Consider the following 72,089-nt stretch of genomic DNA (forward strand, 5'->3'; position numbering starts at 1 on the left):
GAGACGGAACTTGAGACCTGATGCGTGCAAAGCAAGGGCCAGCCTTCCTCAGCCAGGCGCCTCCAGATGTTCTTGGTCTACAGTTCCCCTCAACCCTCTTGGCCATGCTGGCTGGGGCTGATGGGAGTTGGAGTCCAGCAACATCTGGGGAGCTGCTGGAAGTTGGAAATGGCTAGCATAGACTCTGCCATTCAGCTCAAACACATTCTACTGCTATAAAAAAAACACACACACCCTGAAACTAAAACTATCTGTATACGTCACACCCTGATGATGTCACAGGTCAGCCATCTTGCTTTTTCCTGTGTAGCTCTCACCCAAATACCTTCATATATTGGGCCAGGAAATATCAAACAGGGGCTATAGGCAAGCAGCAAGAGAAAATATGTTTTGTTTTTTGTTTTCTCTGAGGGATAGATGCAAAGTTCCCTTCCACCCACCCCCAACCCAAAATTATAAACGTCTCCTTTCTTTATTGCTAGTAAAGCTAAAACAACCATAAAAAATAATTACATCTGTGACAAAGTACAATAAAGGCCAGATCCTCAGCTGCCATAAATCAGCATAAAGCCATTAGCTTTCAGGGAATTATGTTGTTGATTTACATCTGATGAGGATCAGATACTATGGCTTTAAGGACTTATCTCCCTAATCATTAAAGACAGCTAGAAAATTATATTTAGCCACAACCAGCAAGCTAACCTTGTGTCATTGGGCTGTATTTGTAAATTTCCTGAACTCATCCATCATCAAGATTTAATTAACCTCTAATCAAAATTATATAACTTGAACTACTGCTGCCAGTCCTTCCATAGTAGATTGAAATCTAACAGGCTTGTCTGTTGGGGCTGGAAAATGGCTATGCGCAAAATACATCATGCAGGATTAGAATAACTGCTAATTAACCCATGGAACTCATCGCTATGAGAAGCAGTGGGAATGCCCAGTTCAATGGGAGTGAGACAAAACTCAGGGGGGACTGTTTAGTCAACAGCTAATGCTCTGGTTTATTTAGATTTTGTAGCTCACGCTATGCATTCACTGGGGGTCTTGCGCCCTGCCCAACATCCCAGCACATCCCAGCCTCCCTGTCATTCTTCCCACATTCAGCACACAGGTCTGAAATCAGCTTCTAAGTTGTTGGTTTTTTTATATAATTTTTTATTAATTTTCCAACATATATTAAAACACAATACAACTGACAATACATAAACAAACAAACATATAAACACATATAATTTCATAACCTCTTTTCCTTAAACCTTGTTTCAATGACTTCCCCATACCTCCCTTTTCTGCATCCCTGTTTTAAACTTTTCCAGCAACCCCTAATTTCAATTACTTATAATTCACTTTCTTTAATCCTTTTTCTCTTACCCAATTATTTGTCACTGCAATTCTGTTTTACATTACCCATGACATTTTAGCACTCATTAATTTTACAACAGTTCTTAAGATAAACTTTAAATTTCTTCCAATCTTCTTCCACCATCTCTTTTCCTTGGTCGCGGATTCTGCCAGTCATCTCGGCCAATCCCATATAGTCTATCACCTTCGTCTGCCACTCTTCCAGCGTGGGTAGTTCTTGTGTCTTCCAATACTTTGCTAAAAGAACTCTTGCTGCTGTTGTAGCATACATAAAGAACGTCCTATCTTTCCTTGACACCAATTGGCCTACCATGCCCAGGAGAAAGGCCTCTGGTTTCTTATGAAAGGTACACTTAAGGACCTTCTTAATTTCATTATAGATCATTTCCCAGAAGGCCTTGATCCTTGGGCACGTCCACCAAAGGTGGTAGAAAGTACCTTCAGTTTCCTTACATTTCCAGCATTTATTATTGGGCGTATGATAGATTTTTGCAAGCTTGACTGGGGTCATGTACCACCTATAAATCATTTTCATAATGTTCTCTCTTAAGGCATTACATGCCGTAAATTTTATACCGGTAGTCCATAACTGTTCCCAGTCAGCAAACATAATGTCATGACCAATGTCTTGTGCCCATTTAATCATAGCTGAAATCAGCTTCTAAGTTGGACACTACATGCACACACTTGCGCTGTAAGCATGTGACTTCCGCAAAGAATTCTGGGAACTGTAGTTTGTCACAGGCTCTGAGAATTGTAGCTCAGGGAGTGTTAAACCGCAGTGCCCGTGATCCTTTGGGGGAGCCGTATTCTTTTAAATGCCTCTGCTCAACTCTTCATGCTCAACACACAACGGGTGGAAGTGGAGCCATCAAATGGGACCAGGCTGGGGGGGGGGGGAAGGGCTTCCGCACTTGAAGCCCCCATGCAGTCATCCAAACACTTGAGTCAGGACAGGAATGCCAACAATTCCTCATCTCGTTGTGGAGTAGATGGCTGTTATGACCACTCTACGGAAGCCAGGCAGCAAATCTGCAACTGCAAACTATGCCATATTGTTCCATTAATACTTCCTTGTGCATAAGGCATTTGATATTGCCTTCTCATGCTTCCTCTCCCATCGTGCAGTTTTCTGACACCCTCTCATTTGCAGAGTATCCCTCGAATGAGAAAAATCTGGACTGGGAGAGGAGAAAGTCTGGGAAAGCAGTGATTTGGAAGAGAACGTCCCACTGACAATGGAGAATCAATGGAAATACAGAATGCTTACTGCTCACATTAAGTATGGATGAGCCCAGAGTCTACGGGGGCTTCCAGATTACTAGTTATTGAGGGCGGGGGCTTGTGACGATATATATTTTCTAAAGCATTGTTGGCATCAAAATGCCAGCTCATGTAAGTCCAACATTTAATATGGATTCAACCTTACTAGGGGGGCAGAGACATCACCTTGCCAACAAAGGTCCATATAGTTAAAGCTATGGTTTTCCCAGTAGTGATGTATGGAAGTGAGAGCTGGACCATAAAGAAGGCTGATCGCCAAAGAATTGATGCTTTTGAATTATGGTGCTGGAGGAGACTCTTGAGAGTCCCATGGACTGCAGGAAGAGCAAACCTCTCCATTCTGAAGGAAATCAGCCTTGAGTGCTCACTGGAAGGACAGATCGTGAAGCTGAGGCTCCAATACTTTGGCCACCTCATGAGAAGAGAAGACTCCCTGGAAAAGACCCTGATGCTGGGAAAGATGGAGGGTACAAGGAGAAGGGGACGACAGAGGACGAGATGGTTGGACAGTGTTCTTGAAGCTACCAGCATGAGTTTGACCAAAGTGCGGGAGGCAGTGGAAGACAGGAGTGCCTGGGGTGCTCTGGTCCATGGGGTCACGAAGAGTCGGACACAACTAAATGACTAAACAACAACAAGGGGGCAATCTAGTAGGTTTAAACAAACAAACAAAGCCTGTTGCCGATGACCTGTTTGTGATATTTGAATGAGACGTTTGCAATATTAAGTCCTTATCTGAAAGCACTCTGCATCCCAGTGGGCCTTGGGAGGCAGGGAGGATGTGAGTTTTGATGCCGCAGCAGAGATGAGCAACCAATGCTAAGAGGAGTGGGAAAACATTAGAGTTTGAAATCCCATTTGAAGATCAGCAAGTGAACCAGATTGGTATTGCCTGCATACTGTGCTTTCAAATGACACCCCATTTCAGCTGAGCTGTTTTGGAACCTTTGAACGGAGCCACTTTTTATGATGGTGATTGCCTTCTCCTAAAATTAGAGCCCTCCGATGCAAAAGCCCCAGGCAGCCCTTCTCGAATCTTGATCTGTGGAATGAAAATCCGAGGGACTGCAAAATCAGGTGAAGGAAGCGTCTTCCTACCAGCTTCACACTCCTTGCAATCATTCAAACTGGAAACGTTTTCAAAACGGAAAGCTGGATTTCTTTTTTAATTTGGACATGCAGCCACTGGATCTGAGCCCAAGCCATTTTCTGCTAAGTACCCAGGGATATATAAAAGCCTCTGTTGTGGAAGTGGAGTGACAGCCTTGCCCTGTTCCTGCACACTCCTCTGAGATGTTACCTGCTGGACACAGTTGGAAGACAGGTTATTGCCCGAGATGACAGGCAGACCTTGGATGGCTGTGATCAGAAATATCTATTTCCTGCCGCTTGCCCTGCCCACAAAAAGAGCAGCGTGGAGAATCTGGGCCTGAGCTTCCCTTTTTGTTTTGTTTTTCTTCTCCAGGTGCAATAAAACATATGCAAAAATAAGGGCAAAGTTGCTTTGTGCTGGGATTTTTTCCCCTCTTTTCTGGAGCATGTTCTATTGGCTAAAGCCCAAAGCCCTAAAGGAATATTTCCTGTGTGCTCAGTTGATCGTTCCAGTCCTCCTAACTTGTAGATAACATTGGTATGCCTCGCTTTGCAACACTCCTAACAATCTAAACTCCACATCCCCTTTGGCTATTGCCTTCATCTCATCTGTACGCTGACTTCCACTTATCATTCATCATAATGGGACCAATCCAACAGCACTGAAGAAGCCAGTGGGAGTTTTTACACTGTCTTCAATAGACTAGGAGCAATACATTTCTCTGCCAGGAAGGGCCTAGGAAATGAAATGGCACATGCTGCCTTGTCAGAAGCAAAACTCTCCAAAATGTTCCAGGAGTTTAAAATGCTAGAGTTCTATTTTATGCAGCAGAGGAAGTTGCCTTATAATGAGGCAAACTCAATTTATCCAACTGGCCTGGTACTGCTGCCTGCTCCAGGGAGAGGCAGGCAACTTCTTTTCTGCTGAGAGCCATATTCCGTCAGGGGTAATCTGTTAGGGGAAGGGCCGGCCTGAGCCATTTTGGCACCTGAGGTGAATCACAAAATGGCATCCCCCAACCAAGAGGCTGCTGTAGAGGCAGCATCGGGAGACATGCCCTTCACAGCTTCTAAAACTGCAAACAGGACAAGTAGAATATGGAGTCCTCTCCTAGAGAAAATTATCAGCCCCACCACCTGGGAGAGCAACTCTTCCCTTTCTCCCACCCAGGATAATCCATTAATCACCCATGAGTACTTAATCCCTGGACTTTAGCAAAGGCCCCAAACCTAGGATTTCAAAAGAAAGATGGGGGGGAGAGAAAGAGAACAGAGAAAGAAAAGAGGGGGAAAAGAGAAGCGGGGGGGCAGGGGACAAAAGGGGAAATAAGTATTAGAAACAGAGAAAATTCGTTTCCAATTTTCCATCTTCGGGTTACATAAGCAAAACGTTATCTAAGTCATTCAGCCCGTGCTAATACCCATCGTCTGCACTTTCTGTTAAACCATGTTTCTATTAAGTCAAAGTGTCTCAGAATCACTCATTTCTTCTTCCCATGAAAAGTCCACGAGGGATTCCCAAATTGTTGTTATTATTATAGTAATTAATTTTCCCACCATTAATTCCCACCACCATTCCTCCATACTGTCTTGGGTAATAATAAATTCTTCCATCCATGTCCATATTAAAATCTCTCCACTGTGGTTACATATTGGAATAACATTCCATATTTTTCTCCTTATTATATATCCTTTAGTTCATGCCCAGTTCCGTATGTTCCAATTCCATTTCCTGTTGTTTTCCATTTCCTGTTGCATTTACGATAGTGTCCTGATCTCCTCCTCCGGGACCTTCCATTTTAATTTTTTCCTGTTGTTCCCCCACCCCCACCCCCCGAGATAGCACCATAAATCAAATAACATCATTATTTGAATGCATTCCAAATCACATACTTTCTCTCTGCTAGAAAGGCCAGGACTAGTAGAGATACCTGTTTGTGTGTCTAAAGACCCTGTTTTTTGCCCTTCTGCCCTCTTCGTCTCCATGCAATGGGCTGCAGGAAGAGGAATGGATTGCTTTTGCTGGATGTCTGGACTGAACGCTTGCAGAAATCTTTCAAATTAGGCCACAGGCTCCCAGCCTCTGAGCTGCAGCATGCGGTGATGGGGGTGGACCATGGAACATCCTACCAGGAGTGCCACACTGCTGCCTTCCTGAAATTTAATAAATAACAACAACGATGATGATTTGAAGCACATTCTTTCCTTCAAAGAGTTGGTTGTGGAGGGTTGCTGGGAATTCTAACTCTGTGAAGGGTAAACTGCTGCACCCGGGAGTCTTCGAATGAAAGACCGCTCCCCGAATGTGCTTTACTGAACTCTCCCCTCTCGAGCTCTGGACGTTTCCCTAAGCAGCTTGGTTTCCTTTCTCGGGGGGGGGGGTGGAGACGGGAAGAACAGCGACAAGCTTGTTGCACAGCCCAAGTCACACAGCCGCACGGAAGGTCAGGTCAAGGAATCTCTGATCTGCCTTGAGAATAAGACTCTTGGTTAGTGAATGATCCAACTCAGAAACATGGCAGCCTTCCTTCCCCAGAACACCTCATAATCTGGGGTGGACACAGAACTGAGGGGTCCCCCTGCTCTCTACCTATTGAGGGTCTCTTCTGTCACTTAATCCCCCTTCATGTGCTTCAGGATAGAGCCCCAGCCCTGAAAACAGAGCCAAGCCCTGGTGAATGCTGGCATGGACGAAGACATTAATTCTATGGGAACTGTGATTATCCAGGCTGGAGTCTCTGCAAAGGTTTTGAATGGTCTCCAAAATCAGTTGCCTATTATTGGAACAAAAAACACCTTGGTTTTTTTCCACCACATAAAGCGCTATTGCTTAAACCACTTGGAAAGAAAGGAAAATGGCTCACATATGTTGATCTATTAAAGGACTATGATGGAAAATGGAAATTAAGAGATTATGATGAGATTAAAGATCACTTTCAGAGTTGGTTGCATTATCAACAATTACATGAAACATATAAAGAAGACAGTAAGAAAGGGTTCAGCTATACAAGATCTAGGTTTCAAACAGAAGTGATCGAAGGGAAAGTGAAATTACTGAAGGCCACATACAGCATACTATTAGAATGGGAGACGAAAGATGAAGAGGTAAAATCAGTTATGACTAAATGGGCACAAGATGTAGGTCACAACATCATGAAGGAAGACTGGGAAAAGTTATGGAAAACCGATTTTAAAATTACAGATTGTTCCCTGTTGAAGGAGAATTATATGAAGATGATGTATAGATGGTATTTGACACCAGTGCAGTTAGGGAAAATGTACAAAACTAATTCAAATATATGTTGGAAGTGTAAGGAAAAGGAGGGGGCATTTTATCATATGTGGTGGGATTGTAATGTAATCAAAAAATTTGGGAAATGATATACAATGAATTGAAGAAAATGTTCCACTTAACATTTGTTTAAAAACCTGAAGCATTTTTGTTAGGGATTGTAGGAAAAGACCTGCCAAAAAAGCTGAAAAACATCTTCATGTATGCGACAACGGCCACAAGAGTCCTAATAGCACAAGGATGGAAGACTGAAGAAATTCCAACCAAAGAATCATGGCAAGAGAAACCAATGGATTATGTAGAATTGGCAAAATTGACACATAAGCTACGGGACAAGGATAATTCTGACTTCAAAGATGAATGAGAACCCTTTACAAAGTATTTGAGCAACCAAGTGAATTGGACTCCTTGGAAGGTTTTGAATAAACACTCACAAACTCTTTATTGACAATAATCAGTTAGATAATTTAAGGATTTATACAACTTTGTAACATGCAGAGAATAGCATTTACAGAGAAACCAAAGATTGGAACTGAGGGAAGTCAGGGGGTGGGGGTGGGGTTTGTATGGGAGGGTGGTAAATGGGGTGGGGGAACCAAAGATGACAAGTTTTTGGATAATATGTTTTGTTTAAATTTCTATTAAAATTATTTTTTAAAAAAAACCAAATCAGTTGCCTAGAGGAAACGGCCGGAAAGTATCAAAAACCTCATCCGACTTCCTTTTGAAGAAGTGCTGGACTTTTGCAGCTAGAATTACCCAGAGATTTACATAGCTACCCCATGTTAATGTACTTTGCATGGGTATATTTAAATTCTGTATTTGTGCATGCGTGTGTGTGTGTGTGTGTGTGTGTGTCACAACGCCTCTAAGACCCGAGGCTAATTTTAGAGGCTGGGTGTGGAAATGTAAGGTTATTTGAGGAATTCCATATGGAACTGAATCCAAACCTTACAGATGCAAAGGCAACTTGTCGGGAATGGCTCCTTCTTTCTTGACTGATAGGCCGCAGACAGTGAGAATGGGACCTTACTATTCTTCTACTCTAGTATTAAGCACAGGAGCCCCTCAGGGATGTGTGCTAAGTCCCTTTCTCTATTCCCTGTACACATTTGATTGCACCCCACTGTATAAGTCCAACACAATCATCAAATTTGCGGATGATACAACAGTGGTGGGGCTCATTAGTGAGAACAATGAGACTGCTTATAGGAAAGAAGTACAGGGGTTAATTCAATGGTGTAAAGAAAACAATCTTATGCTTAACACCAAAAAAACCAAAGAACTCATAATTGACTTTAGGAGAAAGAAAAGTGTATTTTTACCATTGTACATAAATGGCGAGGAGGTGGAGAGGGTTGGTAGTTTTAAATACCTGGGCATTTATATCTCTGAGGACCTCTCATGGACTGCAAATATTAATATGGTTGTGAGGAAGGTGCAGGGGAGGTTGTATTTCCTGAGAATGCTCAGGGGACTGAATCTATCTCAGCACCTACTTCTGTCCTATTATCACAGTACCATCGAGAGTGTCTTAACCTATAGTGTATTATCGTGGTATGGGAGCAGCTCCGAAACGGATAAAAAAGCTTTACAGAGAATAATTAAAATTGCCCAGAATGTTATTGGGCTCCAACTACCAACCCTGGATGAGATCTTCACGTCTCGCACTTTGAAGAAGTCACACAATATCCTGAGAGATCCCACCCATCCTGCTCACAACTTCTTTGAACTGTTGCCTTCGGGCAGAAGATATAGGACAATGAAAACACGAACCACACGCCTTCTGAATAGTTTCTATCCAAGAGCTCTGATTGCACTAAATAATGATCTCAGGGCCAGTTGCAAGAAATAGCAAGCAGGGAGTAGGAAGGAATGAGATAGGTTTTAGGTTATGTTATGCCTTTAAATAGGTTATGTTATATTCTGGATTATGTTATGTTTTATAGATTATGTCTGAATAGGATGAGAGTGTTGGAGATACGTGTAAATGTGTATGTGAACCCGGTCTTTGGGGGGGTGTTTGATTTTCGTTGTTGTGTATACTGTGTATATACGGACAATGACAATAAATTTATCTAATCTTCTTCCTGGATCAGTCTTCTGTTCCAATTCCTGCCTCTATTCTAAACGGCAGTACGCTCAAACAGAACAAAAAAGGGAGAGAGGGGGAGCTATAAGGAATTGTTCAAGCATTACAAAGGAAGAAGACAACGTAGGGAAAACTTAAATGAAGTTCTGGATGATCTCCAGCTCCCTTTTTTGGTTTGGTTTACATTTTTTGACCAAAATAACAGATTAAATCTCCACCGGAATGACTATAAACTAGCCCAGCTTTGGGAGCTCAGGGTTTTGCATCCTTACTCTGAAGTATGGAGTATAAACAGAAAGCCTTTTGCCTTGGAAAGAATTCCTTGTAACTTTATCTGAATGAGTTGCATTCAAAGAGGTTCAGTCTGCTGATAAACTGCTGAGATAAGGTTTACTCATATGCACTGGGGGGGGGGCTAAAAAAAATGCATGGTGTCTCTATAGATTCGAGGACCTGGTTCCACATGTCTTTGTGCACAGAGAGCTTTGCCTGAATTAAACCAAGAAAGCCCATGAAAGAGACATGGCTTGCATTCAGACAATCTACCGTATTTTTCGCTCTATAAGACGCACCAGACCACCAGACGCACCTAGTTTTTGGAAGAGGAAAAGAAGAAAAAAAAATATTCTGAATCTCAGAAACCAGAACAGCAAGAGGGATCGCTGCGCAGTGAAAGCAGCAATCCCTCTTGCTGTTCTGGCTTCTGGGATAGCTGCGCAGCCTGCATTCGCTCCCTAAGACGCACACACATTTCCCCTTACTTTTTAGGAGGGGAAAAGTGAGTCTTATAGAGCAAAAAATACGGTATTCAAAAGCTGTTGTTTAGCCTTCGCAGAACAACTCAAATAGAGGTGCCTCTGACACATCACCTGCAACAACACAGCACTCCACCTTGCAATGGTCCCATTAGCCATGTTGCCGGACTACAACCTTTCTCATCCTTGACCTTTGGCCAATCTAACGGGGGCTGATGGAAGTTGTAGTCCAACGCCTGAAGAACACCATAACTTGCTATCCCTGGACTGAAGGATGTTGGCATTTAAAGCAATCTAGCACAGGGATCAGCAACCTTTTTCAGCCATGGGCCTGTCCACCGTCTCTCAGACCATGTGGTGGGCCGGGCTATATTTTGAAGGGGCGGGGGGAATGAACGAATTCCTATGCCCCAGAAATAACCCAGATATGCATTTTAAAATAAAAGCACACATTCTACTCATGTAAAAACACCAGGCAGGCCCCACAAATAACCCAGAGATGCATTTTAAATAAAAGGACACATTCTACTCATGTAAAAACATGCTGATTCCCAGACCGTCCGTGGGCCTGATTGAGAAGGCGATTGGGCCGCATCCAGCCCCCGGGCCTTAGGTTGCCTAACCCCTGATCTAGCATGTTTTACAGATGTTTGTTGGTTCTATTCTTCCATGCTGTGCCTTGATATATCTTCATGACAATGTAGATAATACATAAATAAATAAATAAATAGTAAGATCTGCTGGATTTTCACTCATCCTGAAGCACGTTGCACAAACAAGAGCACTCCTGCTTGGCCCTCCAGTCTTATAGAGCAAAAAATACGGTATTCAAAAGCTGTTGTTTAGCCTTCGCAGAACAACTCAAATAGAGGCGCCTCCAGCATCAGGCGATGGCCACAGAAATCCTTGAAGAGACAGATCATGCGATTCAGAGAAGGGAGAGGTTCTCGATGTGCAGGTGCCCAGGCTTGTGTCTCTTAGAAGGGATCCGTGGGCTGCTCTGCATGTCCCAATAAGCCAAATTATGGTCTCCAGGGAAGGTGTGAGCATAAAGGCTTTGCTGCTTCCAGGTCTTTCTTACTCCTGCACTGAGCTGAGCAAAGCCAAAGTTTAAAACTTCATGTTATAGTATTTAAAAAGCTTGGGGAATGAACCTGCCCTTTGTTCCTTAAGATGATGCTGTTTGGTTTATTATATATACTTTATGGCAAAGTTACAATTCGTTCATTCATTTTATACCACAGAGAGAAAGAGAGAGAGAGAGAGCGCTTTATGGGGTGGGGCAATACTCTAAGCGATTTACGGGGGGGGCGGAGAACTGAAATGACATGCTAAAATCTAAGAGAGACATAGTATGAAAATACAGCAAAAGGCTAAACTGCAACAGCGTCTGAAGAAAACTTTGATGCAACCATCACCCAAAGTGAAAGTAGTAAGAAATAAATAATATCACACGTAGTATATCCACACCATCCAAAATCCACTACTTGCCTTTGCAGAGATAAATACAAAACTGTTTGCTGATCGGAAAATATTTAGCAAATGAGTTTACAAACCTCAATAGTCTATTAAAACAACTATGGTCTATAAAAAAGGGAGGAAATATTAAAAGAAAGGAGGTTCTTGGATTTGTAACTATGGCAACCTGCTAGGTGGGAAAAGTTGTATCTGCAGGAATCTCACCTATTGCACTTGTGTAAGAATTTTCTATTTTAACAACTATTCCACCCCCACCCCGCTATGCCGACGACATACCTGAACTGTAAAAGGATCTTTCAACGCAAATAACCGCAGAGTGGCTACAGCCTTTGGTGTTCCTTTGCTGCCACCCAGTGGCCGTTCATGAGATGATCCAACTGTGCGCATCAAAATCCACGTGTAAAATTGAGTGCTGATTAAATTTCCAAGTCAAAAGAATGTTGGCTGTTGTTTTCAAAATGACAAACGCATAGCTGTGTGAGGGACAGAAAGGGACAGTGGTGGGGCAGAGAGAAGAGATGGAAGCATATTTATTCATTTTAGGGCCACAGTTGTGGTCCCATTATTAATAAGAGCGGGCTCCCTGAATCATTCCATCGTGGGAGGGGGCTATAGATTCTAAGACTTGCAGCGTGGAAAATGTTTCAAGGATTTGTTTTGAAACTTGGCAGTGTGGAGAAGGAAGTTTTGAGGCTGGTCTGTTGGAGCAGATATTGTGCATTTTTCTTCCATAGACATTAGGATGGCTTTTCCATAAATATTTCTCCATTTGTATTGCATTAGGTCAAGGGGCATGTCTTAGTATGTGTTTTTGCCCATGTTTGTAAGGTTTTTTGATTAAAAAAAAACAATTAAACAGCAAATTTGCAAACAACAGATTTTTCTGGCCAAGCTTAGCCTCTGGAAGTTTAGAAGCTTGCTGTTGCCAATCAAAATTCTGACCGATCAGGCCTCAACATTGAAGAGTTTGCAGTTCAGATCAGCCAAGAGGCTAGAGATTAGGTGTGAAACAAGAGGGGGGAAATCACAAAAGATAAGTAAAAAAATCATTTAAGAGCATGGGGTGAGAGGAAGATATCTCTGAAGTGCACGGAATCTGAATTTTGACCGTTGGCTTTTGATGGCACAGGAAAAAGGAGGAAGGACATTGAAGAAGCAGCCATGTGGCTTTGAGTGCTTTAGCTGCTGGATTTCCTCTTCTTCTATTGCAACTTTTTAAGGCTAGGCTTCCAGTAGTGATGTATGGAAGTGAGAGCTGGACCATAAAGAAGGCTGATCGCCGAAGCATTGATGCTTTTGAATTATGGTGCTGGAGGAGACTCTTGAGAGTCCCATGGACTGCAAGAAGATCAAACCGATCCATTCTTAAGGAAACCAGCCCTGAGTGCTCACTGGAAGGACAGGTCCTGAAGCTGAGGCTCCAATACTTTGGCCACCTCATGAGAAGAGAAGACTCCCTGGAAAAGACCTGATGTTGGGAAAGATGGAGGGCACAAGGAGAAGGGGACGACAGAAGATGGGATGGTTGGACAGTGTTCTCGAAGCTACAAACATGAGTTTGACCAAACTGCGGGAGGCAGTGGAAGACAAGAGTGCCTGGCGTGTTCTGGTCCATGGGGTCACGAAGAGTCAGACACGACTAAACGACTAAACAACAACAAAGGCTAGGCTTGCCCATCAAAATCCCAGCACCTGAATTTCTCCTGTACCTCTAACAATCATAAGGTTTATTTCTGACCTTATTTATCTTAATCAATTAGTCACTCAATAGGCATAAGATAAGTTGCATTTGAATTCTCACTCTTCTGAGCGGTGCATGGTTTCTCGTGAGAATATTTCCTCCTTTCCTGCCCTTGCTCTTGGGTTTCTTGTTTTCAGTTTTGAGCTTTCCTCATGAGAGGGATGTGGGCATAGTCTCCTCAAAAGGTAAAATAAGTTAAGGGGAGGGGGGAGAACCTTTGGTGTACCTTGTTGTATTAAGTGCTTCCCCCGGGAAGGGGGCTGGGATTTCAAGGGCCACACACTGACACAAAAGTTGGGAGAAGTGAAAAGCCCCCGTCAGTAGTGAACACGAAGAGGGTGGTGTTGGTGACACCAGCCATTCTGTCCCCCCACCCCAATCTCAATGTCTTCTGAGGTGATTGTCATCCAGGTCATCTGTCTGTTGTGCCTCTCGCCACACTGAACTAACTCTCTTTCTTCAGTCAGAGGAATCTGGGGTGATTTTTTCAGGGGCGCATCTGTGCTTGTGCTTCTGGTGGGGGCCGGTTTCACCAACCCCTAGGTACACCCCTGTTCCCAGTAAGCCAACCATCACCATGGGTTGAAACCAGTCTTGATTTCTGTGATCTCCCTAATGGAGGACGTCTTTTGGTTGTTATGGGTGACTACAGCTGTTACCCAGAGGATGAAATAGTCATCACTACTTCAGCAAAGGACAGATCCTGAAGCTGAGGCTCCAATACTTTGGCCCCCTCATGAGAAGAGAAGACTCCCTGGAAAAGACCCTGATGCTGGGAAAGATGGAGGGCACAAGGAGAAGGGGACGACGGAGGACGAGATGGCTGGACAGTGTTCTCGAAGCTACCAGCATGAGTTTGACCAAACTGCGGGAGGCAGTGGAAGACAGAAGTGCCTGGCGTGCTCTGGTCCAGGGGGTCACAAAGAGGCGGACACGACTAAACAACTAAACAACAACAACAACACTTCAGCAAATGCTGTGATCCCAAGATTGAAGAAGATTTTTTCCCCCATCTTACAGAGTACCTGCTATTGTGAAAAGTGACAATGGGCTACCTCTTTGGGGTGTGCAATTTGCCCAGTTTTCAGACTAAAAGAACATTGAAAAATCATATTTCATTGGCTACAAGCAAATGGAAAAATTGAAAGATTTATGAAGGCACTCAAGAAAGCCTTATAAATTGCTATATAGCGGAGGGAGCCGATATAAAACAAGAACTGAACCCCTTATTCTACTGGCATGGCACCAGTTACAATAATGTCTGGCAGACAGGGACAGACAAAATTACCTCAGATGGACTTCCTACTCAAGGTTGCACCACTGTGGTAACACAAAGATAAGACAAAGCTTACAATGAAAAAGAAAAGAAGTTTTGTTAGACCCCTTTCTTTCCCCAGGGCTACAACAGTTTAACAAGAAGGTACAGCAACTCGGGCTGTCAATGGAACTTTTGCGATCGATGTCCCTACCATCTGCCAAGGCTATAATAAAAACTAGGCTGTGGGATATTGAACGCCAAAAACAACAGTAGCAGCATGTTCTCCTCTTTATTTTCAACTTTCTTGGGCACATGAAACTAACCACAATTACCTTGAATTTCTGCTCAACCTCAAGAAAGAAGGGCATTTTCGCTGGCCAGGTTGAATTCAAATCCATCCAACCTCCTTTGGGGAAGGTTCTCAGGCAGGGCGGAAGGAGAAAGAACTTGCCCATGCGAAGACCACCTGGTGGAAACCCTCACACATATGGTTCTTAATTGTAAACTATATGCTGATCTCCATCAGCAATTTCTTGATCAACTCTGTATCCCCAAATGGAAACCAGAGTTGGAGGTCACACATTTTCTATTACTGGGGAATGATCAGGAGCTCACCAAGTTAGTGGCTAAATATCTCTATTTGGTTTTTTGTCATCGAAATACACTGCAGACGTCTGATCTCCCTGGAGACCAAGAGATGTGACGATAGACTGCTCTGCCTCCTTTCTTTTAGCAAATGTTTTGTGCCACTGGGGAAGTGGTAATTCTGTACTGATTTGTTTTGTATGTTTGGATGTGATGCCAATAAAAGGTTTGATGATGATGAAAAGATCTACATCGTGGGATGTTGCATGTGAACACCCCTTCTGTGTCTCTGTCAGAGACTTGTTTTCACAACCACTATATAAGCTCACGGCAGCAACCGTAGTTTTTAATCCATACTGCCAAAGACAGTAGGGTTGCCATATTTCAAAAAGTAAAAATTTGGACACTAAAGTTGTTGTGCTTTTTGGGGGGGGGTGTTGTCTTAGCCATCCTTCACCATTAGGCCCTGTAGTAGATTACTGCACTTTATATATTGTTATAAGTTGTTGAGCCATCAGGACATTCCGTGGGGTCCCTCCTCCAGAAGTGTTAATGGGACCAAAAGGCTTTAGGATTTCAGTTTGGGGATGATGAATGCCAGGGAGAAACCCTCAGCCTGTTAGCAACAACAAGGAAGATGGAGGCAAAGAGTGAGTTGACTGTGACAGGGAGCATGGCAGGTTTCTCTGTTCTGAGACCCAAGCCTGCTGTGCCTGTGGGAGAAGCAAGGAACTCCCTTGGAATGTGAATGGTCTAAACTTTATCTATCTAGACTCAGGTTGTATATTTGCGTAAATAAACCATGTATCATAAAGACTGTCTCTGTTGTGCCTCATTTCCAAAGGAAACATGGACACTGGATAAAGCTTGCCTAACTCTAAACCAGGGGTCAGCAGGGGGGCGGTCCACTGTTCCTCAGACCTTGTGGGGGGGCGGACTATACTTTGCAGGGTGGGGGGGAATGAACAAATTCCTATGCCCCACAAATAACCCAGAGATGCATTTTAAATAAAAGGACACATTCTACACATGCGCTCTACGTGGGGCTACCTTTGAAGGTGACTCGGAAACTACAACTAATCCAGAGTGCAGCAGCTAGACTGGTGACTGGGAGCGGCCGCCGAGACCACATAACACCGGTCTTGAAAGACCTACATTGGCTCCCAGTACGTTTCCGAGCACAATTCAAAGTGCTGGTGCTGACCTTTAAAGCCCTAAACGGCCTCGGCCCTGAAGGAGCGTCTGCACCCCCATCGTTCTGCCCGGATGCTGAGGTCCAGCGCCGAGGGTCTTCTGGCGGTTCCCTCATTGCGAGAAGCAAAGCTACAGGGAACCAGGCAGAGGGCCTTCTCGGTAGTGGCGCCTGCCCTGTGGAACGCCCTCCCATCAGATGTCAAAGCGATAAATAACTACCTGACATTCAGAAGACATCTTAAGGCAGCCCTGTTCAGGGAAGTTTTTAATCTGTGATATTTTAGTGTATTTTTGGTTTCTATGGAAGCCGCCCAGAGTGGCTGGGGAAACCCAGCCAGATGGGTGGGGTACAAATAATAAATTATTATTATTATTATTACTCATGTAAAAGAAAGCTGATTCCTGGGCCGTCCGCAGGCCGGATTTAGAAGGCGATTGGGCCGCATCCGGCCCCCGGGCCTTAGTTTGCCTACCCATGCTCTAAACCCTGGAATCTCAGGCTGCTGTGGAAATTCAGGCGGCATGTAGTGATATATCAGGCAGTAAAGAGCCTTCAGCATGCAGCAGAAAGTGTAATGAAGATACTGGAGTGCAGCTGCACCTCTGTGGGGAGGGAATTGCACAACCTGGGGGCTGCACCAAATAATGCACTTTCCTAGGCCACACACCAAACTTCTGATGAAACGGAACCAGCAAGAGGGTCCCCTGTTGAGGGGCTGCAGGAAAGGTGGCGATATTTGGGGCCTACGTCGTGACTGATGCCACCTGCAGTGCATAGGTTCGGCCCAGATTGGCTTCACAAGTCCCACTAGATTTCCATGGCTCAAAGTGATGTGAAGAGCCAACTGAGGTACAGCTGGTCAGTGTGGGGCAGGCGGACGGTAGATGGCAGCAGTTGAACAGCAGGCTAATTCTGAAGCAGGTTAACAAATGCTGACTAGAACAGTGTGCCTGTCAGGGAGTCAAACGATGGTGCGATTTAGCCCTGGTATGTTGAGAAGAAGGTGTGGCATTGGAAACTTGCAGCTTGAGTTTTTGGAGATGCGTGCTTGGGGAGTTAACACAAAGGAGGCCTGTTCAGCCTAAGCTGAGAATGCTTGGATATCCTTCGGTATCTCCAGCCGCAGGAACAAGTCTCAGCTGAGTTAAGTTTTCCATTGTAGACATCTAGGGAAAACCTACTGACAGTAAACTTTGGCAGGCTTCAACAAGCCACTGCCGTTCCATTGCTGAAAACTCATGAGCTGTGACCAAGGCTAATGTTTATTGAGCTGCGTTTGGCGTTATGCCTCAGACGATTTCCATCGTACGAGAGGAAGAACAGAAATGCCACCTAAAGCAAGTTCCACAGCAGCCACGCCCTTGCCATCCGCTCATTGACCCAACCCCATTGTTGCATCCCTGATGCCCCACGTGCATTTTGGGGAAAGATCTGAAGCTGAGTGCCTGCTCTACCCATCTGGGCACCCCAGATAATGTAGAGTCCAGCCCAACCAGCGTTCAAAGTCAGGTGGGGGTGATAGCACAATGAGAATGAAAATCCGCTGGTCCTCTGACCTCTTTCCCCAGTGGTGGCACCAAATTGGGTCAGAAGGCTGGTGGGTCAGAAGGAGAGCTTGGTGGGCAGAATCAGGCCTGCAGGATGCGAGTTTGCCAGCCCCAGGCTATGGAAAGCGATTCATCTGCCTACAAAACGTGCTTGTTTTAATGAAGTTTATTTGGTGTTTGCCTACCCCCAAAAGTCCCTGTGGCCCATCACAGGACCTAATTAGAAGGATAAAGAACTGGGATTCCATGCGCTGCATCTGGCTCCCCTAATTTATCTGGGCCCGGTGACCCCACCAAGTTTGACGATGCCGTTACCTGTTTTGCCCCCAAGTTTCATTTGTGGGGAAAGAATGATCGATTTCAACAGTTGTATGTACAAAAGAGAGCACGATTTCTGTTCTCATCCTGAAGCAAAGTTCTTAACCCGAGGTACTATTTCTGGGTTAGCGGAGTCTGTAACCTGAAGCGTATGTAACCCAAGGTACCACTGTACTTGAAAAGAGTGTTCTTGCATATACCTGTTTTGGAAGTGTGGGGAATCCCCTTCCAATCTTCAACCCCCTGACTAGAGCAGGAATGCAAACTCTGTGACTTGCCAGATGTTTTTGGACCACAATGCCCAGAACCTCTGACCACGCTGGCTGGAGCTGATGGGGTTTGTGTCCAACATCTGGACTGACTCAGGGCCCCCACTCTAGGTCTAAAAAATAGTTTGACCCCCAGAAGGTACCGAAGCTGGCAGTTATATGGGAATGTTTGAAGTAAGGAGAATACCATCTCAGAACAGGAAAAACAAGCGAGACGCTTGGGATGATCTAAGGCTCTTGCTGCGATTCAGAAAACTGGCTGGGATAAGTGGAGCATTTTAAACAAATGTAAAACAGACCCTTTAATGGAAACAAAGCTATAGATGATAGATAGATTTTTACATCAGCCACCACCATTACAAAGTACAAATATATATAAATACAGCAAAGCAGATAAAATTGCCTTCAAAGTCAAAATTGAGGGTGGTGTCCCAGCTAAATAACTGTGTGGACACAAGGGTTACTGCTAGCATAATGGGGCTTTCCCCCCCCCCCCGCCCGCACACTCCGCACCACCCCAAAATCTGCTCCAGAGTTGGGAGAAAACCCAGAAAATATTGAGGAGGTGCACTAGGGGGAGACCATTCTGTTGGGCGAGTGGCTTAGTGCTGCATTGAATACAATTCTAAAAACTATGCAGATTAAAACATACTGACCTCTTCGTAGCACAAAAATGTAGGCTTTGGTGATCCCCAACGCACTGCTCTCAGTCTAGATTGATTTTGGACCCTGCTGTCCACAAAGGTGGTTGTGCTTACTGGGTACACATTTGAACCCCTCCCTCTTGATTAGAATATATATATATGCCTTTTGCTCCTCGCACGTGCCCCAAATGAATGAAGAAACGGCCATTGTGATCTTGGTACATGCCCACCCACAGTGTCACTGGCCAGGTGTAGATACAAGTCACCCCCTCCCTCTCCAATGCCAGGACTAACATCCGGTTTTCAAATGGACACACTACAGGGCAATGCAGAATCATTCCGCAATGAGCTTTTATTTTCCAGAATGAAACCGGTTTCTCAAGAAGCCCTTTTGAGGGGCTAAAAATAGGCAGCTGGGCTAGATTGTGTGTGGACTGCAAAGAAGCAGGCACTCAGCCTTCATTGATTCTAATATTTTTAAAAGGTTGTGTGGATACATCCTCAGAGGGCCTCATTGTGGCCCTTATCTTAATGGCAGTCGTTAGGAGTTTTGGGGTCTTTTAATATTGATTCATCAGGAGAAAAGTCAAATTATAATCAGTTGGCCTCTCTGCATGAGATTTTTATTTTTATTAGTATTATTTATTAGTAAATACTTATTTATTAATTAGTAATTATCATTAATTATGGTGGTGTGGTTATAGGGTGATATCCTTAGTGGATGCGGGTGGCGCTGTGGGTTAAACCACAGAGCCTAGGACTTGCTGATCAGAAGGTCGGCGGTTCGAATCCCCGCGACGGGGTGAGCTCCCGTTGCTCGGTCCCTGCTCCTGCCAACCTAGCAGTTCGAAAGCACGTCAAAGTGCAAGTAGATAAATAGGTACCGCTCTGGCAGGAAGGTAAACGGCGTTTCCGTGAGCTGCTCTGGTTCGCCAGAAGTGGCTTAGTCATGCTGGCCACATGACCTGGAAGCTGTACGCCGGCTCCCTCGGCCAATAAAGCGAGATGAGCACTGCAACCCCAGAGTCGGCCACGACTGGACCTAATGGTCAGGGGCCCCTTTACCTTTTTATCCTTAGTGAGGAATGTTAAATTGTCATAACAACCTCACACGCCAAAGTTATTCCCTGCCTCCTCCTGTAAAACTAAATGAAGTAATTTTAACACAAAGTAGTAAAAATAAATCAGGCCTTGAATACAGGGTTCACTGTGAGAGCGAAACAACAGACTGGGATGTTAAGATACTTGATGAATACAACTCTCCATGGAAACACCACATGTTCGTTCCTTCTCTCTTGGGGAGGAGATTTCATCAGCCCAAGGCAACAAATTAAAAAGACTGTTTATATCCTACCTGACAACGTTCACCAGCAAGGTGCCTGCGTCTTGCAACTTATAAGAAGACATAACCATGTGATTTTGAACAATGGCCAATTCTTTCTCAATGAAACAAAATTTATTAGCAGCAAGTAACAAAAACGTATTTTCAGGTGGGATGGAAAAGTGGTGAGCAGCAGAAGAAGGGCAAGTTCCACAAGGGTCACCCAGGTACTTTATCCGCTCTGGGTTAAATTCAAACTAAAACTGAGCAGTCAGCATGCATGAACATTACATGAGGAGCGAACTTCTATAACTAGAGTTCCATGCTCATTATAATCTAAGCTTAAGTCCTCGTGAGTCTAATAAAGAAACAGGAGAACTTGTAAACAGTGACTTAACTGCTAAAGACAACACAACTCTATTTTCTGCTCCATAAATGCTGGTACCATCTTCATTCTTACAATCTCCCCCTCCCCTTCTACTGCACCTACATTTGCTCTCCTTTCCAGAGCCATAACCGGGGTTGGGGGGGATCATTCTCTGCTATTACAAAAAATAAGACCCTTTTTTTTTTACAACAGGCAATTAAGTGTTAAGATACGGGTGTGATAGGACTACATATTTGCTCAAATTGTTCAAGAGACCTCTGCAGTAATTTGAAAAAATCCTTGATTAACCAGTCCGTGATATTTGTAATATACAATATATCTGATTGGCAATGCATCACTTGAGATTTATATTTTGGCTTTAATGTCCAATTCAAAATTAAGCTGAATAGAAAGTATACCAGTTAAGCTGCTGTTTAATGCAAGATTCCGTTCTTGAAACCCAGGGCGGAAAGGGGAGCCTCTTCTAAAAAGATGAACCATTTTGAATTCAACAGCCGTTCCATGAAGTAGCCAAAGCCTTTCTTCTTCCTATTATACAGACATGGAACAGAGCCTATGCAGATCTGCACGCGGACGTATCCAAATAACATTATGTCTTGTTTTTCAATTCATAAAAAGGCAAAATAACATGCAGTAGTACATTGAGATGTTCTGCATTTGTAAACAATACATTTCTCCCTCTCTTTACAGTTTTTGTAATGCCAATCATAAAGTGACTGCTGTGATAGGCTTAAGATCCTGGTTTTGAATTCTACAGTTTTGCTCCGATCCATCAAGGGAGGTAAGCACTTTCTGTGACTGGGGTTCCTGTGCTGGATTGAGAACACTTTGCAATTATTGAATCCAGGTGTGCATTTTCACCATGATGCGAGTCCTCCAATGCTGCTTACAGTCACACTACACAGCATGGTTGGGGGGTGTACATTTCCATCTATACTGCAACACAAACGACAATGCCTTTGCCTAGGTGCATATCGCCATCTGCAGCTGTGTCTGGTTCAGGGCACTTACAATTTGTATTTTAATGTAATAAAAACATACGAAGCAAGTAGGACCTTGCCTCTGCCCCCCACCCCCAATATTTCACCGTATTTTTCACTCTATAAGACGCACTTTTCCCCTCCTAAAAAGTAAGGGGAAATGTGTGTGCGTCTTATGGAGCGAATGCAGGCGGGAGGCTCTGATCAGCGCTCCCTTTAAAGAGCCGCGTGGAGCATGTGTGCGGCTCTTGGGGGTTTTTCCCTGAGGAGCTTTTCATCCTAGAGAAAAGCCCCCAAAAGCCGCGCACACACGCCACACACTCTTTAATGGGAGCACAGTTCTTGGGGGAGCCTTTCTCCCGCTGGCTTCTGGCTTAGCCGCACACAGCCTCTCCCGGGCAGGGGGAGCCTTCATTCCTGTGCTGGTCCCGGGGGGTTACTGTGCGGCGTGGTCCAAGTCCAGTCCAAGGTCGAGGGTGTGGTATAGAGACTATCTGTCAAGGCTGAAGCAGGGTCCAAGGCAAGGCGTCGGGTGAGGTCAGGAACTCTGGCAGAGGGGCAGGACAGGGTACCGGCAGGAACAGGTTACCAACAATGTTGCTCCCACAACCTGGGACTGGGCTGGCTGGCTTTTATCTGCCCCAAGGCACAGGGCGGCCCCGGTCCACAGGTGACTCGCCTCTCCTGGCCTGGAGGTGAGCACTGCTCCTGCAGGAACTTAGTTCCCTCCGCCTCTCTGCCCTGAGCCTCTGCAGCTCAGGAGAGGCTGGAGGATTACCGGACCCAGAGGCAATCTCCTCTTCCCCTGACGGGGCTGAGAGTGCAGCACCTGCAGGCAATGGGTCCTCCATCACCTCAGGAGCCAGAGCAGACGCAGCTGATGTCTGCTCCTGAGGATCCGGCACAGGTGAGGACCCTTCAGGCTCAAGCCCCAGCCCCGGCTCAGCTGCTCCTGGAGGCAGGGACTCCTGTGCAGGCTGGGATTCCTCAGGTTCAGCCTCTGAATCCGATTCCCAGGCCATCACAATTCCGCTGCCCGGGATAGGCTTCGTGCAGCTATCCCAAAAGCCACGGCAGCAAGAGGCTATCCCAGAAGCCAGATCCCTCTTGCTGTTCTGGTTTCTGGGATTCAGAATATTTTTTTTCTTGTTTTCCTCCTCCAAAACTAGCTGCGTCTTATGGTCTGGTGCGTCTTATAGAGCGGAAAAATATGGTCTTCATTCAGAGGTCTTGAATGCCACAAGATTCCAGCCAAGAGCTACTTATTTCATCTGCTTGGATGGGACCCAGGGAAGTTGTAGTGCAGTTGAGTCATGTGGTTGGCCACCTCTCAAATGTCTTTCGATCAGCAGCAGCAGCAGAAACTAGATTGAGGCTGCCTGCATTAATGCTGGGTATTAGCGCAAGAGTTTGTGGATCACATCTTTAGGACATAAGGAGGGCCTGCCCTCCCCTTAATGAAATTTTGAACACTGTCCAAAACGCTGGAGGCCTTTTGGTGAAGCCAAAAGACGGTGAATGCATTGAAGTGTTCAAAAGAACTAAGCAGAAAGGCATTTGATCCAAGCAACAAAAAAGGCCTGGGGACCTGCTTAATCTTTTGTTAACCAAAGGCCATCACTTGACAACCTTGGCAAGGAGGCTGGAAGGCTGGTAGGATATGACAGAGATGGAGGTTAAGTTTGCAAAGTTTGCTGGCATCTCCGTATCAGCAACAGCCATCCCCTTTAATTATTGTTGTTGTTGTTGCTTAGTCGTTTACTCATGTCCGACTCTTCATGACCCCATGGACCAGAGCACACCAGGCACTCCTGTCTTCCACTGCCTCCCGCACTTTGGTCAAACTCATGTTTGTAGCTTCGAGAACACTATCCAACCATCTCTTCCTCTGTCGTCCCCTTCTCCTTGTGCCTTCCATCTTTCCCAACATCAGGGTCTTTTCCAGGGAGTCTTCTCTTCTCATGAGGTGGCCAAAGTATTGGAGCCTCAGCTTCACGATCTGTCCTTCCAGTGAGCACTCAGGGCTCATTTCCTTAAGAATGGATAGGTTTGATCTTCTTGCAGTCCATGGGACTCTCAAGAGTTTCCTCCAGCACCATAATTCAAAAGCATCAATTCTTCAGCGATCAGCCTTCTTTATGGTCCAGCTCTCACTTCCATACATCACTACTGGGAAAACCATGGCTTTAACTATACGGACCTTTGTTGGCAAGGTGATGTCTCTGCTTTTTAAGATGCTGTCTAGATTTGCCATTGCTTTTCTCCCAAGAAGCAGGCGTCTTTTAATTTCATGACTGCTGTCACCATCTGATCCCCTTTAATAGCCTTTATCAATACCCACATCTGAAAAGACTTGGCTATTATCATTCAAGTTATCCCGGTTGTATCCTGACCTTCCTCAAAGAGCTCAAAGTTCATGGGGCATTCCCATTTTTAAACAACCACACAAGGTCAGGTTAAGAGATAGCAACTGGCCCTACAACACTCGGGCAACAGTCTCACTTCTTTGTTTCTGCTACCTGAAACCCTCCCCAGCTGTTAGATGCCATTTCAAAGAACGGGTTTCCAATGCATCTTCCTGTCACTTTCCTTACTGCAAGAAATGTGATCTTTTGGGGAAGCGTGTTTGTTTCACAAGAGCGCCACATCAGCTTTAATTGCATAGCGTGCATTTGCCAGGATGTGACCAAATCCCACGTGGAAACAGCAACAGACTACAAGTGCCGTATCATTTGCCTTGCGCCTTGAGCCTTCTTTCTTTTCCACCGAACACATTCATGTTTAACTTAGCAATCACATGAATTAGTCATTCCCTAACCATCTCACGAGGGATGCAGGTGGCGCTGTGGGTTAAACCACAGAGCCTAGGACTTGCCGATCAGAAGGTCGGCGGTTCGAATCCCCACGACGGGGTGAGCTCCCGTTGCTCGGTCCCTGCTCCTGCCAACCTAACAGTTCGAAAGCACATCAAAGTGCAAGGAGATAAATAGGTACAGCTCTGGTAGGAAGGTAAACAGCGTTTCCATGCACTGCTCTGGTGCGCCAGAAGCGGCTTAGTCATGCTGGCCACATGACCCGGAAGCTGTATGCCGGCTCCCTCAGCCAGTAAAGCGAGATGAGTGCCGCAACCCCAGAGTTGTCCACGACTGGACCTAACAGTCAAGGGTCACTTTACCTTTACCTTTAGCCATCTCACAATTCCAGGTTTAAGAGACTTCCAGAATATCTGCCCAATGGGCAATGACAATGTTCCTCAGTCAGTAATTAACCATCAATGAAAATAAAATCGTGGGTTTTTCTCTCTCTTAAGAAGAATTTCAAGGAAATAGGACTGTCTCCAAACTTATTTTTCAGCACATAAAAGGGGAAACATTATCTCTCCCACAATCATCCCAGTTTGGGGGTAGAGAGGTGATTTGCCCAGCTACATAAAGTGCTGTAACTATTTCTGCATGCAAACACAATGCTATTTGAGTTCCCTTGGTTGGGAAGCCAAGAAGACGGTTTATTGAAGCAAAATCCACCTCGGCAGCCTGCTACCTTTGCAACACTTGGCAGTTCAAAACTCCTTGGCTGATTCCTGTCTAAACAGCTATCCGTGTGCTCAGTGTACCTAAATAATGTTTTGATTAAATGTCTGTGACGACTCACTGAAAATCAAAAGCAGTCCCAATCAACAGCGTTCAAAGATAGATCGTGCTGCTGTACTTAACTGCAACTGTGTACAGATAGCACTTTCTATCTGTGAAGAGAGGGGCGGTTGAAAGGAAGGCCGTATGTTGACAGTTTTCAAATATTTAAAAAGGAGAGGCTGACTGGCGTGTTCTGAAGCTGCAAGACATTCATGCAGGTGTTACTCCTCCAGCTACGGAAGAGGAACTGCATGAGTGCTACAGAAGCGGCCGAATCCTGCCTCATGTTTACTTTAAAAAAAAAAAAAGATTTTCATTGATACAGCAAGAAAAAAGAAAAAAACACAAATACCAAATTACACACAGGAATAACCATAGACACATAATTTTCTTAGCAAACAATAAAACATATATCGGTCTTAACACTAAAGACCCAACCTCCCATCTATTCCATATTTCGATTTCATATTACTTGTTGCCAATACACACTTTTATCATAATTAAACTTTTTCTTAATATATCTAACTTCTTATATCTACCTTGCAACTATTACTGAAGTTCCTGGAATGCTGCAACAGAATTTAAACTACTATATTTATTTTTCAGATATTCTTTGAAAACCTCCCATTTTGAAACGAATTCCTGTTTTGATTTATTCTTTATTTTTTCTGATAGACCATCTAATCTGGCATATTCTGTCAGCTTTTGGATCCAATCTTGTATAGAGAGGATTTCATTACTCTTCCATTTTGCCGCGATCAGAACTCTTGCTGCCGCCGTCGCATATAAAAAGATACTCTTCCTCTTTTGCGGAATATCCAAATCTGTTATTCCCAGGAGGTAGGCCTGATGTTTACTTGAAAGTACCACACAAGAGCCTAAATTATACCCAACGTGATGAAAACTCCTTTAATCCGTTTGCTGCTTTACATCGATGCCGCAGCTAAGGAGTAACCATTTGGACAGGTTTCTTTATTCGCACCTTCAGAAGACTTCAAGTTGTAAGAAGAGACCTTAAGTCGATTGCTGCGGTCCCACAGAAACTAACAAATATCAGCACAGTTCCCAAAATATGATCCTTGTATACCTCTAGTCTCTTTTTTAAAATCCCTTATTATTTCACGTGTAAACACTGAATTTGAGTCATTATCAAATAAATCATTCCCTCTCCCCACCAAAAAAATATGACTAAACTATATTCTATCATTAGGATCTTCTATATTCCATTTGATTCTGTGATTAGGAAAATGCTTTTGGAAACAGATGAGGGTTAAAGAATCAGCTTAGCAGAAACAAGCAGTGGGGACAGCATCTCAAACTAATCAAACAGCTTAGACGAAATGTAGTCACATTATGAAGTAAATCTGGAGAACAGTGATGAGAATGATGGCTCTCAACCAAGTGGAACAGAGGAAATCTAACATGTCCCAATTTTAAATCAACATTCAGAGAGAATTGTGCTTAAAACGAGAATCCCAGAGTAAATTGAGTGTGAACTGAATGTTCACTGCAATAGCAAACACCTTAATTCAATCTGCTAGGCCAGAGCTTTCCAAACTGTGTGTCGTGACATGTTAAGTGTGTTGGCTGCAGTGTGTAGGTGTGTTGAATGTACACTCCCCGTGCTCCTCCCAGGGCTGGAAAGGGTTTCGTTTAACCTCCGGTTTGCTAGTAAAACCAAATTAAAACGTAAAGGTAAAGGGACCCCTGACCATTAGGTCCAGTCGTGACCGACTCTGGGGTTGCGGCGCTCATCTTGCTTTATTGGCCGAGGGAGCCGGCGTACAGCTTCCAGGTCATGTGGCCAGCAGAACTAAGAGCAGCGCACGGAAACGCCCTTTACCTTCCCACCGGAACGGTATCTATTTATCTACTTGCACTTTGACATGCTTTCGAACTGCTAGGTTGGCAGGAGCAGGGACCGAGCAACAGGAGCTCACCCTGTCGCGGGGATTCGAACCACCAACCTTCTGATCGGCAAGTCCTAGGCTCTGTGTTTTAACCCACAGCGGCACAAATTCATGCATGTCTAAAAAGTGTCACTAACATGAAGTGTTTGGAAAGCTCTGTGCTGGGCCCTTGGTGGTTCCACTTTCACTGGGTATAGGATACAAGTTAGTACAAATTGGCTTTTCCCTTTTTAACTAACAGACTTCTCTGCAGAGTCAGTCCGCAACCAACAGGGCAAATGTTTGAGGGTGCTCGTTTGTTTGAAAGAAAAAACAAGTTTCTAACCCCTATGATTACTTGAAAATTTTCAAACCCAGACTGGTGAAATTTCATGAGTAGGAGAGAGGATGGCGCAAAGAATCACAGAACTGTAGGGGGTTGAAGGGATTCCAAGGGACATCTAGTCCAAACCCAGGAGACTGACCAGGGCTTCTATTAACCAGGGTTAACATAGTGCTAGTCATTTCCACTGTTTGCAGTAAGGATATGTATGCATATTTGCTTATTTTACATTGTAAATTTGACCTTAAAGGTAAAGGTAAAGGGACCCCTGACCATTAGGTCCAGTCATGACTGACTCTGGGGTTGCGGTGCTCATCTCGCCTTATTGGCCGAGGGAGCTGGCGTACAGCTTCCGGGTCATGTGGCCAGCATGACTAAGCCGCTTCTGGCAAACCAGAGCAGCGCACGGAAACGCCATTTACCTTCCCGCCGGAGCGGTACCTATTTATCTACTTGCACTTTGACGTGCTTTTGAACTGCTAGGTTGGCAGGAGAAGACCGAGCAACAGGAGCTCACCCCATCGAGGGGATTCGAACCGCCGACCTTCTGATCGGCAAGTCCTAGGCTCTGTGGTTTAACCCACAGCGCCACCTGCATCCCATAAATTTGACCTTAGGTTACTGCGATTTATAATGCTGATTTTTGTAATACAAAATATACATTGCTGCCTGTAGATACTGAAACTAGTTATGGGCTTTCAAAGACTATAACTGACATGAGGAGAAATTCACAAGAGGCATCCACCAAGAAGTCTCTCCTTCCCCTTTCACATCCTAAAATGCTTTCAAAGACTATGGGGGGGAAATTAGCAGGTGAAGTTAACATTCTAAGGAACTGTCAAGGGTAACCTGGTTTGTTCTGATTGTGAGTGGTTTAGCTGACACATATATTAATGGATGCCTTGTAGGACATCTTTGGGAGATGAAAAGGCTTAGGAGTAAACCTTACACAAATCTGGAGTGAAGTCCCCAAGATGGTTGGATAGTGTCTTATACGCCTCCTTCTGGCAACTCCTGCGGCCAAGCTGGTACCAGCCGTATTGCTCTGCTTTCCTTTGGACCACATCAGTCTGAGCAGGGAGGTCTTGTCTTCTGGGCAGCCCTGGACCTCCATATACACTTTGCTCAGGTCTATGCCCAGGAGAGGTCATTTCAGTGCTGATAATGCAGCAAAAAACAACTCGGGAGGCAGCAGTAAGGAGTTATAGTCTCTACAGCCACAGCAGGCGCTGTGATTCTCCAGCGGTCTGATTGCGACTCCAGAAGAGCGCTCCATTGTCTCTTGAGAAAGATAGATGCCAACAACAACATGAATGGAACTGACGGGGGGGGGCACTCCAGCAAGAACACCAACTAAAACATTAACCAGTTGAGCTAGAGCAGGGATGAAGAACCTGTGTCCCTTCAGATGATGTTGGTCTACCAACTTCTATCCGCTCCAGCCAGTATGGCCATTGGGCAGAGATGCTGGTGGGAGCTGTACAGAAGTGCAGCCACTTCTGGAGGCTCCGTCATTCCTGAACTAGAGCACCAGCGGAACTAGAACGGAAGGAAACAATTCTTATTAACAGCAGATTTATTCAAGAGGATACTTGATAAAACGCAGCAGCAGCAGCTAAGCTGGTTTAGCATGAAAGAACCGCACAGAAGTGTCAGATGCAGACAAGCAGATACATTTGAACACGGACGGTGCAATCTGCCAACTATCTGCTCTGCAGTAGTTGCTCTTAAGCTGCCTAGCATATGGATACCTTGTCGTGTTTCCCAGATCCAAAAACAAATTAGCTATAAGTTCTATTTTGTAAAAAGTAGGTGGGTTGGAAGACCCCGATTAGTTAATTTCAGCTTCTCTATCAAAAGTCAAAATAAACAACAGGATCTGAGGGGGGGTTACAAATCTCAAATGGTTTTTTGTTATAAATTTATTTCACCAAAACATATTTTTACTCCATATGAAACATGACACATTCAATTAAAATATTCATTCCGCCTACACCAATGAAAACAGGGAAATCCTAGTGTGTTTTCTTCTTTTTGGCTGGAACGGGAGTTCTCTTTGCAGACTTGTTCTGAGGTTTGGGTTCATAGAGGGCACTCCGCAGAAATCTTGAAGCAGCTCCTTTATCTAGCCTGGCAGCTTTTTTCTTGTCCGTTATCTCTTTGACTCTGTTCATGTAGGTTCTTATTCTCTCCTGGAAGACATGGAAAGATCACACTTTCAATCAAAAAGGTGTAGGGGTTGTTAAGTAAAATGGTAAACAAAAGACCCACCCCACACTATTATTTCCTTGCACATTCCAGAATTCAACTTCGCCAAAAACTAACTCACAATGGAGACTCTCCTCCAAGACGAAAATCTAATTCTCAAGGGCTAAACTGGGAGGGGTGGCTAACACCCCAGAGGACGGGATCACACTTCAAAACGACCTTGACAGATTAGAGAACTGGGCCAAAACAAACAAGATGAATTTTAACAGGGAGAAATGTAAAGTATTGCACTTGGGCAAAAAAAATGAGAGGCACAAATACAAGATGGGTGACACCTGGCTTGAGAGCAGTACATGTGAAAAGGATCTAGGAGTCTTGGTTGACCACAAACTTGACATGAGCCAACAGTGTGACGCGGCAGCTGAAAAAGCCAATGCAATTCTGGGCTGCATCAATAGGAGTATAGCATCTAGATCAAGGGAAGTAATAGTGCCACTGTATTCTGCTCTGGTCAGACCTCACCTGGAGTACTGTGTCCAGTTCTGGGCACCACAGTTCAAGAAGGACACTGACAAACTGGAACGTGTCCAGAGGAGGGCAACCAAAATGGTCAAAGGCCTGGAAACGATGCCTTATGAGGAACGGCTAAGGGAGCTGGGCATGTTTAGCCTGGAGAAGAGGAGGTTAAGGGGTGATATGATAGCCATGTTCAAATATATAAAAGGATGTCACATAGAGGAGGGAGAAAGGTTGTTTTCTGCTGCTCCAGAGAAGCGGACACGGAGCAATGGATCCAAACTACAAGAAAGAAGATTCCACCTAAACATTAGGAAGAACTTCCTGACAGTAAGAGCTGTTCGACAGTGGAATTTGCTGCCAAGGAGTGTGGTGGAGTCTCCTTCTTTGGAGGTCTTTAAGCAGAGGCTTGACAACCATATGTCAGGAGTGCTCTGATGGTGTTTCCTGCTTGGCAGGGGGTTGGACTCGATGGCCCTTGTGGTCTCTTCCAACTCTATGATTCTATGATTCTATTCTATGATTCTAAATGCAAAATTCATGTCTGAGACCCTTTTGTTAAGTGTTGCTAGCTTAGCTCAGGGATGGAGAAGCTGCTCCTTCCAGCCTCCTCAAGGACTCCAACTCCCATCAACCCCAACCAGCAGGACCAATGATCAAGGATGATGGGGCTTGTAATTCAGCAATATCTGGGGGGCCACAGCTAAGGCAGCCCTGCACTGAAAAGGGCCATGGAGCAATGGCTAAGCAAGGGAGCGCATAAACCTGGACCAATTGCCCTGACGACAAAACACGCACTACTCAGCCTGACGTGGTCCAAAGGAAAGCAGAGCAGTAAGTTTGGCACCAATGTGCATTAAGAATGCATAATTGTCCATTATTTACAGTAGTGGGGGAAGCAAGAGAGGATTGTGGGTTGCCTCAATTGCATCTCAAAAAGCCAGCAGAGCTATTCCAAGTGGTGCAAAGTTTATTAATATCTAAGTGAACAAAGTACTGGAGCCCTCGAGAACCTGCTGGGACATGTCTCTAGGGACCTAGTGGATAAAATACTTTGCCACCATGACAAGTTGGGACACTGTGGTTGTAACAGGTCCAGAAGGGTTATCCAAGGAACCACTTAGTCCTTTTTGATGGGATCCATTGAAGCTCTGGAGGCCTGAAATTGTCTGGCTGACCATGACCATCCGTCGCCACGGGCAAGGGTCTTGAGCTAACTGTGTGCTGTGGGTCAGTGTGGTCTGACTGGGTGACTGAGTAGAGGGATGTACCATAAGCACATGACACCACTTCTAGAAGAATTGCACTGGCTATCTGACTTATACTTTGCTTGTTGTTGTTGTTGTTGTTGTTGTTGTTGTTGTTGTTGTTGTTTAGTCGTTTAGTTGTGTCTGACTCTTTGTGACCCCCTGGACCAGAGCACGCCAGGCACTCTTGTCTTCCACTGCCTCCTGCAGTTTGGTCAAACTCATGCTGGTAGCTTCGAGAACACTATCCAACCATCTCGTCCTCTGTCGTCCCCTTCTCCTTGTGCCCTCCATCTTTCCCAACATCAGGGTCTTTTCCAGGGAGTCTTTTCTTCTCATGAGGTGGCCAAAGTATTGGAGCCTCAGCTTCAGGATCTGTCCTTCCAGTGAGCACTCCATTTTCTTCAGAATGGATAGGTTTGATCTTCTTGCAGTCCATGGGACTCTCAAGAGTCTCCTCCAGCACCATAATTCAAAAGCATCAATTCTTCGGCGATCAGCCTTCTTTATGGTCCAGCTCTCACTTCCATACATCACTACTGGGAAAACCATAGCTTTAACTATATGGACCTTTGTCGGCAAGGTGATGTCTCTGCTTTTTAAGATGCTGTCTAGGTTTGTCGTTGCTTTTCTCCCAAGAAGCAGGCGTCTTTTAATTTTGTGGCTGCTGTCACCATCTGCAGTGATCAGGAAGCCCAAGAAAGTAAAATCTCTCACTGCCTCCATTTCTTCCCCTTCTATTTGCCAGGAGGTGATGGGACCAGTGGCCATGATCTTCGTTTTTTGATGTTGAGTTTCAGTATACTTTGCTACTGACCTACAAAGCCCTAAACACTGTTTTAAACATAACTCTTAGAGGGAAAGGGGACCTATAATCTTTTCATTCCCCATTACACTAAAAGCGGAACCAAAATAGCCTCTCAAAAAAAACCCACGCCCCATAAGCACCTTTAACTTGCTTGCAGATTATCCAGCCTATTTAAACCTGCAGTTCTACATGCACAGCTATTAGTAGAACACACTATCAGATTCTTTTGAATCACCTGGAAGGGTAGCTGTGTAAATTCCAAAGCATCCACTCAGCACAGTTGTTTCATTTAGATAAAATGTCATGTCAGATAGCAGTGGTTCAAGGAAGAAAAGGATTCTACGTAGATGGGGTGTATAATATAAATTATGTGGCCTCTTCACCTCATGGTGTCACCATAGAAAAAGGCAGGAACTGGTGCCAATGATCCAGAAAATTTTGGCCCTGGTAGGGGTTCTGATGGTGTGGCTGCCATTTTGTCTCTGCTTCAGGCAGCATAATGTCCTGGGCTGGCACCGATCTTTTGATTAAGATTTCCAAAATTACGAGTATACGGAGTTCCCTTTAATCCCATTACAACAAACGTTTGATTAGATAGTGACCTTGTTTTCTCAAGACCACTGTAACATGTTGTGTGATGGCCTCAGGCGTGCTCCAACAAGCCGTAAGAATAAATGGCAAGCCTATATGTCGACGTAGGTAAAAGGAGCTGATGAAGAGATTTACATTCAATGACACACGTAATGGATTCTCATAACCTGACTGAAAAGTTCCACTGAACCGATCATGTATGTTCCCTTTGGTCCTAAGTACCAGACATACGGCAAGAGAGCAGCGACTACTGATTGAGCATCCATATGCAAGATAAGGACATCATGTCATCCTTCAGAAGGAAATACCATCCACCTCTCTCTCTCATTCCCCCCACCCCCCACTTCATTATACAATGTTTACAAGGAACTAGAAGAATTGGAAAATAATCCCTTTCCTCTCAGGGAGTTCAAGCTTTCAGCAAAACGAACAATTCACACATCGCTTGAGATTTTCAACACTAAATATATTTTCTATAGGCTATACCGACATAGCTTTGGGAAGAGGTAAGAAAAAATTGAATGGCAATTTGGTTCAGATAAGATCTTGGAACAAATGCAAATCTTCTTTCTAAAAGAATGCACCGCAAATCTAGCCACACGTTATGTATGGGCATGAAGCTATAGTTCTCTACGCAAGAGTAACTTTTATTCTGCAATTAGTTCTGCCAACCATCTGCTTTTATGGTTACGCACTGTTCATCGTTTTAGCAACGATGTGTGCGTGTATACAGAATAATACAATGTATATGTCACAACTATTCTGATAGATTTGATCTGCAGTTTTTCTATTCCTCAAGCTAAATCATTTGATTTGATTCTTGAAGTCAGCAGAATTTCCAAGGTATCCAGCCTTATATACTGTACTCATGCATCTAAATGGAATATAAAGACAAACCGAAAAGATTTATTGTAGGCAGTAAATATGTCACTAATGTAGAATTACTGGACAGTATACATACAACTGGTGCCAAAAAAGCTTTTAGCTTTGTTGCCGAACTGGATTCTTTACTGCTGAGAAAATGAATTAATGGAGGGATTGGAAAAGGGGAGGGAGAATCTTTTCCCGTTTTTGCTAGTAAATCAACCACATGATACTTTTAAAGTCGTACAGGAGTAAGGAAAGGTAGCCTCAGAGATTAACACAAGTCCAAGTATTTATAGGAAAACACACTGTACTGGAAGTTATAAATAATGATTAGATGTGCAACATTTTCCCATTCCGCAAGTGAAAAGGTGGCTGGCACAAAATCCGACTCTCAGTAGGGAGAGGCATCAGAAAGGATTGTCTGACTTTTAACTTGTAGCCCTTTTGGAATTTCACCGAGACTGAAACTTCTGCTTGCAGAGACAGACAAGGCTGTTTCAAAGAAACGCTCGCCTCCTGGGAATTCCTTCCTAGCTTAGGAAGGTGAGCAAATCATATGAACAATTGGTCGTACTCAGTGGTGGCTTTGCTTCAGCAAATTTTCACTGGAGGCAGTACCCCAACGCATGGAGGCAAAAGCTTTGTATTTGAAGCAAGTGTGGAAAAAGTGGTTAGCATAGGCTCTCTCTGATGTACCGGTGGTATGTGACTCCAGTAAAGCTGGCTAAGATGTATAAAAATTCTTCTAATTTATGCTGCAAATGCAAGGAGAAAGAAGGTACAGTTTTTCATATGTGGTGGACGTGTAAAAAAGTAAAGGAAGATGACCTGGATGGTCGCCAGATTCTGTGTACCAATCTGTAGGCACAGACCATCGCCCAACTCAAAATAGTCCGGCATGAAAATCCCCAAACTCGGTTCTATGGGTGACTCTGAGTCAACTCCCTGGGATAGTTCATTGTTGTACATTGTTTTAATTGTCTGTTTTAACCATATTTGCACATCAGTTTCTAATGTTGTGAGTGTCCTCTAGTTCAGAGGCTTCTACTCTGCAAGCCTCTTATAGTTGTTTTAACTGAGAGTCTTCTAGTTCTTATGCTTACAGTAGTTTTAACTGCATGTTATTTATTTGTTTTTAGTTCTTATATGTTTTAATTATCAGTTTTTATCCATCCATTATCTGTGTTTAATCTTGTATTTTATTCATATGTTTTATCCTATGCTTGTTTCTTTGTCCTTATTTGCTCTAACAATTATCGGTTTTAAAAAAATTCTAACTGCTATTTTGTTTATATGTTGTTGTTGTTTTTTATCCTGGTCTGTGACCGTAATAAAGTTCATTCATCATCTGCAAGTAAAGGGCTTCTGGGAAATGGTATACAATGAAATTTCAAAAATGTTTAAGAATACGTTTGTTAAAAAACCAGAGGCTTTTTTACTAGGAGTAATAGGAGAAGAAGTGCAAAGAAGCAAAAGAGACTGTTTATGTATGCGACTACAGCAGCTAGAATGTTACTTGCCCAGAATTGGAAAGAAGAGAATGTCCCAACAAAAGAAGAATGGAAGACTAAGATGATAGACTATGCCGAAATGGCTAAACTTACCGTGAAGATCAGACACCAAGATGAGGAAAAACTCAATCAAGAATGGGAAGATTTTACAGATTACTTTAAAGAATACTGTAAAAATGTTAAAACATTACCAGGTTTGATGTAACATTTATGAACTAATAATAGAATTAGGAGGAAAATTATAATTAATTGGAGAGATATAATTAAATGCAAGGAAAATTAAAAGGGGGAAATGGAAACCAGAGGGGGCGGGGGGACTCATTTAATGGAAATGCAGTTATTTTGAAAATTGAAAAATATTTTTTAAAGGGGGGGAAACATAGGCTCTCTCAACCTTGGTCCCTAGATGTCTTGACTACAACTCCCATCATTCCTAGCCAGAATGGCCAGTGATCAGGCGAGTGATCAGGAGATCCAAGGTTGAGGAAGGCTGGATTAGCACTGGAAGAGGACTCGGGAGCTCAAAGTGCAAACAGCCATGAAGGTCTAGGTCAGGCATCCCCCATCTTTGGCCCTCCAGATGTTTTGGCCTACAACTCCCATGATCCCTAGTTAACAAGACCAGTGGAGGGATGATGGGAATTGTAGTCCAAAACATCTGGAGGGCAAAAGGTTGGGGGTGCCTGGTCTAGGTGGCCTTGGGCCAGTCAGTGACTCTTAATCAACCTCACAGGGTTGTTGTGAGGTTAAACTGGGGTAGAGGAGGAACCAGGAATATCACCCTGACATGCTTGGAATAAAATAAAAATTTAAAATAAGGTTATACTTGATGATCCATCCATGAACACATACACACACACAGAGAGAGAGAGGGAGAGAGAGAGGATTTAACATTGTGCAAGCATTTATCCCAGGAATTTTGCACTGTATTTTAAATAAGAATCTGACTTTGTACTGTATTTTAAATAAGAATCTTACCAGCTCCTGTTTCACTGGGTGCTCCTTTGGATTAATTCCTTGTGTGGCAAGATATACTGTAAAATGAATTTTATTAATCAATATTATTATTGTTGTGAGAGACTTTAGCAACAGAATCCTTACTACACATCTAAATTGCAAAAGCAGACATCAATTGCAAGACTGTAAAGCTGCTTTGCTAAACTGAACTCAGTGGTATTCGTCATAATATAAAACGCCTAACAACTGGGTGAAATGGCATCAAAGGCTCTACGGAGAATCGGAAGGGTTGCTAGAGGAACCGAAGAACAAGAAAAGGGAATTGATCAGCTATTACAAAAATGGCGAAGGATTAAACAATTAAGCTTTTCTTTAAGTGTCACTTATAAAAGTATAGTGGCTGTAAAATCATCATTAGAAATAGGATGGATACTTAGCTGCCGAGTTGCATATTTAAATATGCAGTTACATGCTAAAGTGCTTAAATTACCACCATAAATTTCATACTCCACACTCACCCCAAAACATCGAATTCAATGTGTAAGCAGAGACCAAATCTAATTTTGCTTGTTCAAGAGGATCCAGCTAAAGCACAAAAGATACAAACGTCATCGCGTGCATTTCATTATTTAACTGAGACATCAAAAAAGGAACCAATTACTATCACAGTATAGCGTCAATGGCACATTCCCCCCAATCTGGAATCTAACAGTACTTCGCAGAATTCAAAGTTCATTTTTTAAAAAAATCAAATTGTTCATGGAATTCTACCCAATAATTTCAAGTAAACAAATTTCTAAAGAATAGAAAGTAATATTTATGTAGGCATGATCTGCATTTGGGGGCTTGACTTTCAGACACCTAATAAAATTGTCCCATTATATTATTACCTGCCCAACCCAATGAAGGGACGCGGGTGGCGCTGTGGGACGCAGGTGGCGCTGTGGGTTAAACCACAGAGCCTAGGACTTGCCGATCAGAAGGCCGGCGGTTCGAATCCCCATGACAGGGTGAGCTCCCGTTGCTCGGTCCCTGCTCCTGCCCACCTAGCAGTTTGAAAGCACGTCAAAGTACAAGTAGATAAATATGTACCGCTCTGGCGGGAAGGTAAATGGCGTTTCCGTGCACTGCCCTGGTTCGCCAGAAGCGGCTTAGTCATGCTGGCCACATGACCTGGAAGCTGTACGCCGGCTCCCTCAGCCAATAAAGCGAGATGAGCACCGCAACCCCAGAGTCGGTCATGACTGGACCTAATGGTCAGGGGTCCCTTTACCTTTAACCCAATGAAATGTCAGGAAATCCACTAAGTACAGTCATACCTTGGGTTACAGACGCTTCAGGTTGTGCGTTTTCGGGTTGCGCACCGTGCCGAACACTGAAGTACCGGAATGGGTTACTTCTGGGTTTCGGCGGTCGCACATGCGCAGAAGTGCTAAATCGTGCTTTCCGCATGTGCAGAAGTGCCAAATCGCAACCCACACGTGTGCAGACACGGCACTGCGGGTTGCGAACGTGCCTTCCGCACGGATTATGTTCGCAACCCTAGTGTCCACTGTATGCTGAAATAAGCTAATAACACAACTCAGCATCTATGTACCCGTTCTGAACATTTAAAACAATTCACATTTTTTCACATGCTTCACATAATTTGCAGGAATATTTACAATAGCTCTATAAGGTAGGCTAGTATTTTTGTCCCTGAATTGCAGGTGGAGGCACAGCTTCCCAAAAGCCAACTGATCTGATTCTAACAGGACTTGACAGTTTGCAGTTTAGGGAGCTAGTGTATAGTCCCAGGGAAACAAGTGGCTATTTCAGATCTTTCCATGGGTGAAAAAGAGAAACCCACAAACGAGAAGCATCACTGTTCCACAGGAGGGGAAACCATCCATGTCAGAGGACAACACAAGGCATTCCAGGATCCTAAGCATCCTTGCTCCCCCAAAACTGTGCCAGCCTGGGAGCTGGCCTATTTTATCCTCCTCAATCTGCTGCAGTCAATGGGAAGGAAATAACTTATTTTTTTAATGACTTTGGTAGGAAATAACGCGGGTGGTGCTGTGGGTTAAACCACTGAGCCTAGGACTTGCCGATCAGAAGGTCAGCAGTTTGAATCCCCGCGACGGGATGAGCTGCTGTTGCTCGGTCCCAGCTCCTGCCCACCTAGCAGTTCGAAAGCACGTCAAAGTGCAAGTAGATAAATAGGTACCGCTCCGGCGGGAAGGTAAACAGCGTTTCCGTGCGCTGCTCTGGTTCGCCAGAAGAGGCTTAGTCATGCTGGCCACATGACCCGGAAGCTGTACGCCGGCTCCCTCGGCCAATAAAGCGAGATGAGCGCCGCAACCCCAGAGTCAGCCACGACTGGACCTAATGGTCAGGGGTCCCTTTACCTTTACCTAGGAAATAATAACTCCACCCCAGCCCCCAGCAAGCTGTCTGGGCTTCAGAAGTAGCAGTCTCCTCCACCAACATCACCACCAAAGGAAGCTCTATGAGCCATTATGCTACACCACTGCTCCCATGTATTATCTACTTGTCAATCCTGGCAGTGACCCAACGAGGTAACCTCTGGACCTTCCTCACAGCCAACTACGAAAGCCCCAGGTGCTCGCAGAGTTGCTTCTCTTTACAAGCAAGGAAGGAGTCCTACGGCACGGGGGCTATGGATCGCTGCCACCTGTACTTAAGTGTACAATGCATGCAGGGATATTGCAGCTGTACACCAAAAGGTAGAAACGTGTTTTTTTTTGGCTGTCAAACCCAATCTATCATTTCCTTCCTACAGGATTTCCAGGAAACTCAGGTTACATGAGTGTGCAGCTTACAAGATTGAACATGGATGCTGTCAAAGAGCTGCGTTGTCAGGACCGTTGTTTATAATTTATTCATGTTTGGAAAGCTTCGGGGGTGAAATTCCCTGATGGACGAGTTTTTATTTTGCCCCAAAGAAATTACAAATTGGATTTTAAATGTTAAGGTACATAGATACATGTACCAAGGCCTCAGGCAGTACCTTGTGCTGCTGAAAGTGAGAAAGAAAAGATACTTCATATATTCTTTTAGATCTGTTCTTCCTACAGCTGGAATGGGTACGGTAGCAGTTCAGCACCTAGATTTTACATTCTAGGGCGAGTTTATTCCAAAACCCCACTTCCAGAAATAAGGCAAGCAGAGAACGTACTTTGGTTTCTGGATGAAGTACAAGCACACTAATATGAAAGACTGCAGGGACCCTCCCTTCCACCACCTATTAGTTAAAAGACAAACACTGTTGTGCCTTCTTACCTTCTGGAGAAGCTCACTTCTCGACACAGACATCATAGTCTTCAACATCTCGTCCACAAAACCAAGAGACTTATCAAAGGCTGAAAGGTAATCATGGATCTCTGCTGGGTACTCTTCTCCAGCAAGCTCACTCTCCGACATTATGCTCTACACACAAGAACCAGGACAGGTTTACCTAAAGTACAGGTAGATAAACACAGAAACATTAGGCTCATGAAATGGTCCGCGAGCTCTTAAAGAAATCATCTACGTCAACCTATGGGTTGACAGTCCTGGATAACCAAGGGAAGTCTGCAAAGTTGGCAACTTTTTTCATTTTGAACAGGTTTTCAAATATTATCATGATAGCATAGGTACCACTTTCATGCACCTCATGAAAGCCACCATCAACTTGGGTTCCATGACAGAAGAAAGGAAAGAAGAAGAAGAGGAGGAGGAGGAGGAGGAGGAGTTTGGACTTGATATCCCGCTTTATCACTACCTGAAGGAGTCTCAAAGCGGCTAACATTCTCCTTTCCCTTCCTCCCCCACAACAAACACTCTGTGGGGTGAGTGGGGCTGAGAGACTTCAGAGAAGTGTGACTGGCCCAAGGTCACCCAGCAGCTGCATGTGGAGGAGCGGAGACGCGAACCCGGTTCCCCAGATTACGAGTCCACTGCTCTTAACCACTGCACCACACTGGCTTAACCACTACACCAAGCTGATATAAATGTAATAAAATTAATAAATGTGCAGCACCCAGATCAGGGGTCAGCAAACCTTTTCAGCAGGGGGCCGGTCCACTGTCCCTCAGACCTGGTGGGGGGCCAGACTATATTTTGGAGAGAGTGAAAATGAACAAATTCCTATGTCCCATAAATAACCCAGAGATAAAAGCACACATTCTACTCATGTATAAACACGCTGATTCCCGGACCGTCCGTGGGCCGGATTGAGAAGGCTGGATCTGGCCCCCGGGCCTTAGTTTGCCTACCCATGACCTAGAGCATACTGGTATCATTTAAAGCAGAAGGCCCTCCAGATGTTGTTGGATTCCAGTTCCTGCCAACCCCAACCAGCATGGCTCATCATTTGGGATGATAAGAGATGGAGATAACGAACATCTGGAGAGCCATAGATTCCCCGCCCATTTTAAAGATTTAGATTTGGGTTAAGACTACTTCTCATGCTGCTCTCTGCTCACCACTGGAACCAGAATGCTGATGTTGGCATGACAATACATAATTTGATATTCTACTGATAACAATGTGGGAACCAGACAATGGAGTTCAGGAAAGATATATTGCAAAGATATCATCTGAATAGCGCTTTTTTTCAAAAGAAAAGGGGCGTGGGCCAGGAACATGGATGTCTGCAAGGTCGGGAACTTTTTTCATTTCCGTCACATGGACTCAGCCAGAAAGCACATTTATAAAACAAATGAGTGCCCCAGTAGCTCTCAATGAGAAATTGTGCACCCCACTGATTCGGAGGGTGGGGAGTGCATCAATACTACTTTTTATTACCTCAAAAAAGACACACACAAAACTGAGCGGGCAGAGGCCCTCACACTTTGACAACCATGACCACAGAGAACATGTGGCTGCTATGGCAGAGTTTAAAAGTTGTTTGGACAACTGATTGGCCCACTTAACTTAAAAAGTTTGGATCATTTAAAGAGGTGTCCCCAAATTGACCACAGGTCAGTGGCACAGCTTTTGTGTGAGAGAGGGGAGAGGGGAGAGAGGGAGAGAGAGAGAGAGAGAGAGAGAGAGAGAGAGAGAGAGAGAGAGAGAGAGATCAGATCCCTTTTTAAGATGGCGGCTTAAAACTTGTGTTTTAATCACTTAGTTCAGAAATCGGTTGCAACTCATAGTAATGACTAAGATGCCAGGCAACACCCCTAGTTTTAAGCAGTTGTGTTCATGCTTTAATCTTCAATAAATAAGACCATTGCCTGCTTCAACAAAACAGTTGATTGCCAAAATCAACACAAACTGCTATGGAACATTAGTTGCTAAGGGGGAAATAAAGCAATGTGGATGATTCCATATAACTACAGGCAATCCTGGACTCCTTGTTTATTTCCCTTACTTAATCTGCAAAACAATTACTTCAAACTATACAAAAAAGGTACTTCCTACATACAACAAGCAGAAACTTGATCAGTTTCTGGCCTGCCTTTCCGCCACATGCCCTGTGCCAAAACTGAACGACTGTTCTACATAACAGCGACAAAAATTTCCTTCCAAATAATCCCAGTTCTGAGAGAAAGCCAGAAAGTTTAAAAAAAGGGGGGGTGGAATAGAGTAGAACATTCTGCAGAGCCACTAAGCAAGGAATGTATAAAAGGGAAGCTATTCTGTGGGTCAGCACACTACTTGAATCAAAGGTATATTGGCCAGTTCCTGCAAAATGAAGGCACGACTTAATGATGCTGCAGGAATGATTTTAAAAGGGCGACCCTTATATTTCTTTCCCATAAGTACCGCTTACAGGCAACCTACAGGAATGGCAAATCTCAGGCCAGCAAATCTCTCCCCCTCCAGTCCACTTTGAAATTGGTAAAGATCTTCAACTGTTGTAGCTATTGCACTTTGCTGTGCTAAATGGTACCTGATTTTTAATTGTATTTTTGCTGTGGGTCACCGGGATGAATCTTGTGAAGTCTGGGAACCTCTAACCTAGACTCTTCCATTCAGATTGGAGAAAAGGTTACACGCAGGAGTGCTGTCCCACATTTTGGGGAAGAGAGGGAGAGAGGCTTCAGAAATAAATACACCCCTCCTTGTTTTTTTCCTTCACCTCATGCCACCCTAGAAGATAAAGCACCATTTCTGGACACTTGGAAATATATTTATGGTTTTGAAAAAATACAGTGAACTTTATTGTGCCGATATTCCAAGTGTGGTGTTGCAGAGAGTTGGTGGGAAGAGTTTGATAACTGTTAATTCACAAAGCTGTAGCCTTAAACTATTACAGAGATATGAATAGATGTAAGGACAAAATGACCATGAAAGCATTCTCCAGAAGGCTAATAATTCCAGGACATCAAACCTGTATCTCATTTTTAACAGATATATCCAAAATTTGAAAGGTCTTGCTTTCTACTTGCTTGTTTTTTAAAATAACGGCCTTGTGCCTGCAGGTATTTAGAAGTCTGTGCAGTACCACCACTCCAATTTTTATCCGTAGGCTTTTACCCAGTAAAGAAAGTCGTCCTCCAAACATGCTTCCCCTCAGAAACTGCTAATTCTGAATATCATCACAGGCAGGCATAGCTGAGGATTGCGCGCATTCAGCTTTCTCCCTGATTCTTTCCCTTACAATAGCCATTGTACTGGGGGTTTAACATACATAAAGCACCATATCTGATTTGAATCCGCTTAAGAACATAAGGAGAGACATCACCTTGCCAACAAAGGTCCGTTTAGTTAAAGCTATGGTTTTCCCAGTAGTGATGTATGGAAGTGAGAGCTGGACCAGAAAGAAGGCTGATCACCGAAGAATTGAGGCTTTTGAATTATGGTGCTGGAGGAGACTCTTGAGAGTCCCATGGACTGCAAGAAGATCAAACGCATCCATTCTGAAGGAAATCAGCCCTGAGTGCTCACTGGAAGGACAGATCATGAAGCTGAGGCTCTAATACTTTGGCCACCTCATGAGAAGAGAAGACTCCCTGGAAAAGACCCTGATGTTGGGAAAGATGGAGGGCACAAGGAGAAGATGACAGAGGATGAGATGGTTGGACAGTGTTCTCGAAGCTACCAGCATGAGTTTGACCCAACTGCGGGAGGCAGTGGAAGACAGGAGTGCCAGGAGTGCTCTGGTCCAGGGGGTCATGAAGAGTCGGACACGACTAAACGACTAAACAACAAAGAACATAAGGACAGCCTACTGGACCAAGCCAATGGCCCATCTAGCCTCTGCTCTCACAGTAGTCAAACTGAGGCCTGTGGGATCCCTGCAAGCAAGACCTGAGCTCTAAAGCACCCTCCCTTCTTCCAGCAACTAGTATGCAGAAGCATAAAGATCCGATAGCGGAGGCCATTTCTGGACCTTTTCCTGGTCTCCTTTACCATGTAAAGCAGGAGGAAGGAACCTTTATCAGCCGCTGGGTTACAATTCTCTTGTGGTTAACCTTCTCGGGAGTACGTGCCGGCAGCGGAGCAGCAGTACCCAAAGCATTCTGGATTAAGTAATCTGGAATAAAGACCGCCCTGTTTCAATGAATCCTCTCTCTCGTCTGTTGCGCAGTCCACACGTTGCCATCACAGCTGCCCGAACACTTGCACCTCAGCACAATGCAAAGTACTAGGGTGCAAGCATTCAGAAAACAGTTTGAGAACTCCATAAAACAGTATGTGGACTGATCACAGATGATTTAAGAAGTAGGGTTAAGTGTGCAGAAAACAGTGCCTTGCTTAAAATAATCCGGAATCAGATGCACTTTCACCTATAGCTGTTGGAGGGCGGTTTCCCTTGAGTGATGAAGTTGAAAAACCTTCATCCACACATTTGCTGTGTTTTGCAGAACTCAGTTTAGGCAGGCGTTTTATTTGTCGATACCTCCTCACCCCTTTCTGTGTAGTCTTTCTCAAGCTGGCAAACATCAAAAACATAAAATATATTTAAAACTTATATAATATGTTATGCAATATGTAAGCAAGCACCGATATTTCACGGTATAATTCAAGCAACAGAAACTGCCATGGCCAATAAAATCCCATCGGTTAAAAGCCGCTTTCAATGCTGGACTGAAGGGGCCAGGGTCCTTTTATAACACAGGCCTTCCTTAGTGGCTGCCAGTCTAACTTATCATAAAGGCAGGCTAACAAGGAGGCCTCTCTGATGCTTATCGCAAAGGATGGCGAACTCTACAGGCTCTGTACACATTATATTTTTTTTTTATTATTAAATATTTATTGGTATTTTCAAAAAAACACACAACAAACAAAAACAAAAAAGTAAACAAAATAAAGACAACACAAAAAAGCATATTCGAAACTAAACAGAAAAATAGAAAAAACACATACAGTTTCTGATACTTATTTTCCTCAACCTTATTTCTCAGACCTCCTCACACCTCCCCTTCTTGTATTCCAATTTAAATTGTCAATTCAGCAAGTCCTTAACTTATTTAACTTATTTCTTCACCTTAACTTAAACATTTATTCTAACATACTGTTATTTTACTTTACTTCTTTTTTCCATTTCCTCCATTTATTTTTAACAGCCTTATTTTCACTTAATTTAAAAAAAAGAAAAAAAAACCAATTTCACCTTATTAAAATTACACATCAATACTTATACCTCATTAATTTATTCTTAAACCTTTTTCCTAAGGTCGACCAAAATTTCCCTTCCACGGTTTACCCAATTTCCTTACCACTAACAAAATATAAAACAAACAAAGCAATGCAAATTATCCTTATGTACCCTTTGGATTCCCAACCTCCACCCACCCTTCTCCCGGTTCCAGTCCCCAACCAATATCCATCAGTCTTTATATTATTTATTTAGCCTGGAGATCTCAGGTCCGAGGCCCTTATGTCTCTCTCAGTTCCTTTCTGCCGGTCTCTTTGATAGACCTTGATGTTAAGCCCCAGGTCTCGGAGGGGCTCCGGCCCAACAGAATCGGTGTTGCTTCTAGCCAGTCCTCCATACTTAAAAGCAAAAGCAAAGCCTATGGGGTATTCCAACTCTTGTTTCAAATTTCTTTCAAATCCAAATGTCCCCACAGCTCCAGCTTCCACCTTCAACAAATTTATAATCCTCAGGTCTTCAGATCTCCTCAAAAGAGGATCTCTCCATTTTCCAAATTCCCAATCAAACCAGGCTTTCCGCATCCAGTTTTTATTGTCCTTTTTTATCATCATGTCAGGCCTCATATTGTAGCTCTCCTTTAACTCCTGCAAACCTCCATCTCCTCCTTCGTTTTCTTCAAAAAGAACATATTGCTCCATCGTGTCTACGCTTTCGGTTTCATTTATTTGTTCAGTTGAATAGGCTTCCTGTTTCAAATCCTTATCAGACTCCAAGCTGTTGTTTACTGTCCAGTGTAATAGCGATACCTCTGTAGACAAAGCATCGTACTCATCTTGTAAGTTTCCCAAGAGAACCAGTGCTCTGTCCAATTCTGCTTGGAATTTAGACACTCCAGCCATTTTTGTAATGTAGTATCCTTGTTACCCCTCTAGGGGGATTTAATTCCTTGATCTTCCTTTCAGCTCAAAAACCAAAAGTCCAGTTATTTTGTATCAACCTTATTTTCAACAAGTTATCCCGAATAAACCAGCAAAAACAGCAGAAACAATGTTCTCTTTTTCCAGCTGGCAACTAGCTGACTAGCAGCTCACTTGACAGCTGTCAAAATCTTCCATGCAACAGGCTTTCTCATCGGACGTTCCCGGGTCTAGGGGGGGGTGTAGTTTCAGCTCCCAAAATTCTTTTTATCCTCCAGAATATCTTCTTATAATGTCCAAACCGTGAGGTCAGGATCTTTTGTTAGAAAAAGCAAGAAACAGATTCTCTCGACCTTAGCTGCCCAGTCCTTTGCTTTAAATTGTTTACAAAGAGGGGGGGGGGTGGACTTCCTTTTTAGCCCCTTCCCGCTCGTTCCAAGTCCAAGATAAGAAATTTTTTAAAGTTCCAATCTCCGTATTACTCACGGGTTGATGTTTTAGGATCCAATCACTCTTAGAAGAAGTTGGCGCTCTCTGTCAATGGCTTGCGGCTTCACTCCGTAGACGAGGGAGTACTCTCAGCACCACGCCTTACCCTGCCTCCGTTCCGAAGCCTTTAAAAAGGCTCCGTCGCGGATTGGGGGGGGCGCAAATGGTGCCCGCCGAGTCTCTGTGTTCACAGGCATCCGCGCCTGTGATTTTAAGGGTCCCCGCTTCGCCGCAGCGGCCAGACCCAGACACTACGGAGCCGATTCCCTCCGGAGCTCGGAGGGAATCCGCCATTAAACAGTGGCACCAACCCGGAAGTCCCCAGGCTCTGTACACATTATAGGCCTGAAACGTAGTGAGGTCACATCCCCACCCCAGGCTGAGCTGCAAGCTGCTTTCTTGGTCGATGTTCACACCACACAGGTGGCAGGGCTACAGATTCATTCGAGGCCCGTAACCAAACTCCAATTCACTGAAGCTGCCATCTGTGCCAGTGCAAGGGCTGTCTGAGCCTTTGTCAAGAAGCTACAAGGTACTGTGGCTAATGCCACGTGGACTCAGCTACAAACCAGTGTTCGAAACTCCCATTGTTCTAGGCACATTTCGCGACAGGGAATTTCATTAGCGTGAGCAGTTTCTGAGCTCTGGGCCCAGTACTAAGATTTCAGATTAAAACTGCAGAGTGGAGGGAAATGACTTTTTCTGCCTCCCCACTTCTAGCTGCTCTCTGAAGAGTTGAGAAGAGACCCCTTAAGAATATTAGGGGGGTGGGCAGGGAAAGGACTAAAAGGTAAAGGGACCCCTGACCATTAGGTCCAGTCGTGACCGACTCTGGAGTCGTGCGCTTGCTCATCTCGCTTTATCGGCCGAGGGAGCCAGTGTACAGCTTCCGGGTCATGTGGCCAGCATGACTAAGCCGCTTCTGGCGAACCAGAGCAGCGCACGGAAACGCCTTTTACCTTCCCACCGGAGCAGTACCTATTTATCTACTTGCACTTTGTCGTGCCTTTGAACTGCTAGGTTGAACTGAACAATGGCAGCTCACCCCGTCGCGGGAATTCGAACCGCCGACCTTCTGATCGGCAAGTCCTAGGCTCTGTGGTTTAACCCACAGCGCCACCCGCGTCCCTAGGGGAAGCACAGACCATGTGAAAAATTAACTTAATATTTTAGCTGCAGTTCATTCATTTCCAGTTATTAAAAAGCGCACCTAGGCTTTGCATTCTTGCACCCATAACCTAGGTTTTAGGGAGTCATTCAGCTCCTAGCTTTCATATCTCAGTTTCTAACACTGCTTCAAACACATGTAGTGGGAGCAGTCAAAGTAGGCCGAAATGTGCCCACAGCCAGTGCCCTAATTTGGCCCCAAACACGAAGCGTTGTACAAAAAGGTGGCACGCTATTTTCACTGACTTCACCCCCCACCCTACTTCATCTTTCTGGGCCATAATCACATAAGACCGGCTTCTCCGCACCCCTGGGTGGAAACAGAGGCAGCAGCAGCAAAGGTTGGTGCTTCTTGACAAAAGCCAGGCTGCCTGCCTTACACAAGCAGAAACTCTTTCTGCTCCTGCAAACCCAGCAGATGCAACTCAAAGGAAAAAGTGCTTCATTGACTACAACAGCCAAATGAATTGCCCAGGTCCACATGCACACCATGCATTTAAAGCACACACAAGCACACACACCCCACAATTTGAAGCGCACGGCTGCTCCCTCTCCCCTCAGAAAAGAATTCTGGGAACTGCAGCCCCTCTGGGATGGAAACTACAATTCCCAGGATTCTTTGGCAGCAGGGGGAAGCCATGTGCCTTCAACGTGTGCTGCACATGTTTTAACAAACGCTTAGTGTGGATCCACTCTAAACACGAAATACATAATCAAAACAAAACAAAACCACCCCCTCCCAGAAACACATTTTTAACACCCTTTTAAATGTGCTTGTGGAAGGGAGTGGGGAGAAGGGGGTTACTGATTTGCTTTGCTCCTGTTCTTGTTTTTCATATGTATTTTGTGATTTGAATGCTGTGAACCGCCCTGGGATCTAGGGATGAAGGGCGGTCTGCAGAATAAATAAGAAAATGAGAACTGCGGAGAGCTTTTCCTTTCCTTCCTTTTTTTGGGGGGGGGTGTTGGGGGCACTTTCCAAAACGGGCCCCTGGGCGATCCCGTGGGTCAGGGATCCATCGCGGCCGGATCCAGCAGATCTCCCCGCTCCCCGGAAAGGCGCAACCAGCTCTGGGCCCAGGGACCCCCGAGGCCACCCGCTTTGGCGCTGCGGGTCCTGCGGGGAATGCAGCCTCTCCACCACCACCGGGCTAAACGGGAGGCCAGCGCCCGCCCGCCTGCCTGCCTGCTTCCTGGCGAGCCGGGGGCCCCGCTCCTCGCCCAGCGGCGCTTCTCCCTACCTGCGGCGTGGAGACGGCGGGCCTCCGCTGCGCTCTGACGCGGAAGCCGGGGAGGCGCGCCCAGAGTCCCGCCCGCCTGCCTGCTGGGCCGGCCGGGCTTGGGCGAGGCGGAGCCTGGCCGCCCACCGCGCTCCTTGGCTCGGAGACGCGGAGGCCGGGCCTGCGCAGCTCGGCCCCTCCGAGCCCAGGGGGTCCCGCGGGTCTCCGGCCGGGCTGCGCGCGGGGAAAGGCGGCGCTTTACGCACGCCCGTCCCCGCATGGGCGAGCGAGACGAAGGGAAGGCAAGCAGCTTGGAAAGAGGGTCTTCCTAAGGGGCTGCCTTGGGGACCGAGCGGGGGGGACGTTGCTAGCGGGGCGCGCGGCTTTATTTCTGATTTTTTTTTATATAAATATTTATTAGAGTTTTCAATTTTATACAAACAAAAAAGAAAAAAAAATATTGAAAACAAATCAATTTCAATACCAATTTTCAATAACATATTTCCTTGACTTCCTCATACCTCCCCTTCTTGTTTTCTAGTTCAAATTGTTTATCCAGCAAATCCTAATCTCTTAACCTTCCATTTAACTAACACCTTATTTTCCAATCAACTTCTTAAATTTTGTAACTTCAACAATATTTATACCAATTCTTTTTACCATAACAGCTAGAGACCACATAAATTCAATCCAGCATCTTTCAAAGTTCATTAATTTTGCAATATTTCTGTGAATAGTCCTTAAATTTCTTCCAATCTTCTTCTGCCGACTCTTCTCCCTGGTCGCGGATTCTGCCGGTCATTTCTGCCAGTGGGTTTATTTCTGATTTTTGTCCGCCGGAACTCCCAGCAGCTCAGTTCCTTTTTTAAAAAAAAGATATTGTCAAGGCTGCCCAAGGTCCCAGCTCACAAAGGACCAACGCTGCTTTCTAATTAAATACAAAAGTCTTTATTGAAGTTCAGTTTCACTTCCAGACCCGCAGCGCGCAGCCCCACGTCTCAACTGTCAGACCGCTGATGACCCTTCTGAGTCTCCTCCCCCTTGACACCAATTTAAGATTCTAGCCTTGCTCCACCTTTTCCGCTGCTCTTTCCTCCTCTGGGTCCGCCTGCCCGCCGGGGTTCCGCCCTTTCTAGCCTCTTCTCCCGCTGATTCCCCTGAGCCTTCTCCCTCCCTCCGGCGGGCTTTAGGAGCTGGTTCCCCATCCGGGTCTCCTGCTGTCCCGCGCGCCTGTACATTTGAACTTGGCGCGCGCGCCCAGCCAGCAGTTTTCCTCCTAACCGTTTCACTGCTGCTGTCACTGCTTCCCCCTTCGGGTGGGCTAGCTGCAACTGACCTCCCCTCCATTCCCCCACTCTCCGATGGAGGCGTGGTCAGCCCTGACTTACTCTCCCTCCCCTCCGGAGGAGACGCTGGCCCTGACACATGTGACTCTTCCCCCCCACTACGCTCTGGTGGGGAAACTGGTCCCGATCCTCCACTGCTGCTTTGGGGTTCCCCTCTGGCTCCTTGTTTCTGGTGCGTCCCCCCTGGGACCCCCCTTGCCCTGACCATCGGCGCCCCCTTCTGGGAATCTTCTGATTCACTGGAGAAGCTCATGGAATCTCTCGGGCCACTGTCATAGTCCCCTACGCTTCCCTCGGATTCTTCCCCTTCGCTCTCCAATTCCTCTCTCCCCAGTGCTCCTGCTCCTGATTCCCTGACAGATATTTATTGAAGTTTTACAAAAACATAAGTTTACAAAATGAAAAAAGGTCATATAAAAAGAAAAAGATACAAAAAAAAGAACATAGAAAAATACATGAAAAAGAAAAAAAAGGAATAAAAATACAAAAGACAAATAGCTAAAAAAGAATTAAAAACAAATCCGTTTTTTATAACTTTGAACTCATTAACTTGTTTCCTTGGCCTCCTCACACCTCCCCTTTTTGTATTCCCATTTAAATAATCAAATCAGTAAATCCTTACCCTCTCTCGTTTATCTTAACTCTGTATCTTAACATATTATAACTCTATATTTTCATCCATTATCAATTCATTTTTGCATATTCTCATTAACTTTGTTGCTAATGCCACTTATTTTCAATCCAACATCATTTTAACATTCATTAATTTTACAGTATTTCTGAAGATAGTCTTTAAATTTCTTCCAATCTTCTTCCACCGACTCTTCTCCCTGGTCTCGGATTCTGCCAGTCATTTCTGCCAGTCCCATATAGTCCGTCACCTTCATCTGCCACTCTTCCAGGTTGGGTAAATCTTGTGTCTTCCAATACTTTGCAATAAGTATTCTTGCTGCTGTTGTTGCATACATAAAGAAAGTTCTATCCTTCTTTGGCACCAATTGGCCGACCATGCCCAGGAGAAAGGCCTCTGGTTTCTTCAGAAAGGTATATTTAAATACCTTTTTCATTTCATTATAGATCATCTCCCAGAAAGCCCAGCAGCTCAGTTCCGGCCCCTCTCAGGGGGGCGGCGTTGCCATTCTAAAAAGAAGGAGAGAGGTGTTCATAGTGAGTTCTGGAACCTCTTTTTTCCAGAAAATTAGCACTGATGGAGATGCAATAATAAAAATAATAGCAAGAACAATAACAACAACAACCACCTATATTATATTATATCATCATCAATAACAACCTATTATTTATACCCCGCCCATCTGGCTGGGCTTCCCCAGCCACTCTGGGCAGCTTCCAACCCAATATTAAAATACATCAAACATTAAAAGCTTCCCTAAACAGGGCTGGACCATAAAGAAGGCTGATCCCCAAAGAATTGATGCTTTTGAATTATGGTGCTGGAGGAGATTCTTCAGCGTCCCATGGACTGCAAGAAGATCAAACCTCTCCATTCTGAAGGAAATCAGCCCTGAATGAGAAGAGAAGACTCCTTGGGAAAGACCCTGATGTTGGGAAAGATGGAGGGCACAAGGAGAAGGGGACGACGGAGGATGAGATGGTTGGACAGTGTTCTCGAAGCTACCAGCATGAGTTTGACCAAACTGCGGGAGGCAGTGGAAGACAGGAGTGCCTGGTGTGCTCTGGTCCATGCGGTCACGAAGCGTCGGACATGACTAAACGACTAAACAACAACAACAACAACAAACAGGGCTGCCTTCAGATGCCTTCTGAAAGTTTGGTAGTTGTTGTTCTCTTTGACATCTTGTGGGAGGGCGTTCCACAGGGCGGGCACTACTACTGAGAAGGCCCTCTGCCTGGTTCCCTGTAACTTGGCTTCTCGCAGTGAGAAGGCCCTTGGCGCTGGATCTCAGTGTCCGGGCTGAATGATGGGGGTGGAGATGCTCCTTCAGGTATACTGGACCGAGGCCGTTTAGGGCTTTAAAGGTCAGCACCAACACTTTGAATTGTGCTCAGAAACGTCCGGGGAGCCAATGTAGGTCTTTCAAGACCGGTGTTATGTGGTCTCAGTGGCCGCTCCCAGTCACCAGTCTAGCTGCCGCATTCTGGGTTAGTTGCAGTTTCTGGGTCACCTTCAAAGGTAGCCCCACGTAGAGCGCATTGCAGTAGTCCAAGCAGGAGATAACCAGAACATGCACCACTCTGGCGAGACAGTCCGCAAGCAGATAGGGTCTCAGCCTGCGTACCAGATGGAGCTAGTAAACAGCTGCCCTGGACACAGAATTGACCTGCACCTCCATGGACAGCTGTGAGTCCAAAATGACTCCCAGGCTGCGCACCTGGTCTTTCAGGGGCACAGTTACCCCGTTCAGCACCAGGGAGTCCTGAAACAGTACTTCTGTCTTGTCAGGATTCAACCTCAATCTGTTAGCTGCCATCCATCCTCCAACCACCTCCAGACACTCACACAGGACCTTCACTGCCTTCACTGGTTATGATTTAAAAGAGAGGTGTAAAAGAGAAGAGATGCAAGAGCGGTTCACAGCATAAAAAAATATAAGGAGACATAATGCATAATAAGAACAAAACAAAAACCCCTCCCTCCCACAAATGCCCCCCAAACTCCCCTTTGAAGGGTATCAGATGTTAGCCAAGGGGCTGGTTGAAGAAGGTTTTCGCCTGGTGCCTCAAGGTGTGTAATGAAGGCACCTAAGCCTCCTTGGGGAGTGGGCCACAAACAGGGAGCCATCAATGCATCCCCAACTCCCACGTCGCCTGTGATCCTTGTGGCAGCAGAGATCCACTGAGAACTGTACCCTTCATGCACTTGTCTTCACTCCCATCTAAAGCTATCCTGTGGTAGCTGATTCCATAAGTTAATTAGGTGTGTGTGTGTGTGGGTGTGTAAATCAGATGTAATGAAAAACCACAGATTCTGGGAAAGCCAACAGGCACCAGGCACCTATTTTTAATCTCATGGAGTTCTTCAGGATTATTTAACGGAGGCTGATGTCTGTAAGAGGCAAGCCCAGAAGGTCTAGGCCTGGCAGGCCACAGGAGAGGAATAGAATACAGTGGTACCTTGGGTTACAGACGCTTCAGGTTACATACGCTTCAAGTTACAGACTCCGCTAACCCAGAAATAGTGCTTCAGGTTAAGAACTTTGCTTCAGGATGAGAACAGAAATCGTGCGGTGGCAGCAGGAGGCCCCATTAGCTAAAGTGGTGCTTCAGGTTAAGAACAGTTTCAGGTTAAGAACGGACCTCCGGAACGAATTAAGCTCTTAACCTGAGGTCCCACTGTATAATGCTTTCACTTTTGCATGCAAAGACTGAGGAAAAGAGAGGGGGGAAACGGTCTGCTAAGCTGCAAAAATGGCCAGGGCATAATAAGGGATCGAGGGCAATATTCCATCATAGAGTCTGAAGGCATCTGTTAAGTTCTTTATTTAATGTCTATACTGCCCTTCATCTGATGATCAGAGGTTGGTTTACAATATAAAAACACAAAAATATGTAACACAGTAGCAAACAACTAGATTGGCTAGTTAAACGATGCTTTTTCACAATAAATGGGAGGCAAGGGGGACACTGAGACTTTTCTAGCAAATGAGGTGCCTTGTGTGATGTGCAGACCACACTCCAGATTTCTATTGTGTAAGGCTGGCAACTTTTAACAGCCTCTCTTTCTACGTTATGTAGATATAAATACAGGCTCAGAGGGGACCCACAGATGCCATCCAGACCAACCTTCCTCCCCAGTCTGATATCAATACTTTGTAGGCAGACAGCTGTTTGCCACCGTGACAAGGACCGGCCTGGTACGTTTTGCTTCCTGATTTGAAGGACAATATGGTGTGAATATATATATATATATATATACACACACACACACACACACACACACAAACACACAGGACACAGGTGGCGCTGTGGGTTAAACCACAGAGCCTAGGACTTGCTGATCAGAAGGTCGGCGGTTCAAATCCCCACGACGGGGTGAGCTCCCGTTGCTCAGTCCCTGCTCCTGCCAACCTACCAGTTCGAAAGCACGTCAAAAATGCAAGTAGATAAATAGGTACCACTCTGGCGGGAAGGTAAACGGCATTTCCATGCGCTGCTCTGGTTCGCCAGAAGCAGCTTAGTCATGCTGGCCACATGACCTGGAAGCTGTACTCCGGCTCCCTCGGCCAATAAAGTGAGATGAGCGCCGCAACCCCAGAGTCGGCCACGACTGGACCTAATGGTCAGGGGTCCCTTTACCTTTACCTTTTACACACACACTCAGCCATTTGTTCTCCTAAACACTCCACTTTTCTGCCTGAGTATAGCAAAGATGATTGCTTATAATGCCATCAGGTAAGTTAGAAAAGTCTCATGTTTTTTGAAAAATTACACGATTCCCCCAGCAGAAGGCATATGCAGAAAATATAACTAGATTTACTTTGGCATTGGTGATGGGACAGCATCCTCCACCGGTGCTGAGGGCAGCAGGCTAACTGAGGAGCTGCCAAGTGGGCTGCTATAGAGGGCTGGGGGTGTTGTTAATGGGACTGCTGCCAGAGCCTCCGGCACCTGCCTCACTGGCTAATCCTGTGCCATACATGGGCCTGTCTCTCTCCCTGCCCACATTACCAATTTAGCCTTTGAGTCAAAGGACTGTGCTTCCTTTTGGTGTAATTCTATTAGAAAGATGTGCTATCTGCCCTCTTACAAGGGAGTGTTTCTCATCAACATTTAAATGCAAAAGTAAACGATACAAGAGAACAAGCACGATTTTCACTTCACTTTATTTCCCTGAGATCGTACAGGGCTTTCTGATTAAAGCTTTTTCGGTCTTTCTTCTTTTTCAAAATGGTAGATAGAAAAGAGATACAGGTTAAGATTAGGGTAATTGGCACGTACCACAAAGAGTCTCCTGGACATGAGCTAGATGAAATGACAGGATGTGTTTGGGCAACATTTTGCGCGACCAGAGCTGGTTTGGTTAAATGAAGGCTTTTGTTATATGTTGTAAGTCGGAGGCAAATCTCTTACAGGATCTTGTAAGTCCGAGACAAATGAAACAAATCAGAAGCAAATTAAAAATGGTTATGCTTTGAGAGGCAGAGCAGTACTCTATCTCTCTTTTTTGGTGACATCCTTTGCTGGCATCCTAAATACATGTTTAGGGTGCCTATTGGGTAATCCAACACTATTTGCAGCACCGTCTTAGGCGTTTGATGGGCTTTAATCCCAAATAAGTGTGTACAGTATGATCAGATTTTGCACAATTTCAACCTTACGTAGTTGAAAGCCAACCGGTTGAAATCTCGCAAATTAATTGCACGCAAGGCGGAGAGCTTGCATGGAAAGAGCTTTTAAATTCTCAGACTTGCTTAGCAGGCTCTGGGATGCTCTCACAAGATCTCGCAGGAACTCAGACAGTCCCGTGGGATCTTGTGAGAGCATCTCAGCCTGGTAAGCAAGTCTGAGGGCCTAAAAGCTCTCTGCCTTGCTTGGAAGATAAAGATGGTCAAACGGGGCAGTTCCAAGGAGGTGGTTCGGGTATATACATTTTTGCATATATGCACCCCCTCCTGGAATATATCCACTGCACAAGATGTGATCATACTGTGCAGAATTGCGGCTTCAATAAACTCAGGACACTATTGATGTTCTAATAGATGCGGTATGTTCTGTGCTGATTACGCTTTCTTCATTGGCAATAAATTTCAGTGTTGGACTCCCTAATCCCTTGTGGTCTAATGCAGCCAAGTGTAGTCAATGTAAAGTCTACATGATTGACTTGAGTTTTCATCATGTATTCTAATATGAAGTATTCCCATACTTGGAATTGAACTGGAATACAGAAATACCAGCAGGAGGAAACTGGGAGATGAAAGGCTGCAATCTTAACCCCACTTAACCCTCCAGTAACAGGTTATTGTTGGTTTGTGGCAGGCTCTAAAGGGCACCGACAGACAGAACAAAAGGCCCCAAATTTCTCTAGCACATTTTCCATATACGTTGGTACCTCGGGATGCGAATGGGATCCGTTCCGGAGCCCCGTTCGCATCCTGAATGGAACGTAAGACGCAACGGTTCACGGCTTGCGTTTTGCTGCTTCTGCGCATGCGCATGACATCATTTTGAGTGCATGCGCAAGTGGTGAAACCCAGAAGTAACGCGCTCCGTTTTCCAGGTTGCCACAGAGCGCAACCCGAAAGCGCTCAACCTGAAGCACATTCAACCCGAGGTATGACTGTACAAAATTCGATTACATGGGCAATATCCCTTGCATACTGATACAGCTCCCTAGCATCTTGGACATTTTTCTCCTGTTTTGACATCTGACTTAGGCCAGGATAGTCAGGTGAACACCACCTGAAATATATGAGCATCTGAGTTTTAATCAATTGCGGCACAGTCCTAACCATGCCTATGAAGAAGCAAGTCTCTTGAACTCAATGGGACTTGCTCCCAGGTATAGTGAGGCTAGGATCTATCAAATAAATTTGCATGGGGGCAAAGAACAACATTTCTGAAGCAAGAAGTGTTTTTTTAGAATATCACACATGTAGTGAACGTCCCAAAAGAGTGCATCTTTTAAACTGATGCTTATCACCTGCAATTTTTATAAGTACTTTAAAAAAATTAGTAACTTAAACCAATATCTGCAGCTGGATTGGTAATTTAGCTAATTAAAAGTTTATCCAATTTCATTTAATTGCTGCAGCTCTATTTAATATCAAATATAGTATTTGATAAGATGACATAAACCCAGCTCAGTTTGACAAAAAGAACTGGCACCTTTGCTCTATTAATGGCAAAATTAGACTGACTAGATGAGTGTCAAGGGGAAAATCTCCCCGTTTTCTGTCTGTTTTATACAACCTAGAATTTGGAGCAGGCCTTTTCAGGTGATCAAAAGGTGATTTATTTGATTTCAGTACCATAAAGCATCAAATTCATTTGGCAGTCTATAGATTGGGAACAAATTATGCTTGAACCTAGAGAGCACTTGAGAGCTCTGCTTTAGGTGAATATGGGCCCTGTTTCAAGGATTAACAGCTACAGTAGCTCGATTTAGGAACTGCAGTCACAATAATTCAAAATTCATTTTTAAGATAGGTCCCACCTGTCAGATTGTCAATGAGGACTTCTTTCAATTAGACAACTTTATTGTAATGAAGAATGCCAACGGCATGATTTAGTAGCTGTTCTGCTATAAATTACACTCACCAGTAGCCACACAATCCATATTTGCTCCTGAACAAATTGAATGGCCATAACTTACAGCAGGCGAAAAGAGCTTTATTGGCAAGCATATCAAAGTACTGTACCATGTAGCCACAAGTGTTTTTCTGGACAGTCTATAGGATCCAGCATGCATGCTTCATGCAGTTACAATCTGAGATACTGCATGTGATGATCTGTGGGTTGCAGGTACTAATCTATTCTAATGCTGCCATTGCAGAAAAGAACAGGGTATCTTGGGCCGCATCCTAAACCCTACTCAAGGAACTCTCTTTATAACCAAAGCATCTCTTTCATTTTTCCAAAAGGTGTTGGGACACTCAGTTTGTTGTGTGTAAAAGAGAATATTCAGAAGGCTGAAGGCTGCTATTGAAGCTTCCTGGTCTTCCATAACACCTCAGCAGTGCCACAGGCTGACAGCATCCAAGCCACGCCGCACTGAGGCAGTAATTGATGCAAAAGGGGCCCAAACCTAGTACTGAGTACATGTGCATGCTTCTACTTCTCAGAGGTCCAGTATTGCTCCATTTGCAGTCCTTGTTTTGCTGATTTCATTTAATATTCTAATTTTCTGAGATTGTTAATTTGGGGTTTTCATCAGCTGTACACCATAAACATCACAATTATAACAAATAAAGGCTTGACATATCTCGCTTTGCATGTCATGAGTCTATCTCATATATTAGTTTCACTTTTTAAGTTGAATTACTGAAATAAATGAACTTTTCCACAATATTCTAATTTTCCGAATTTCACCTGTGTACACACCAAAACACAAACACAGGGTAGTGGCACAGGAACCTGTCATCTGGAACATTTTGCTGCCTTCAGGCATGGCATAGCTCCCAGAGAAAAGTTTAGGTTTTAGAAGCACTGATTTCCAATGAAACAGACTTGTCTGATGCAAAAAAAAAAACTTAAATGAAAAGACAATTAAGTGTAGTGCATTAGTTTGACCATCCCTCCTCCTTTTGTTTAGCACTTAAACCACTTACGCAATAGAGAGGAGGAGCTGGATTCCAAAATCTTTGAAGCTGCCTTCTGTTTGCCCAGATACATGCAACCCTTACATGCCTGTAGGAATCTACTGCGTGCTGTAGAACTCAGTCTTAAAATGAAATCATGTAAGTCACGGCGACAAGGTCTCCTTGATTGTTCAGGTTCCTCAAAAGGCCTGGAAATCATAATACATTTGAATCAGTTCGGATTTGTACCCTTCCGATATACTGTACTGAATAACTTTTATTTAGTTCTTCTCTTGCTTGGAAAACACTGCTTCACCTTCTGCAATGTTGACATTTCCCCACTAGAGGACAGGGTCAGAATACCTTCCACTGTTTCGTAAGATAGACAGGGCTTTTTACTGCATGGTCCATTTTGAAAATCCTGCACCTACTCTGAAATAAAATGCTTAGGTTGCAGGCACATAATCTCAAATCAAATATATTGACAAGGCCATTGCTCTCCATTTAGCTTAAACAAGAAGTATTACCGGTAATTCACAGCTTCCTTAACCCAGAGCTATTATTGTTGTTTCCTATCAAATGTTTAAGCCTTTTTTAAAAAAAGATGTGACAATACAACTCAACTCTGAAATTGCTTAACAATGCTAATATTAGTCTGGTTTTATTCACTCTTGGATCTAGATTAATTTTTTGATTCATATGAAACAAAAAAAGCAATGCATTGCAGCTATTGGAATTCTTAGGGGGAGTGAAATACCCATTTTATCTTAGAGAGGGGCATTCAAGATCTAGACTTGCCTCCACACTAGGCTGCTTAATAGTTTGTCCCAGACTCATATTCACTTACATTTTCAGACACATATCTATTCTGTTTACTATGAGACATGCTGCTGGAATTTGTATGGCACATGTAATTTAACTCTTATCAGGCCATTTGGCCAAACTGGGTTGGCATTTTGTCATTTCATGGACTACTGCAATGCGCTCTATGTGGTGACCCGGAAACTACAACTAATGCAGAATGCGGCAGCTAGACTGGTGACTGGGAGTTGCCGCCGAGACCACATAACACCTGTCTTGAAAGACCTACATTGGCTCCCTGGATGTTTCCGAGCACAATTCAAAGTGTTGGTGTTGACCTTTAAAGCCCTAAACAGCCTCAGTTCATTATACCTGAAGGAGCGTCTCCACCCCCATCATTCTGCCCGGACACTGAGGTCCAGCGCCGAGGGCCTTCTGGCGGTTCCCTTGCTACGAGAAGCCAAGTTACAGGGAACCAGGCAGAGGGCCTTCTCGGTGGTGGCACCCGCCCTGTGGAACACCTTCCCATCAGATGTCAAAGAGAAAAATAACTACCAAACTTTTAGAAGACAACTGAAGGCAGTCCTGTTTAGGGAAGCTTTTAATGTTTGATGGATTACTGTATTTTAATATTTTGTTGGAAGCTGCCCAGAGTGGCTGGGGAAGCCCAGCCAGATGGGCGGGGGTATAAACAATAAATTATTATTATATTATATTATTATTATTCCAAGAGTCACGTGAAGGCTTATTATTATTATTATTATTATTATTATTATTATTATTATTACAAGCTTGCATAACATTGGGATGAACATATTATGCACTGCTAATCTTCTGTAAGCTCGGTTTATAGACATTTCAACATTGCATCCCTCACGTCCTGATCTTTGTTGAAGGGGGATGAGGACATGTTGGAAGTGCCCCATCAGCAGTGGGGGGGGGGGACTTCTGCCACTGCAAAGTCCCCCACTGTGTTTAGCTGCATAGGAAACTACTACTGGCATTTTTCTCCAGAAAACCCTGAAACAAAACAATACAGACTTCTTGATGGACCGAATCCTTGGGCCCATCAGCAGAGGCAGTTCAGAGATGGTACAGTGAAAACACGAGAAACCCGCCCCCACATTCCACTCTGAACAGAGGCCTGCTGTTCCCCAGTTGGTTTTAGGATTTCTAGCTGCAAAATTGGCAGCCCTCCATATATTTTGGACGCGGGTGGCGCTGTGGGTTAAACCACAGAGCCTAGGGCTTGCTGATCATAAGGTCGGTGGTTCGAATCCCCGTGAAGGGGTGAGCTCCCATTGCTCAGTCCCTGCTCCTACCAACCTAGCAGTTCGAAAGCACGTCCAAGTGCAAGTAGATAAATAGGTACCACTCCGGCAGGCAGGTAAACAGTGTTTCCGTGCGCTGCTCTGGTTCGCCAGAAGCGGCTTAGTCATGCTGGCCACATGACCCAGAAGCTGTACGCCGGCTCCCTCAGCCAATAAAGCGAGATGAGCGCCGCAACCCCCGAGTCGGCCACGACTGGACCTAATGGTCAGGGGTCCCTTTACCTTTACCATATATTTTAGGGTTCAGTTACTGAAGCTATCAGCTCTACAGTGTTAAGATTAAAACAAAAAGGCTTGAGGCGCTTTAAAAGTTGACATACCTTTGTCTGGGGAGACGGTGGAAGAGTGCGCCCTTGGGGTTGAAGTCAAACCATCGAGAGAGTTATGGTGCCTGGTCGTGCTGCAGCAGATGCAACATGTTTCTTTCTTTCTGTGCTCCTCCCAGCGGTCATTCCTTGTCTGGAACTTCTTATGCCTGCATGCCTATGCACATTTAACTGGGAGTACTTCCTCTTGAGTTCAGTGGAATTTATTTCTGAGTAGACATGCATAGGCTGACACTACGCAGCTACAGTTCTGTGTACAATTTACTTGTAATGTAGCCTTATGAGGCTTTGCCCTCGGGTGGGAAAAATATTGCGCCCGGGAAAGGGAAGTGGGAGTCAACAGACACTCAAGGAATAGTTTCAGAGAAAAGGCTTTTTATTTCTACCATCCATGAACTGGTAGAAGGAGCAAGTGTGATAATTCACAAAAAGCGTGCACGAAGTTCACAGTCATGTGCACAAGCATATATACCCCTTTCTAGTTCCCTCCTCCTTTCTCCTCCCTCAGGAGTCCTCTGAGCATGAACAGAAAGCTGTCTTGGGACTATTGGGACTCTTGGCACCCTTCCCAGGAAATGGGAATGAGAGTGGTTCAGCCTGTCCAAAGATGTCCAAGAAGTTGCAACTAGAATGAGATAAGATTCATTTCTCAGGCCTGCTATGAACAGAGCCTATTCATTAGCCTTTAAAAGTAACATTTTGCCTTTTGCCACAGCATCTTGTGAGAAAAGCAGAGAAGAGCAGAGAAAAGCTGTTTTGGATTTTTAGAAGACAAAAGGAGTTTTGGACAGTTTTGAGGCCTGGTTGATTATTGAAGCCTGGGGTGATTTCACAGACAGGATTTGGGTATTCTGTCCCTTCAGTAAGACCCTTTTTACTTCCAAAACAAGCAAAATCCATGCTGCACAACACAGAAATCAAGATGTTTGACACAAAGTCATCAAGCAGATCATTCTATTGGCCTGGAATATGATGCAGTAATAACGTGGTCTTTTGAGAAGTTCTGGAAATCATAGTTTTACAATTCTTTTGTTCTATCTGAAACTTTGCAATATGTTTCTACTGCACAATTTATTTATTTTTAATGAACATCTTCAAGATTGCAAACTATTTCACAGGACTGGTCACACATATCACTTCTATGACAAAATACTTTTTACTTATTTTTATTTATTTTAAAACTGTCCACAGCTTCACACAAGGCAAGCATCCAGTTCTGGCATGTGTGGATTTTTCCAACCTTGTGGAAAATCATGTTCAAAGTGATCCTCAGTGCACTGTATATCCATACTTTGGAAGCTTAGATGTTTCTCACTTAATCAAAATAAAATTTGACTTGGAATCTCTTCAGTGATTCAGATGTAGTGCTTCTTCTGTGCTTTTAAGCCCCTTCTGACATTTTATATTATTTTCTGTTGATCTGTTAAACCTTTCAACTTATTTTATTATGCTTTTATTGTCTATAGATTTGGATTACATTGATCTTGAAAAAGAATAAAAGCTTGTTCAAAACACCAAACTGATGTGGGGAATTAAATCTGATTAATATTCAACTGCTTTCTAAGCACAAGCACAAAATTAGTTTAAGCAAATTTGATCTTAAAAGTAAAATGTTTGCAAATTGAGCAAAGTTGGTTTTAATATCAAAATAGGTGTGGTTTTAATATCAAAATAGGTGTGCAGAAACCCATCTTTCTGGCCGGAGTATAGCAAACTACACTCAAATTATAATACTATTCCATTCATGTTTATTTATCATATTTTAAATAAGCAGCCAATAACTGAAAAATATCACTACAAACATTAACCTTTATTACCTTAAAACACAGCTGTTCAAATTTTAAATGCAGAAAATAAGTGCAATCAAAGCCATTTTGGTGAACATAATAACAAATGCAGTACTTTAAAGGACAAACACTTGCTGGTTCTGGAAGTTGGTTTCTAAGATATGGTTTAGTTTTGTGGGCAACAGACACACAAAATAATTAAAAATGATTTAAATAAATGTCAACAAATTTTTCCTGCCGTACAAAAAAAAGGCCACAACCGTAAGAAACTTTGAACTTAAGTGTGTCACATACAAACAGGTCTTAATGTGCTAAAACCGAAGGCACAGGTTGTAGAAATGTATGCTACGCTTCAAAATGGTGAAAAGTACCCCAGACAAAATGTTTCACATTTTGTTCTGTAGCATGAGGTCATACAGAGATTCCATTACATTTCTAAAAGGTTCGTTTTTTCCTCCTTAGAAGTCCTTTGTCAAATCCTGTTCAGTTTAGTGACGATGAGTACTCTCAGAGTCTGATCAAAGGCACTACAGACACAGAGACCCATTTTGTCAGGGCTCCAGTCAAGGCTTGAAATAGGCTGCGTTGACAATGTCACATTCTGTAAAAGGCTAACCGAACCTGCTACTCCCATCTCATTTCCCTCTGAATCTTGCTTAGACCGCTGTGCAGGATACTCACTGGAAAACAGATCAAAAAAGGTATGTGAAAAGCCTGTTATAAGCACACACCACATGCTCTTATTTTATATCAATATTTCCACCAAAGAGTTCAGGGTCACTTACAATGGGTATCTTATGTTACCCTCACAATACTCCTGTAAGTTGGTTTAGGCTAAGATCGTGACTTGCCTAAGGTCACTCCATGCATCTCACAAGTGACTCCTCAACCTGGTTTCTTCACATTCAAATCCAACTCCCAAAACTATATCCTACTGACATTGCGGGAGATGGGAGATATCACAAAGGAAATGCAGAAGACTCCAGAATTTTAATAATGCTAAGTTACAGTACATTCCTATGCACGTCTGTTCAGAAGTCCTACTGAATTCAATGGGGCGTAATCCCAGGCAAGTGAATACTGCAGCTTTTGGCAAACCAAAGCTCAGAAGGACGTTAAACATCAAGGCCAGGCATAGGCAAATTTGGCCCTCCAGCTGTTTTGGGACTACAACTCCCATGATCCCTAGCTAACAGGACCAGTGGTCAGGGATGATGGGAATTGTAGTCCCAAAAACATCTGGAGGGCCAAGTTTGCCTATGCCTGGTCAAGGCTGTGTCAATAAGCTTTCTGTTCTATAAAGCTGCTTGGTAAAATGTTAAAAAAACATAAATATGTGTGCTGAAATTTATTTATCAAGATGTGTATGCTACTTACAAAAAAACCTCTAGCTGGAGTAATTTTAAAAAACAACAATAAAGACAGACATTAAAAACAGAAGATGTATGCTATTCCTGAATTTTATTATATTCAGTATGTGCTCAATATAGCCATTTAAAAGAGCCATTTAAAGCCTCTTCTCTTGTCTGTCCCACCCAAGAGCAGAAGGAGTTTGTGGTTCTGTTCAGAAGTTAGTTTTAAATGGCATCTGTACTGGAGCAAAGCACACTGCTGCTGGAGCAAGAAGGCTCATATAAACATCAAGCCAATTCACAGACTGGAAGAGCCTAGCAGCTCAGCAAAACTTTCTCCCTAATACTCTAGTTCTAACTAGCCACCCTTGAGTAAGGGAGAATGAAATTATGTCAGTTTATAGGAGCTAGGCAGAGAAGAAACAAAGGGCTTGAGCCATTGGACAGTGTGTTCCCTGTACAGACTTACAGGGAGACTAGAAACAAATCTGTGTTGGTTAAGTATTATTTCAGGGACTTGTTAGCATGAACATATTACAGAAGGACAGTCACTGTTAGGAACACTAGTAAGGAATCTATGGAACAAAGTTCATATATTTTCATTTGGCAGAGGAATGTACAGCTGCGTTTGAACACAAAGTGATGGCAAAATTATTTCAGTTTCCTGCAACGTATATCCACTGCCAAATAAATGTTAGGTTGCAGATGTAAAGCTAAGCCACTTCTAATAATTCGGTCTTAACAGAAAGCTCTCCTACGACATGAAAAGCTACCATCACCGTAACTGAATGTACAGAATTAGGGCTACTCAGACAAACCTGGTCCTACTGCTCTGCGCACACACACACCCCCGACCCGGATGAACAGTAAAATACTTACTATTTCCAAAGATGAAGGTTTCCGGCTCCTCCACTAGTCACAAATATATCTCTGTTCTGTGGAAGATGCCGAACTTGCCACATGGTTGATTTGTGGGCCTAACAACAAAGTTATACAAAAATTGTACATACATTAGTCTAATCCAGTGATTTTCAACCTGTGTGCCACGGCACCCTGGTGTGCCTTGAATGTTGGTCAGGGGTGGCACGGGCAACACTGGCCTCTGTCCTTCTTTCCTTCCTTCCCTCCTCTGATGCCCTCTCGCATCTCTGCCTCCCAAAGGCTTGTGTGACTGCTAGCTGCAGCAGCCCTGGCAAATGGTGCTTCTGGGGCTGGCCAGGGGATGCTCCCCAGGCCCCTGTGGGGCAGTGTGAGGAGGCACCTCCTTTGGGGCAGGACGGGGCAGCTCAGACATTTGGCACCAGCTTAGCTGGAGGAGCTGCTGGAAGGAGGCATAGAAGGCACCATCCAACCGCACTCCAAACTTACGCCTTTTCTTCACTCAAAGATAACAATAATATAATAATAATTTATTATTTATACCCCGCCCATCCGGCTAGGTTTCCCCAGCCACTCTGGGCAGCTTCCAACAAAACACTAAAATACAATAACCTATTAAACATTAAAAGCTTCCCTAAACAGGGCTGCCTTTAGATGTCTTCTAACAGTTTGGTAGTTATTTGACATCTGGTGGGAGGGCGTTCCACAGGGCAGGTGCCACTACCGAGAAGGCCCTCTGCCTGGTTCCCTGTAACTTGGCTTCTCACAGCAAGGGAACCACCAGAAGGCCCTCATCCCACAATTTATTTCACAACATTTATATACGACTGGGGGGGGGGGAGAACCTTTTCATAGAAGTTTACAAAAAAAATCCCCACTGCAAAAAGTTAGTTGACTACTGTCATGGTATTGCCGGAGAACGCAGGGGAGGAGGAGGAGAGACAAGCAGAGGAAGGGGGGCAGGAAGTGCCAGTGCAGGAAAGGAGGGGAAGTCAGGAGGAGGGAAGGCTCTCAGATGCTGGAGCAGAGCCTCAACTCCGCACAAGAAGCTCTGGCACTGACAGCGATACAGTGCCGGATCCATCTGCTCAGGAAAGGAGAGGGTTAAAGCGCCGGGGGCAGAGACATCAATTGAGAATGCCTCGCCTCTTCTGCTGGAAAAGGGACGTAAGTCACTTCGGGAATCTGACTCTCAAGATTCGGACCCATAATTATGTGCGCTGCTTGTACATATGTAAAATAAAGACTGTATCTATGTATCTCTGAGTGAGCAGAAGCTTTTCTTGCGGAGAGTATTCTCAAGCCATCACAACTACTGCCCCATAAGAGTGTTCAGGGGGGAAAGTCTTCCAGAGGTTTAGGGCCCCAGTCATAGTACTCTTATGAGCATCTGTTCCCACCTAAACTTTTTGCTTTGCCTCTTCTCCATGGCAAGGGTAGCGTATTTTCTGTCAGAACAATGAACAGCCTTGTGTTTTATACCATACCTTCTCTGAAACTGAAGCAAAACCTTTAGTTGGATGCTGAGTCCTCATGTCAAAAACATGAAACTTTCCTTCAAGTGATGTCGCTACCAATTTGTTCATATTTATATCCTTCCTGTCAAATTCAAGACTGCAAACCTAGAAGCATAAAGCAAGCAAGCATTAAGACTTCAGCAGAATTGCGGTGCAATCCTAACTGTGTTTATTTAGAAGCAAGTCCCACTGAGAAAGAGCTCAAGATGGAAAGGCATGCAGGCCGTTCCTATGTACATTTAAGTATGCCTAGAATCAAAGTGATGCTTCTGGGGTATAGTTACATATGCATATTATTCATTCATTCATTCATTTATATATTGCCTTTCTGCCAAGGCAGCAAAGGCAGCTTACAATTTTAAAAGACTAAAATAAATGATATAAAATGTAAAGTTGACCGGGGTGGGGTAGAGTGGGAAGACAGCCCAGCTGGAATAGACCCTGAGCAGCCAACCCAAACTACACAGTCGGTGGGATCCTGACCTGTTTCCAAGGGTCCTTCCCCAATTGCAACAATACAATCCGGGGTTATGGGCAATCACCTGCTACCCTCCCTTACTCTGAAGTTTGGAATAGGGGAGAATATTCCTGAATCGTAGGGCAGTTTAAGAAGCAGCCTCCCAAGCCAGCACAATGCTAGGATGATGCCTGCCCCACGCCTTGAATTCCAACTGGAGACCAGGCTGGGGCTTACCGTATTTTTCGCACCATAGGACGCACTTTTTCCCTCCTAAAAAGCAAGGGAAAATGTGTGTGCGTCCTATGGAGCGAATGCAAGGGGGAGGCAGGCCGGAAAAGCCCCCAAGAGCCGCACACAAGCTTTGTGCGCTTTTGCAGGCTTTTCCCCAGGAGGGAGAAGGGACTGACTGGCCGCATCAGTCGCATCAGCAACTACGGAGGAGGGAAGGAAGGGGACCATGGATTCTCCGCTGCTGACGGCTGCAGCGGATTCCCTCCTCCGTGATTGCTTTGAAGCAGGAAAGTGGGAGGGGAGCAGCTTACACTCCTGTAAGCAGCTCCTCTCCCACTTTCCTGCTTCAAAACAACTACGGAGGAGGGAAGGAAGGGGACCATGGATCCTCTGCTAGCGAATGCAGCGGATTCCCTCCTCCCGGGCTCCCTTTGAAGCAGCAAAGTGGGAGGGGAGCAGCTTACACTTGTGTAAGCAGCTCCTCTCCTACTTTCCTGCTTCAAAGCAATCACGGAGGAGGGAAGGAAAGGGACCATGGATCCTCCACTGCTTGCGGCTGCAGCGGATTCCCTCCTCCTGGGCTCCCTTTGAAGCAGCAAAGTGGGAGGGGAGCAGCTTACACTCGTGTAAGCAGCTCCTCTCCCACTTTCCTGCTTCAAAGTGGAGGGAATCCACTGCAGTTGCGAGCAGAGGATCCATGGCTCCGCTTCCTTCCCTCGAAGCAGGGTGCGGGGGTGCAGGGGGGAAAGACGGCAGGAAATAGATGCTGGGCAGGAAGACACAACCACACTTTGACCACTGAAAGTCCACCCCAGATTTCCACTGAGAGGGCCAGGCTAATCTCGATGGCCATAAGTCAGACTCAGCATTATTAACTGGACTTAGATAAGCCATGGTTCCCCTTCCTACCCTCCTCTGAGGCTCGATTTAAAGCAGCAAAGCGGACAGGAGCCACCTGCTTTGCTGCTTTAAATAGTTTAGTGCAACATTTGATTCAGAATATTCTTTTCCGTATTTTCCTCCTCTAAAAACTAGGTGCGCCCTATGGTCAGGTGCGCCCTATGGAGCGAAAAATACGGTATTTTCTTCTTTACCTTCTCAGGTGATTGGAGCACCACAGAAGCGTAGAAGCAAGCATAACAAGTCTTCAGCTCAAAAGGAAAAGAGTGGGCCTTGCTGTTTTGTAGGTGTGCTTCTGTGCCTTCCTTTCCTACCGGGAAGGGATTTTCACTGCGGTTGCACTGAACTCTGGGGGCGTTCTGAGCCCCTCCAAAATACCGTGCAACAGTAAAGAGAACCTCAAGCTGTTTCTCTAGCTACACAATTGGGGATTTTCTGACAGGGGGCAGCAAATACACTTGCCAAGGGAAGTGTAATTAGGGACCTTGGTAGCAATCCAAAAGCTTAGGCGTGCCTCGTGGGATTCCTGTTATAACAGCAGACCTCCATGATCAACTGTAATCTGGCTTTGAGACTACAAGAGTTTCAGAAGTGGTAGCTGCCAGGATGCTTATAGCAAAAAATTGGAAAGGGAGAAAAATTCCATCAATGAAAGAATGGCAAATTAAACTCACAGCATTCATAAGGGGACAATCGGACCAGAAATTATTAAAAGAATGGGGATGTGCTAAAGAGTATATGAAAAAACATTGTTCTGGAATAAACATATCGGTATGTAATGAATGATGCTTTACAAGGTTGAAGAAAAAGAAAAATGGTGTAAAAAAAGTATAAAGATAGAAGTAATCTACATTAGACACAATTTAGAAAGAGTAAAAGGAACAAAGGAAGAAAGTCAGTATGTGTTTATGTAAGTAATGACTAGAATAGAATGAAGATATGGTTTTATTTGTAGATGTGTGCTTTTTCTTTTGTTTCCTTTTTTGTGCTCTGTTTTTCTTTCGTGTTTGTATAGTACAGTGGTACCTCTGGTAACTTATTATCGCCCTGGCCATTTTTGCAGCTTAGCAGACCGCTTCCCCCCCTCTCTTTTCCTCAGTCTTTGCATGCAAAAGTGAAAGCATTATACAGTGGGACCTCGGGTTAAGAACTTAATTCGTTCTGGAGGTCCGTTCTTAACCTGAAACTGTTCTTAACCTGAAGCACCACTTTAGCTAATGGGCCCTCCTGCTGCTGCCGCACCGCCGCCGCGTGATTTCTGTTCTCATCCTGAAGCAAAGTTCTTAACCCGAGGTACTATTTCTGGGTTAGCGGAGTCTGTAACCTGAAGTGTATGTAACCTGAAGCATATGTAACCCGAAGTACCACTGTATTATCTTGGATTCAATGTTTGTAATTTTTGTTATAATTTTGCATTGAAAATAAAATTATAAAAAAAGAGTTTCAGAAGTGGTTTGACATGTAGCAAAGGGGCTTGCCATTCCAGAACACAGGCCCAAGACCAACTGCGTGATTTTTAGGGGAAAAGAGGAAATCCCAGCCAACAGGACTGGGTACCCTGAACTCTGTATAGAACTACACTTTTCATTTAGTGAAGTACCGTACTTTTCCGTCTATAATATGCCCCCATGTATAAGAAACCCACCCCCCATTTTTGAGACTCAGTTTTAAGAAAATGAGGGGAGATGGACCAAAGTTGTTTAGCTTCTCCCCCCACGCAGCTGTGGGCAGGAAAAACTCCCTAGATTGTTTCGCACTCGCTGCAGCATCTGGGGAAGTTGCGCTCCCACCAACCAGCTGACTGGCAGACGCGTTGCTTCTCTACCACCTCCCCCTTGCCACTACCCGTGTATTGGACAACCCCAGTTTTTTGACATGAATTTTTAGTCAAAAAACCTCGTCTAATACACGGAAAAATACGGTATATTTCTCATTCTCACTGTGTAGATTTTATTCCTCTACAGATCCATGCCTTGTTAACAAAGACATCCTTCAATGTCATTTCCAAAGCCTGAACTACAAAGTATTGAGGACCAATGCCAACTTAGCAACTTGTATTGACTACTGTCATACAAAGAGTAATATTTTTTTGCCATACCCCCAAAAAAGTGCACAGAAAAAATAACTAAATCTGCAGCTTAATTTTAATCGCACTAAGCATAATTTCCAAACTAGAAGTATCTGTATTGCAAAAAATAATTTTTAAAAAAGATGGACATTTAGACATACATTTGTGAAACATTACCCCATTCTTGATGTTGGTCTCCCACCGCAGTGTCATGTTCCTAAGGTCAAACAACTTGACATCCCCATTGTCATAGCCGGCACATACAACACGTTCCTCTTGATTATAAGCATTACCTAGTTAGAAAAAAAAGAGGCACTGCTTAAAATATCATATGACCAATAATTTTTATAACAAGTCACATTTGTGCACCTATTCTGTTATAAAGGCATAATGCATTTCTGGTAGAAAACCAGTCCTGGAATGACAGGTTATTACTATTCAAGAAGAGATAAAGGCATTTAACAAAGGACGAGGGCAACAGCTGGAAAGATTTAGTGCAAGCTACTGTCTTTCTGTAGGGACGTGGGTGGCGCTGTGGGTTAAACCACAGAGCCTAGGACTTGCTGGTCAGAGGGTCGGCAGTTAGAATCCCCACGATGGGGTGAGCTCCCGTTGCTCGGTCCCTGCTCCTGCCAACCTAGCAGTTCGAAAGCATGTCAAAGTGCAAGTACATAAATAGGTACCACTCCGGAGGGAAGGTAAACGGCATTTCCATGCGCTGCTCTTAGTCATGCTGGCCACATGACCCGGAAGCTGTATGTCGGCTCCCTTGGCCAATAAAGCGAGATGAGTGCCGCAACCTCAGAGTCGGTAATGACTGGACCTAATGGTCAGGGGTCCCTTTACCTTTTACTGTCTTTCTGCATTACTTATTTTATTTAAAATGTCAAAACTGCATTCTTGGAGACAGAAGCAATTGAAGTGGTGCTTCTGCAACAGAAAGCTAGAACCTGGAGAAAATCAAAGAGAAAAGGAAGCAGCTGGAAGCTATATTTCCAAAGGAAGCACTCTACAGACTCCATTTCGTATAGAGTCATTTAAACTCCATGTTATGGTACAAAAGCGATGGGAGCAAAGACAATTTCCATGATATATGTTTGTATGCCATCAAAAATCAACCAGCTCAAGAGAGACCTTACCAAACGCAACTGTCCAGCAGTCTCTCTTGCTCTCTCCTTGGGCTGGTTCCATATTGGCAACTGGAGTGTCTTTTTGTCTTGGGTCCCACACCTTCACAGTCCCTGCAAAAGTGGATAATGGATTATTATTTTACTGATAAAATACCTGGTGGCGTTTATTCTATCACTTCGGCCCCAGCAACTTGCTTAATAAAACACTATTAATGTCCCCCTTACTCCTATTCATTTTTAATGTACTTTTAAAAAAAATTAGAAGAGTTTGTTTCAATGCTTTCACAATTTGATGGATGAGCTGTTTCATCCAATGAGCAGACTAATAAATTAAAGAAGATGCAACTCAGCTAAAATATTAGCTTCCGTTTCCTGGAAGCTGTAATCTCCATTAAGAAGACAGGCCTACTAATACCACACATTTTTATATGTAAATTATACAGATCTTTCTACAATTGTCTTGCTTTATGTTCTTCTTTTTGTATCCTCATATATGCAGATATCAGTTTGCTACAGCCCTCTAATGACTTATGTGAAAACCCTGTTCTATGTGGGACTCAAAATAGAACATACAGCATATGTAGATCTGATTGCAGTACCCTTGTAACCATATCATATGGCAGCTGAGGAGGAACCTAGAATGGAAAAAGGCTGGCCAAGACTGCTGTTACCAAGTATATACTAGCTGGGGGGGCGGGGGGACAACTATGGATAAGCAGTGATAGACTGGACTAATCAGTAGGTGTAGTCTTATTAATTAGAGCTGTAAGAGCGTCCTCTTCCAAGTCTTAAAAATCTGACAGATTTTTGTTTTTAGATTGCTGCTTTGCTTTTTATCATATCCTGCTCATCCCACCCCGCAAAAAGGCCTGGTCCTCATCTGACATCCCTTTGAAACAGAATAATAGAAAAAGCTTCTTTATAGTATAGGCTTATAATTCAATAAGTTTTAACAAAAGCTCAACATGATTTAAGGGTGGGAAAATCAGAAAAAGACTCGTCTTATTTTCATTCTTTTGTACTCTCCTATTATACCTAAATAAACTTGATTTGCTCTGACATCTGGTGGCAATCTATTAAAAACAAGAGATATTGTGGCACTAACTTCAACAGGGCCTGGAATGTACACAAGAAATGGACTTATTTAAAACTATCAGTTACTAGTTTACAGAATAGCTAATGTGCCCAAGGATGTGCAAACACTGTGAGACAGCCACAAATGCTCAGTACAGATTAATCCTT

General features: G+C 44.3%; 2 protein-coding genes across 2 annotated transcripts in view; both read right to left on the reverse strand.

Moving 5' to 3' along the window:
- Positions 1-29,362: 29,362 nt before the first annotated feature.
- Positions 29,363-48,750, reverse strand: C1D (C1D nuclear receptor corepressor). Its single transcript, XM_083606799.1, has 6 exons — positions 48,525-48,750; positions 43,862-44,044; positions 39,463-39,637; positions 36,696-36,762; positions 36,199-36,254; positions 29,363-29,664 (listed from the first exon to the last, which is right to left on the reverse strand). Exons 3-6 carry the CDS (start codon positions 39,601-39,603, stop codon positions 29,488-29,490), a joined length of 441 nt encoding a protein of 146 aa, XP_083462925.1. The 5' UTR covers positions 39,604-39,637; positions 43,862-44,044; positions 48,525-48,750; the 3' UTR covers positions 29,363-29,487.
- Positions 48,751-62,312: 13,562 nt separating this feature from the next.
- DNAAF10 (dynein axonemal assembly factor 10) overlaps positions 62,313-72,089 on the reverse strand; it is a 16,906-nt gene continuing 7,129 nt past the window's right edge. The window contains exons 4-8 of the mRNA XM_083606707.1: positions 70,857-70,958; positions 69,895-70,010; positions 66,029-66,163; positions 64,542-64,639; positions 62,313-62,990 (exon numbers count right to left, since the gene is read on the reverse strand). Of these exons, the coding sequence (XP_083462833.1) occupies positions 62,783-62,990; positions 64,542-64,639; positions 66,029-66,163; positions 69,895-70,010; positions 70,857-70,958 (659 nt within the window). The 3' untranslated portion in view covers positions 62,313-62,782. The remainder of the gene's footprint in view (positions 62,991-64,541; positions 64,640-66,028; positions 66,164-69,894; positions 70,011-70,856; positions 70,959-72,089) is intronic.

Source organism: Podarcis filfolensis (genome assembly GCF_964270895.1).
Source record: "Podarcis filfolensis genome assembly, chromosome: 3".
Classification (NCBI taxonomy): Eukaryota; Metazoa; Chordata; class Lepidosauria; order Squamata; family Lacertidae; genus Podarcis; species Podarcis filfolensis.

Excerpts from the sequence above, each read along its gene's own strand:
- C1D (XM_083606799.1), bottom strand. The coding sequence starts at position 39,603 with ATGTCGGAGAGTGAGCTTGCTGGAGAAGAGTACCCAGCAGAGATCCAT. Across the intron at positions 36,763-39,462 it reads GAAGTGAGCTTCTCCAGAAG|CTGGATCCTCTTGAACAAGC; the intron begins GTAAGAAGGCAC and ends TTTGTGCTTTAG. Across the intron at positions 29,665-36,198 it reads ACCCAGTGAAACAGGAGCTG|GAGAGAATAAGAACCTACAT; the intron begins GTAAGATTCTTA and ends CATGTCTTCCAG.